Source organism: Salvia hispanica, chromosome 4 (assembly GCF_023119035.1).
Source record: "Salvia hispanica cultivar TCC Black 2014 chromosome 4, UniMelb_Shisp_WGS_1.0, whole genome shotgun sequence".
Taxonomy (NCBI): Eukaryota; Viridiplantae; Streptophyta; class Magnoliopsida; order Lamiales; family Lamiaceae; genus Salvia; species Salvia hispanica.
In genome coordinates, this window is record NC_062968.1 from 7,235,231 (window position 1) to 7,305,273 (window position 70,043).

Here is a 70,043-nt window from a genome sequence, read left to right on the forward strand (position 1 = left end):
TTTAGATCTGAGGTTTTAGTCTGGTTTTGGTGATTTTCAAAATTTTATAGCTATCTGCTCCATGTACGAGGGTTTTTTGACACATTGTGACAGACTATTGTGATTTTTTGTCTATTGCATTAAGTATTGTTGTACTCGAAGTGAATTGCTGATTTGGTGATTTGCTTAGTTGGTGATTTGCTTGTATTAATGTATAAAAGGGGTTATGTTACTGCATGATTCATTTTGTGGATGATTTGGATGTTGCTTGAATTGGTGACAATATTTGATTGATATTATTGGTTTAATGCAGTGTAAAGACACATTAAAATGGCAAGAAAAAGAACAAGGTCAGAGGTAGATGAAGAAGAATATAGAAGAGATACAACTGAAGATGAAAATATGAATGAGGAGGAACTAGAAGCTGAAACAAGCACGAGAATAAACACAAATGAAGAACTAAGAGGACCCAGAGGAAAAGGTACTGTGGTAAATCTTGCAGTATTACTTGTTATATATTGCAGTGGGTCAGTTATAATAATGCAGTCTTGTTTGTTATATATTGCATTGGTTAATTTAGAATAATGCATCATCATCTTGCAGTTTTGCATGTTAATTGTGGGGATATTTAAATATATATTTATTGGAAGTGTAAAAGTGATATTTTATGTTTATATAAATTTGTCAGAGGTATCATTTAATCTATTCAGAGTAGATAACAGTGTTCAAAATCTAGGCATTACTGTATAGATTAAATGAACTTTTGCTAATTTTGAATTATGTTTCAAGTGATATTAGTTATAGCAATTATTGATAATTCATACCTAAATCATGACATGATTAGATATTTATCATTCTACTAGTTAAAATGAGGGACCAACAAATAAGATAATTTATGTCATATTGTTGTGTTGCTTGTTATACATTGCAGTGTAGCATTTAAAATAATGCAGTCTTGTTTGTTATAGATTGCAATGCAGCATCATCTTGTTGTTTTGCATGCTATATTGCTGTATTGAATGTTATATATTGTTGTGTTGCTTGTTATACATTGCAGTGCAACATTTAGAATAATGCAGGCTTGTTTGTTATAGATTGTAGTGGACCATTTAGGATAATGCATCATCTTGTTGTTTTGCATGCTATATTGTTGTATTGAATGTTATATATTGTTGTATTGCTTGTTATACATTGCAGTGCAGCATTTAGAATAATGCATCATCATCTTGCAGTATTGCTTGTTCTATATTGCAGTCCATCATTTATAATAATGTAGTGTTGAAATAATTTTTTTTTTGTAGTTTTGATAAGATTAAACAAGGGTGTGAATGCCCTGCTATTCAGATTAAAGCCAGAAATATTTGAAAATACCATGGAGTATCTAAATGGAAAGCAAAAAAGGGATATAATTGACTTGGGGTTTGGGGCACTTCTGAATTTCAAGTTAAATCACATACCTCCAAAACTGGGGTTTTGGGTTGCATCATACTTAAATCCCATTGCTTGTGGGTTACCTATAGGAGGGTCATGGACCGAATGCAGGCACATCGACGAAGTTGATGTGTATCTGACGCTTGGCCTTCCTAAAGGAAGACATCGTATTGAACGGAAACTCAGGAAGCATGATTTGTCGTGGATGGAAGCCGTTGCCAAGTCTCTTAAAAAACCAAGAAAAAATATATATGTTGATGACATTGCCATCCTTATGTTGAATGAGGTAGATGGTGGTGACCAATTCAAGAGACTGTTCTTGGTACTCATGGAATACTGTTTTATAGAGACCCCAGCAGATGGACCTGTTATCCCAATGATCCTACATATCTTGGATGATTTGTCAATCATCCATGACTACAATTGGTGTGAATACGTCATCACTGTTATGTTAGATGTGCATAACAGATGGCTGAACTCTTCTAGAAGATACTACACTGGTCCAATAGTTTTCCTTGTGGTAAGTGTAACTTTATTACAATTTTTAAAAAAAAATGCATATACTAAAGTTTTTTTTTCTTCTGTATGTCAAGGATGTTATGTGGACAGGATGATAGTAGGAAGACGAACAGTTGAAGACGTTTCCCATCAATTAACATGTGGGAGTTGGAGGCGTTAAAAGCAAGAGAAGCCATAGTGATCAATGCTGGTGGATTTGGGCTGGGTTACTATGATGACCGAATGCAACAAATCTTGGATGAGTTGAATTATATGGCTGGTCCTTCAACTTCAGTAGAAACAAAGCAGCAACACAACGAGGAAAGAGAAGCAAGGAAATTTACTGCTGATGTCTATCGTGCTGGAAATCTTTTGGCTGATGGAATATTCAATTTTGCTGCTACGTTACATGCACCACCAGAGCACATACGTGAAATGAATAGTTTTAAGGTAGCATCTGCAGCGGGGTTGATAATGCTGACTAATGGAAAGAGAGAGAAGAGACGGATGAAAACAAAAGATCAAGTTGAAACACATGCACAAAATTTGGATGACGAGGATCTGCAGAATCCTGACTGGCTGGCAGCAATCGAAAAAATGATGAGTGCTCTAGATAAAAAAATTGAATTGGAAAATTATATGCCTAATTGGAATCTGTTTGATGATGATGACAGTCAAGTAAGTTTTTCTTATTGATAACAATATGTGGTTTATTTATACTGTATTTAAAATTTCACTACACTTTTGCAATTGGAGATTGTTCGTTATGATGGTTTTATGGATATGCAGAATGTGCAAGCACAAGGTGGCCAGTCGAGGAGTGAGAAATCACCTGCTGCAGATCAAAGTCGTGGAAAGGAGAAGATGGGTGATGCAACTGAAGCAAGAAAGGAGCCTTCACAAGCTACGTGCTCATCGAGCCCAGCTTCAGCTACTGGAATGAATGAGCCTTCAAAGGATAAAAATGATAGTACATCAGCTACTGCAAAGGTATGATATACATTGCATAACACAGTTTGAATTTTTGCAGATTACTATATTATATATTTCACATTATAATGCATTTGTGTTTGTGGCTATTGTAGAATGTCTGTGAAGAACCTTCGAAGCCTCCACAAGGAGTGAAACCTGCAGCTTCAAAGGACACGCAAAAGGCTAGTGCTGCATCGAATATGAATGATCCTTCCAAGGAAAAGGAGGAAAAGGTATATAATGCATCTTCCCAAATTATACTATGCGTTCTAAGTTTAATAATTGTAATATTGTTTGTTGTAATTTCCAACAGGGACAAAAAACAATCTCCACCCGTGACAAGTCAAAACCTAAAGTAAGTGATGCAATCAAATCTCCTTATGTTGTGCATGCAGTTACGATGTAAAACAAACTGACGGGGGATGAGAGAGAACTGTAGTTTTGGATGATGAGTACTGAAATCAATGCCACGTATGTTTCGTATGAAATTATTTTTAATACCAAGTGTTTATTCAATAATTGTATTTGTAACAGGGAGCTGATTGTATTCAACATCAATAACTTGAAAATTACTCATGCTCAACTAATGTCAATGCTGCCATATGCAAGGATCCATGTTGTAGTCATAGATGGGTGGAGTTGTAACTTAAATTTGAATTAGAATTTCAAGTCCCGTACATCACCCAACAGATTGTTTCTGTCTACTTTCCCCTCCGTATGTCTCAGAAACTTAATGCATATTAGACTTTTCATATGGTTGTCCTAATTCTTATTTTCTTTGGCTGCAGAGTGGTACAGTTGTGGATCCAAAGACTGAATGGAGCAATGATCAGGCAAAGGAGGTCTTTCATGAAAGAATCATTGATGAGCTCAAGTATATCCAAAACTTCAAATGGGAAAATTACAGTCTGGTAATAAACTATCAATACATTGAACTACAATATGTTTCTTAGTGGAATGCAATTAAATATGCTCATTGTTTTGCACCAGGTTTTTATCCCTATATATACAAAAGACCACTACTATGTGGTTTGTTTTGATTTCTTGAAAGCAACAATTTGCGTGATAGATAATGTTAGATCAGAAGAAGCTGATGTTGGGGATAGATATGGCGACCAAGTCTATAGGCTGGTAAGCAAGCAAGACTATATATGTTATTCTGCAATATACATTATATAAATATGCAAATCTCATCAGCTTGACAATTCTTATTTTATAAATTGCAGATAGATTTCTTTGTCTACACTCTGGAGACATGTGGTTGTGCTAGCTACGGTCGCATGCTCCAAAAAGCAAATGTGAAGATTCTAGAAATGAAATGGAGTGCTAAAGAAGATACTACAGATTGTGGCATGTATGCAATACGCCATATGGAGACTTATATGGGCATGAAGGTCACTAACTGGAAGTGTGATCTGACAAACAAACAATCAAAGCCTCTGCAGCTTCTTCGAGCCAAATATTGTATAGCAATGCTGTATAACAAGAACAATAGGGCCTTCAGGTGTGTGTCAAGACTTGCCTCACATCTATATACGGAGGCAAAAAAGACAAGACCGATTGATGTGGAGAATATGGTAGCAGAGTACAAGAACAAACCGTCTTGGCGTGCCTCACAATGACAATAGGGCTTATGGCTGCTGCAATGATGAATGAATGTTTGAATGACTGCTGCAATGAAGTCTTGGATGTTTGCAATGAAGTCTTGGATATTTGAATGAACTTGTGCTGAAACATTTGGTTTTATAGTTTTATTTTGGGGTAGAAAATGTAACTGACTTAATTTGATTTGACTTTTTATCCATAATTGTTTTGATGGCAGTTACTTATAATATGCTTGCATGCTTAAGATTAATTACAGGTCATATCTCTGTTCAGTTTCCCCCAAATTTAGGGCATTTTATGTAAAAAGATTGAATTTTTTATATTTATTAGTTTCTGGGTGTAACAGAGTTTTTAGGACCTATTTTGATTCGAAATCTGAGATTCAGTTAGAGCAGGGAGTTCTATTGGGAAATTATTGCAGTGTAAATGTCATGACTTTGCATAAAAGAAACTTAAAAGCATCTCCTGGTGAATGAAATTAATGGAATTTGAGTGAACATTTCTTTAAATTCAAGTGATGATTACCAGAACATCATATCTTCCTAGCACTTGAAAGCTAATTATGCTTTGGTTGTAGAGAATACTGACTTTCAGGTTGTGTACCACCTAGCTATAGTTTCGTTCCATTAAACTACATCAGAAAGAAAAATCGTAACAATAATATGTAAACTGCAACATTGTTGTCGTAACACAACAACATTCATTGAATAAGACTGCAATATAGTATTGTAAAAATTTGTAATTAAAAAAGATTGAAGTTAGACTATTTACTGAAATGAAAAGCAACTTGGAAACAATAGTATAAAATTAATATTTAATCCTACTGTCTTGTGAAATTAATGAAGTAATAGAAAGAAGCAAATAGTGTGTCTGCACTCATTTCATTAGACTGCAATATATCTACCTTAATACTGCAATATCTTCTGTATAAGACTACAACCTGATGATGTAAAAATGAACTAACAATTTTATTTTCCCTTTTGTCAACCACAGTTCCTAGAGTCATGGTGACCAAATTCTCCACATTTTTTGCACTGACGCAATGGTTTGTTGTTCAACTTTATAGCCTTTTCCTTCGCGGATACCAAACGGCTTTTGGAATCACTTGCCGAACCTTTGGTGGACACAACTGATGGTGGTTGTACTCTAACCACAGCTGGATTTTCAGCAAAATAGAAATCTTTAACTGGCTTATCCTTGTCTCCTGAAGATGGTTCATGGATTCTTGTCATAAGACTCTTCCCAAGCTCATCAATTCCAGCTGAAAACAAATCAATGATGGCACTATCAGCATCAAATTTTTTCATGTAACTGAAAAATATGTCAGCAACTTTATTCTTTGACAGCTGGTTTGGATCTGATAGAATTTCAGGATCTCCCAAACTTCGAGCTGGACCACGAATATCATCAGCTAAGGCAGTCGTCAACCACCTCACATGGAAGTACTTATCAGGTATAAACTTCAGGAACCTGTTCTTGAAAACCAAAAATATATGACTACAAAGAATTCCCTCTCTCCCAAACAATTTGGAAGAACAGGAATACGAATCCTCACTGATCGTGTAGGTACAACCCAAGATTTACTATACTTATCCTTTATTGTGGAGATCTCTAACAGATCATCTTTCAACAAACCATCAGTGCTACAATGGTGCAATGCGTCCACTATCTCACGTTGCACTCTCTTGAACACGTGCTCAGTGTACTTTGTTGCAGCATGTTTTTTCAATACCAACTGATTGGAGAACGGTGGTATAATAGTTGAATCCATATAATCTAACTTCGAGCTAGAATTTCTCTGTGCAGCCAATGCATGATCAAAATTCATGATGAACTCAACTAGATTGGAGCGAGGTCTTGTGAATGTTTTATAGAAGCTATTCTCAGACTCGGAAACAGACGTCGTCCTAATAAGAGACCCCATGGGAAAGTCTCTAAAATGGGCAGGGACCCACATCTCTCTATTGTCTGACATTGTTACAAACCACTCAACATGAAGAAGCTCATAACGCTCCATTATCCCCATCCATGAATCTTCAAACTCTTCCGGCTCTAGTACCTAAGACCACACACAAGCACTGATCTCTTTTTTCAACTCTTCATTTTCTAGAGATCTCCTTAGAATTTTATCGGTAAGTTTAAGCATAATGTGCCACATGCACCATCTATGCTTTGTATCCACCAAAACATCACGAATAGCAGCTCTCATACATCTATCTTGGTCAGTAACAATCATCTTAGGAGCTTGACCCATGGATTCCAAAAAATGCTTGAAGAGCCATGAATAAGATTGTGTGGTCTCATTGGATAAGAGTGCAGCTCCAAATGTGACTAGCTTTCCATGGTTGTCCTTGCCCGTGAAGGGTGAGAATATCATACAATACCTGTTTCATACATATAAACGGTAGACTTCAATATTAGAGTCCTAAACTGCAATATAATACACAATAGACTGCAAATATTAGAATCCTAATCAACAAAGTTATCCAAACAGAAACCTAACACATGGAATGCATAATTTATATATAAATGAACAGGGCATTACCTATTGGTATTGTATGTGGAGTCGAAGGAGACAACATCACCATACAGTTGATAATTCCGCTTAGATATTGCATCGCACCAGAAAAGCGATTTCAACGCTTTTGAACTCCCAAGCTGATAGTGATATGTAAAATCAGGACATGCCTTCTTTTTCCTCGCCATTTCATCTAACAACATTTGTGCATCAGAACCTTCGACATAAGTTTTCAGACCTTGGACATAATTCCTAAGTTCTGCCACGGTGATTCCCACAGTGTCATAGCCGCCCAAGAACTCATTCAAGAATTTGAATGTCATGGTAGGTCCAATATTGGTTTTCGTGCAGTCCCATATGAATCGCCCGTGTACTTCACCCAACCTACGATTAATATTCATGTAACGTCTAAACGGAAGTTCAATCATACTATGATTGTGAACTTCCACAAATTCTTGAACAACATACCCCACAAATCCAACCTCAGATACATACTTGAGTGATATTCGCGCCCTACATTCACACCTTTTGGATGTGCGTCTACGTTTGGTTATAAAACCCTCTTGTGCATGCATCTGGTCCATTTCAATATGTGGATGAAGCAAGAGAAAAGTTACGAGAGACTATTGGTTACAAGAATTTTGTGGAGTTGGGTTTCGGTAATATGGGTGAGATGGGGTCGAGTACCAATGGACCCCTCACGATGAACAAGTCTTTCATGACATTGTTTACTCTAATCCTGCTACACATGGTAGAAGATTTTGGAAGTACTTGAGTGTTGCATTCCCAACTCGAACCAAGAAAGAATTTGTCAGCTACTATTTTAACGTCTTCATGCTCCGGAGGCGGGCTGTTCAAAATAGATCTTATTTGTTGGATATAGATAGTGATGATGAGGAGGAGAAGGAGTTGGGAGGTGTTACTGGAGACTCCCATCAGAACAAATCCTATCCATCATCAGATCAGAAAACAGACATTGAAGACCATCAAGGTCTGAAGGGGGAGTTCTATATTGTTGAAGGAAAATGTGAGGACTCCATGGTCAAGTCATTCAGCGACCAAGATTTAGACATGAGTTGGGTGGACGACTTCTGGTCTGAGCCTCAAAATGACTGCAGAGAAGATGAGCGAGCAATCTAAAGCATGATATCTCTGAAGTTAAAGTGAAGAAGCTAGATGTTGTCGAGATGAACGGTGGAGAAGAGGTTGAGACATTGCTCGAGGACCCTGGGTTGTATACTTGAATTTTTGTCGCCTGAAATCCTGTACAAAAATAGTAGATATCTATTTGGGTGGTGGAAAGTGAAGGCTAAATGTTGCTTGGCCTCAATGCCCAATATAGTAAAGTGAACCAATTTATTTATATACATAAGCTCTCACTTTAGTGTGTGAGAGTTGGACTAAAGGTGAATTGGTAATGCTTCAAAGGTCTTGGGTTTGGGTTTGAGTCCATTGTGGTGTGGTCTTTTTATTTATAATCATTTGGCCATAGAAAACTCTCGCCCTTCTGATTTGAAAATGACTCCTAACTTTCATCTTGTCCTCATACTCACGCTCAAAGTATTTATTATTATTGTTAACTTTGTGAATAATTATATTAAAGTATAAATGCTCATCTCTAGGTTTTGTAAAAACACAATGCACCATTCGACTATTTGTTACATTAAAAGCATTACAAAAAATTACTCCATACTAAAGTAAAATTGGTTTTGTTAAAACACAATGCACCATTCGACTATTTGTTACATAATTAAAAGCATTATTAAAACAACTACTCCATATTAAAGTAAAATGAGGTCTGGATAAATGATACTCCCTTCGTTCGCCATTAGAAGTCTCATGTATGGGCGACACGGGTTTTAAGAAATGTTAAAAAAAGTGGGTGGAAAAAAGTTAGTGGAATAAGGGTTCCACTTGTATATACTATTTAGTTTAAAATAAAATGTAAGTGGAATGAGTTAGTGGAAGGTGGAACCCTATTACCATTGATGGTAAAAGTGAACCGGGACTCCTATTCGCGGATGGACTAAAATGAAAAAACGAGACTCCTATTCGCGGATAGAGGGAGTAAATATTTAGAAAACATTCAAAGTCAATTACTTCAATGACATAAAATTCTAAATGTGTAGCTACTGATAGACAAATAAACTTAAACAAGTTCATGATAAAATATTTCATAATGAATCCCTGTAGAGAAATATGTTGCATCATTGTCTTGCTTTATTTGATCAATTCCAAAGCACTATCGGGCCGTATCTTATCTTACGGCCAAAGGTCTTCCTTGATTTCAGCTTAATCATGGTTTTGTTTTAGAATTCAGTGTAATTCTTTTACGTCTATTGATTCTGTGTAAATTCATTCTAATTTTATTTTTCTGGGATTGTATTACGCCCGATAAATTTCTTTCAACAATTAGTGATTAACATTCAAAGAATTTCAACACGACAGAACCAAACATATAGAAGTTGATTGATAATTTATGATGGAAAAGATTGAGAGTGATATTTTGACCAAAATTTAATTTATGATGGAAAAGATTGAGAATGATATTTTGACCAAAGTTGTAAACTTTTGAAGCTTCACAAATGTTCTTATCAAGTTTGGCATCATAGATCATTAACACTATTCAACTTGAGGTGAGTGAGTGTTGAAACTGAAATAAATAAACAATAATGGAATGATATCAATTTGAATTCTCCTATCAAGATAGGACGTAGATGATTTTGCTTTCTTATTGATGTAAATACATTCTCTATAAAGAAAAATGTACTCTTACACAGACAAGAAATAAAAACACTATTTATGGTTGTCTTTCCAATCCCTTCGTATTCATCTGTACCGAGTGACATGATATTATATAGTACTATATTGTATGGTATGACTGAGAAGTCAAATTGATAAAAATCCGAGAAAAAAATGTTAGTACTATTATCTGAGTGACATGGAATTTTAGGTGGATGTGATAAAGTAGAGTGGAAAAAGTAATTGAATATTTTAATGAGGAGAGTGAAGAGAGAATATTTATTCCAAATATAAAAAGTGGATATTTTGAATGAAACAAATTAAAAATGAAAGATGGACATCTTGAATGAAGCGGAAGGAGTATCATTTACTAGTTTAGTGTCACTGAACAATAACCATGACCTTGACTGAGTAAGAGTTAATATTATTGTATTAACACAGTGGTTGAAATAAGTGGGAGATTATGACTTTGACCTAAAAATTAAATCTTTACTAAGAAAAGGGCAAAATCACGTTACAGTAATTTAATTATTGACCTTTTCAAATTATGCTCCAAATAGCATTTAAATACTTCAACTATTAATTAGCATTTTTAAACATTTGTACAATTAAGAGCACTCCCAATGGGGGTGGCGAAAATCTGGCGAAAAATCGCCGAACATCGCCGGATTATCGCCGGCCGTTGTGGTGAAATCGGCGATAATCCGGCGATAATGTTACCGATATTTCGCCAACCGGCGTTTTTTCGCCGGATTATCGCCGAGCGATCGCCGGCCACTGTGGGCGACGCTCGGCGATAACCGGCGATATTTAAATTTTTTTTTTTTTTTTTCCGGCCCAACGGCTATTTTTACATCCCACCCCTATAAATATTTCCTCCACTTCCTCCATTCATCACCCACAATCTTCATTCTCTCCATTTTCAATCTCTTCTCTCAATCTTCAATCTTCATCAATCTTCCAAAAATTATGAGCTTTTGGAAGAAAAATTCCCGCTCGGGTAAGGGTAAGGGTAAGGGGAAAGAGTCGAGTTCACAAATTCCCAACACGGATGAAGCAAACGAGCAGTGGATGCACTCGTTGTTGGCGATGGGTTCTCCTCCCGGCCAACTTCCATACGCGGGTCCGTCTCCTTTGCAGACTCCTCCGGCGCGGAGACTTTCTCCGTACTTCAACTCTGCCGGCAGAATGCCCTCTCCAGCCGACGATGTGTATCGGCCCCAGTTCGACACCCCCGGATCAACCCCAGGCGACCAAGAATCTCAGGCCGCGACACTGAGCGCGGAGGACTTCGAGGTGGAAGAAACGCCCACCGAGCCGCCTTCTAGGAGCGGGAGGGGGAAGGCGCCGGCGTCGTCGGCTGCGACTGATACGGGTTCCGATGAGAGGCCGAAGCGGGTAAGGACTACTTACACTCTGCAAGAGTCCGAGCTGATAGCCACCTGCTGGGCGGACACGTCACAGAACGCGGAGCGCAGCAACTACCAGACTGAGATCATATTCTGGGAGCGGGTTGCCGCGAAGTACAGGAGCCACAAGACTGCCTCAATGAAGGACCATGGCAGCGAGGCGATCCGTCGGCATTGGGAGCGCCTCATGAGGGACTGCGGCCACTTCAACGGTATTTATTCTAACTTGTTGGCGAACATGCCTAGTGGCCAGAACGAGCATATGGTCCGAGATGAGGCCATGCAGAGGTATTGTGGCAAGTACTTGTCGAAGGGGTTCAAGTATTGGAACATCTACGATCAGCTGAAGGATCTCCCCAAATTCCGGACGGGGATGCACGTCACGCTGCACGGGAAATCGGTGCGCTCGCGACTTAGCGTTTCGGAGAGCGAGGGGAGCGCGACCCACATCGACTTGAGTGGGGATGGTCCGCACGAGCGCCCGGAGGGAGCGAAGAAGGCGAAGGGGAGGCGGAAGGGGAAGGGCACAACGTCGGAAGTCGAGTCGGAACCCCACATCGACTTAGAAAAAGCCACTTATTCGAGCAATGTCGCCAATCTGACGCAGATGTACACGCTGTACTTCACCGGCGGCGGGACCCCTGAAGAAAAGGCGGCCCTCTGGAAATGCATCCAAAGCCTGCAGATTACGATGGGCCTCGATCCCGACGCCCCTCCGGCCCCTCCGTCTTAGTTTTTTTTTTTTTTTTTTTAAATCTTTGTTTATTTGCGTTTTTTATTTGTAGTTTTTTTTTCTCGTTGTATTATATTTTCCAATGATTAATACAACGATGAATTGTTCATTATTAGTCTATTTATTAAATACATTTGTAGGGAAAATTAAATAATATAAAAAATAATGATGTAAAAATGAAATGTTGAGTTAGGGAGAAATAAGGGAGAAATAAGGGAGAAACCAATGTAGCAGTTGGCTAAAAACTGGGGATAAAATGTGATGCTGATGTGGCGCTGATGTGGCAGGAGTTAGGGAGAAATAAGGGAGTGCCATTGGGAGTGCTCTAAGAAATTACATTCGATTCAATTTTCGAAATCGAATACCATGTGTACCTCAATAAAATAGTGACTTTGAACTTTAGCAAGGAGAAAAAATGAGCAGGAATCAAACCGACATTATTTTCACATCAAAATTACTCCCTCCATCCCCTATTAAGAGTCACACCTTTCCATTTCGGTCCGTCCCCAATTAAGAGTCACACTTCATTTTTACCATAAATGGTAAGTAGGTCCTACATTCTACTAACTCAATTCACTCACATTTTATTATAAAACCAATATAAAAAAATGAGTCTCACATTCCACTCATTTTTTCAATCAACTTTTCTTTACATTTCTTAAAATCCGTGCCCGGTCAAAGTGTGACTCTTAATGGGGAACGGAAGGAGTATCTTATAGTGATGTTTCAAAACGACATGTCTTGCATAATTTTTAATGCTACCAACTTCGACTCGGCCGTATAGTCAAAAGTTCATGTATGATTGCATTTGTTAGAATGTCTATAACTTATGTATTAAGTGCAATTATCAGTTGAGATATGTAAGATGATTTTTTGGCAATGGTATATATTTTGAAATTCCAAAAATCTAACTCCCGAATTCAAATTGATTAGTTATTTTTGGGACAAATTGGCAACTTAGAGAGGAGAGTAACGGCTGAGGGCTGGGGCCCTTTATTAAGAAGGTGACATTTCAGCAAAGAGTTTATTAATAAATGAAATCAAATCAAATCAATGAATGCACAAATCTGAACTTTTCGAATTACCCTATGGGCTTTGGTTAGTAATCCCAAAAGATCCACGCCGTCCGATTCTGCAGCAACCAACACTCCTCGCAGCTACACGTGCCCCCCTTCAATTTACTCATGGTTTGCTTCCATGCATGTAATTCTCCACCTTACTATAAAGTATAAACGCATATGTAGATGTGTGTGTTGTGGGAGAAAAATAGGGAAGAAAGAGTCTTTGGGTTCTATTTCTATCTCTTAATCTTGCTAGGCTGTGGCTAGTTCAAGCCCATCATTATCTGTTCAAAAGTTTGATTCTTTCCACATTAATTTCTTCAAAATCTTGCAAAATTAATATAGGATTGGGGTTGTCATTATTTACTCTTATGCCTTTTTCTTTTTCTTTTTATGCCTTTCTTCTCTGTTGTGTGTGTTTGTAGAGATTTCACCGATTTGGGATTTCAAGTGTTACTCTTTGTTTTTTTAGTGTGGGTTTGGAATTTTTCACTGTCACATCTCACTAGTGTGGTTTGATCCTCTCGTATCTCAGTAAAGGTATAGTCTTTGTGATCTATGCCCATCCATACTTGAGGATTTTTCCATTTTCCTTTTTGGGAGTTTGTTTTTTGCACTTTGATGTGGCGAGATCAGGGAAATAAATCTGAGTTCAGCTAAATCTTGATTGTATGGTTTTGGGGGGGATTTGTATTTGTTTCTTGATTTAGTAGTTGGATTGGAGGTGTTTGAACTAGGATTGGATGGATGAGAATCAAGAATTGAGGTTTGTTTGTAAGTTGTGCTTCAAGAAATACCCTTGTGGGAAGTCTCTTGGAGGCCACATGAGGTCATGTGTAGTTGCAAATGCTGTTGAATCTGATGACAAACTAATTGATCCCAACTTTAAGAAATTCCCATCATTTATTGTTGTTGGTGGTGGTGGGATGGAAAGCACAATGAGTGATTCAAGAATTGGTGATTTAGGAAATGGGCAGTCTAGCTATGGCCTAAGAGAGAATCCTAGAAAGAGTTGGAGGGCTGTGGATTCAACCTCCCCTTTGCCACAAGAGAAGTTTTGCAAGCAATGTGGCAAAGGGTTTCAGTCAATGAAGGCTTTGTGTGGGCACATGGCTTGCCACTCTGACAAGGATAGGGGCATGAAAGATGATCATTCTTGGACTAGTGAGAGCCAGAAGCTGGTGATGGACAGCCATTCCGACACGGAGGGTGAGGACCGGGCAATCAGGACTAGGTCCTCCAAGGGCAAGAGGTTTAGGAAGATTGTAGTGAACTCCCCTTTCCCCAATGGCTCTTCGTCCGTCTCTGAGATTGACGGGGAGGAGCAGGAGGAGGTGGCCATGTGTTTGATGATGCTGTCTAGGGATACTGGGAGTAAAGGCGGGGTGAATTCTGCTGTCGAGAGTTCTGATAACAACTCTGTGATCTTGGAGACTAAGTCCTCCTCCATTGATATAAAGAATGTGAGAAAAAGGTGTGATCTTGTCAAGAATGGTCATGATCAAGATGAGAAGAAAATTGGAGATGTTGTTAAGGGAGAGAATTCTGACTCGGGTTATTTCTTGGACGAATGCGCCAAGGGGGAGGAGTCCGATGTGTCCATGGATGGGTTGCGTAGGAGCAATGGTGTGGATGAGTATGAAGAGTTTAGGCAGAGCTTGAACCGAAGCCGGAGCTATAGAGCTGAGGTGAAGAAGGTATTGGCAAAGGAAACTGAGTATGATCATGGCAATGCTAATAGTATAGCAGCTAGGATTGAGCAATCAAGAAAGAGGAGATATGTCATTGAGAATTCTGATCTGTATAATGACTATGATGATCATAGGATCAAACGGGGCGAACTCCCTAGCGCAGAGAAGAGACAGAAATACGAGTGCTTCAACTGCAAGAAGACGTTCAAGTCGTACCAGGCTCTAGGAGGCCACAGGCCGTGCCACAAGAAGATCAACACGTTGTATGACCCAAGATACGAGACTGGAGAGAATAGCATAGATGATGAGTTTGCGAATAGGGGGAAGGTGGTTGAGTCCACTAGCAGTAGGAAGCCGGGCAGCTCGTTTGATAAGAAAATGAAGGCTAAGAAGAGCAAAGGCCATGTCTGCCCTTTCTGCAACAGAGTTTTCAAGAATGGGCAGGCGTTGGGCGGCCACAAGAGGTCACATTTCATCGGTGGCCATGAGGTGAACACGCACCCTAGCCCGGTCGCCAAGCTGGACTTGCTCGACCTCAATCTGCCCGCCCCTCAAGACGATGACGATGATGGGGACGACCAGTACTCGCCTTGGTAGGGCCGAACGCTTGAGAAACTCGAACACATACATTGAAATTGGTGGAAGGCACACCACATTGTGCTCCTTTCTTGCTAGCCTCCTCATACCAAAAAGGAAAAAGAAAGAAAGAAAGAAAGAAAGAAGAAAACCTCATGAAAACTAGAGATTTATTTTTGTCTTCCATTTACATTATTATGTCTGAAAATGACAATTTTTGTTGTTCCTTGTTATCTAGAATATGATCAATACATATAAGAGAGGCAGGCTCTTTTTCTCTTCCATATGATATGTGGGTGATGGGAATATCAAATTTGCATTTTTAGGTTCTCTGTTTTTACTAATTGTTACTCCTCTTTATGATTAAAGTTTCAGATTAGTAGAAGAGTCGGTGGATAATTTATTCCGACAAAAAGTTTTTTAATTTATAAGAGTAGCTGTCTTTAATTAAGTGTTAGGTCTAAACCCTAAAGATGAATTTGCACAAATTCTCAACTAGACATTTGAGTATTTCATGGCTCCTCCTTTTGATTTGAGAAAAAAAAGTTGCATTCTTAGTTGTGTTTGCCTGACACACTGATCGTATATACTGGTGATGTCATTTTGTATACACTTCCTAGTCTAGAAAATTGATCTCTTATGTCTCACATTTTATTTGCGTCTTAATTTGGTTTTTTTTATTAAACATAAGTTATGGAAGAAATTGGTTTACAAAACTTGTTTCTGGATTCCATTAACTTTTTTTTTGTGTAGTTCAAATAGAACTTAAAAGGTTAAACAAAAATGTTGCTTATCTAGTTATTTTTTCATTAGAAACTGAAGTGTTTGATTTTAGCTAGGTTTTATTTGCACTTGGATAAACATCGTTCATAAAGTATCTCGGTTATTATGATGATTTCTGCATATATTATCTGTGTTAGACAAAAAAAAAAAAACAATGCACAAACACATTGTAGTGATAAAATCATGACAAGTAAAATAAAATTGGCTTAGTATCACACCAAATTTTGAATTTATGAATCATATAGTAAAAGTTTTTGTATTTATATGTCAATAGACTTTATTATTGATTTATGAGTGAATTATTAACAAATACTTCATCTATCCCATTAAAAATGAAATATTTTTCTTTCTGGGGTGTCTCATTAAAAATGAAATATATCATTAAAATGAAGATACAATCATCGTTACTTTTTTTCTCTCTCTCTTACTTTATTTTCTCTTAATTAATTCACAAAACAAGATAAAATCTCATGTTGAAAAAAAAATATTTAATTTAATGTGATAGAGGAATTATTACTGTATATAATATAATACTAATAATAATAATAATAATAATAAATAGTTACAATAATAGACAAAGAGAAAAACAAATTATAAGAAAGAATTACTAAATGAAACATAAGCAAAAATTGGCCTATTTTTTCAAGAAATCTCCGGCCATCTTCATGAGACCGCCGTCGTCGGCCTTCTTCTCAGCGCCTTCGCTGCCCGCAGCCTCCGGCTTGGCAGCGGGGGCGTCGGCGCCCTTGTAGTGGCGGAGGTAGTCCTCCGCCTTGTCAACGTACATCCCGATGCCCTGCTTGTCGTCGAGCTTGGCGTAGTCAGAGGCGGCGTCGATGAGGTCAGCAGCGGCGCCGGCGACCTCGCCCTTGTCGAACTTCTCCGGCTCGCTGCGGAAGTGGGCTTGCGCGGCGCCGGCCACCACCTGAGCGCTGTGTATTAGATCGGACGTGGTGGGCTTGTGGCGGGCCTCGCCGGCTTGGGCCCCGCCGCCGTCCTTGGCGTCGGGAACCTTCTGTGGTTGTGCGTCATCATCACTCTTGGTTAAATTTGATAAGAAATTCATTTTGGAAAGAGAGAGAAGGAAATGAAAGGGAAGAAGTGGGATAATAATGGATGTGAAAAAGGAATTTGATTGGTGTACCAGATTTTGTGTGAAAAATGGGAGGGAAATAGGGGATTCACAAAGTTAGGTTTTTCGGTTATGAATGGGTCAATTGCACTATTTAAAATTTAAAAGATTGAGAATATTTTGGTGATTGATGGTACGTAATCCATCCGTTCCTACTTAATGTCCACGTTCTTGATTGACACAGATTTTGATCGGAGCGGATCATCTCATTTAAATAATACACCATTTCATACTACACTAATAAAATAATGACATGTGGATATTTTTTAAATTAACAAAATAAAAGATTAAAAGATTAATTATCATCGTACATATCCTCATACACCAATATTTAGTTAATCAATCAAGAGAGAAGGAGAACAAGATTGAAGATGAATCGGGTGAAAAACATGGCATCGTTGCCCAAAACGAGGCGAACAGGAAGCCGGATGATGAAGGATATGTACGATGATAATTAATCTAAAATGTTGGTGTATGATGGATGATGAAGGATATGTACGATGATAATTAATCTAAAATGTTGGTGTATGAGGATATGTATGATGATAATTAATCCTTTGGTCTTTTATTTTATTAATTTAAAAATATCCACATGTCATTATTTTATTAGTGTAGTATGAAATGGTGTATTTGAATGAGGTGATCCTCTCCGGATTTCGAGAGGAGATTTTAGATAGAATAAGTAGAGAGAAAAAGTAGTTGAATACTCCATCCGTCCCACAATAAGAATCACTCTTATTGTGAGCACGGATTTTAAGAAATGCAAAGAATAGTGGGTTTGAAAAGTTAGTGGAATAGTGGACTGATACGCTCGGATTTTGTACTGTTTTAAAGCCATTATTTGGTCCGTTTTTTATGTCAAAAGTCACTCTACATGTCCAATAATTGCATATTTCATACATTTTGGTATTTTGGCGTGTTTTGTGAGAAATGTGCATCATTTGAGCCAAAAAAAGAAGTCAAAATGCAAAGTCTGGAAATATGGAGTTCAAATGGCGACCGGCGACCGCCGGAGCCCGGCGGTCAGTGCTCTGTAGCAGCCCGCCTCGGAAATTCACGCTAGGAAACGAGTCTCGCCGGGCGACCGCCGAAGGTACCGAGACTCTGGATTGCAACGCGGCGACCGCCGCCAAGGTGCGGTGGCCCGCCGGAGAAAGGCGGCAAATCCGAATTGCCCTAGATCTGCTCCAAGATTTACCATATTTTGAAGATCTTTTCCTTCTACAATAGCGATTGACTTTCCCCTATAAATATGACCTAAGCTTCATCAAATGTGAGCTTCTTTTTGCAACATAAATTCCCAGAGATTAAAAGCTAGAGTACGTCATTGTGCAAGGAGTTGAAGAAGGATTTCAAGAACATCAAGAACGACAAGGATTCAACCTACGGGTTCTATTTGCTTTAGTTTTATGTTCAAATTGTCTTCCCTTCAATCTATGTGTTTAGCTTATTCCATTATGTGTAACTAAACTCATAGGATTCTAGAGATGTGTTAGTAGCGATTTTGGTTATACAATTCCAGTTTTCTATTTAATATCCGTTTTGTTTTTACTTTGTTTCTTCCCTAAGTATTTGTGATGCTATATGATTGAGTGACACAATTATGTACGATTTAATATAACTTGCTTCATAACTGTGAGAGAGTTCTAGCGAGTTAGGTCCACCTGGTAGACGTTACATCAGCTTCCCTTAAAACGACACTGTTAATTGAGAGTGAGGACTTTTCAAGGGTCTTAGGAGCTTTTTGGAGTTACGTGTTAGGATTGACAACCCTAATATTGTAATCAACGTTTGTATCGCATGAGCATAAGCTAGGTGACTCGTCCTATCAAAGTAATAACTGTGTTAGGGTATTGTAGTTTGGAATTTGTATAACCATAATAGTGAACGCACATCCCTGGAATTCCCCTTATCTCTATATTTTATCTCCGTGATTTATTTGCAATTAGTTGTTATTTGCTTTCTATTGTTTTCTATTTTCAAAAATTCCCAAAAACTTTCGGTTCTGCAGATAGTAATTGAGTTTTAGTAGATGATAGACACTTTGTGTTTGTTTTCCTCGTGTTCGATATCCGGTACTGACCTTTAGTTATACTATATATACTCTGTATACTTGCAGGTTTATTTGGTGCTAAAAGATAGTGCATCAGGGACTCACTTTTTTATATTGGTATTATAATAAATTTGAGTGAAGTGAGTTAGTCGAATGTGAGACCTATATACAATTTTATAGTGAAAATGAAGTGTGACTCTTATTGTAGGTAGGTCATGATGTAGGTTAACATTTCACCTCATTTCCCCCATCCATTCATTTTTATCTAAAGTAGTAGTATTACATATAGGAACAAAAGTATATACATGAATTGCACCAGATATTGCACATCCTTAAGCTTAAATCCTTTCAATCTGACAACTTCGCGTAGGGAAAGATACAAATACAGAATCAGACTTCACCAGACTTCTCTCAAATACGAACGTTCAGCATTAACAGAACTCAAGAAGATGACATTCGCAGGCAATTGAGCTATATTAGAGTCATAGGCAGTCAAGATTACTGGAAAAAATAAAATATTTGGATCATAGACTCTGCAAATCGACCACCCAAATCCAGCACATCACCTTTGAAATTATTGGATTTTTTCCATCATAAATTGGTAATTCATCATAAACCATCCAAATCCAGCACATTACCTTTGAAAGCCAGTGATTTCATCGCAGGGTTGCCTATTGACAATGGCGGATTTTGGGCGCGCCGCGAGAACGTAGATAGGGCTAGAATTTGGATTTTCAAAGAGACCGATTTGGGGAAAGTGGACGTCAATTTTGTTACATTTATTTCAGTCCTTCTCAAATAAGTTTAGGTTAGTGAATAAAATTTAATGATACCAGCAATAAAAAAATTAATATATATATAAGCCTTGTGATATCCCTAATCTAAAAATTTATCCCCAGTTTTTAGCCAAGTGCTACATTGGTTTCTCCCTTATTTCTCCCTTATTTCTCCCTAACTCAACATTTCATTTTTACATCATTATTTTTTATATTATTTAATTTTCCCTACAAATGTATTTAATAAATAGACTAATAATGAACAATTCATCGTTGTATTAATCATTGGAAAATATAATACAACGAGAAAAAAAAAACTACAAATAAAAAACGCAAATAAACAAAGATTTAAAAAAAAAAAACTAAGACGGAGGGGCCGGAGGGGCGTCGGGATCGAGGCCCAGCGTACTCTGCAGGTGTTGGATGCATTTCCAGAGGGCCGCCTTTTCTTCAGGGGTCCCGCCGCCGGTGAAGTACAGCGTGTACATCTGGGTCAGATTGGCGACATTGCTCGAATAAGTGGCTTTTTCTAAGTCGATGACGGATTCCGACGCGACTTCCGACGTTGCGCCCTTCCCCTTCCGCCTCCCCTTCGCCTTCTTCACTCCCTCCGGGCGCTCGTGCGGACCATCCCCACTCAAGTCGATGTGGGCCGCGCTCCCCTCGCTCTCCGAAACGCTAAGTCGCGAGCGCACCGATTTCCCGTGCAGCGCGTCGTGCATTCCGTCCGGAATTTGGGGAGATCCTTCAGCTTATCGTAGATGTTCCAATACTTGAAGCCCTTCGTCGACAAGTACTGGCTACTATACATCCGGATGGCCTCATCTCGGACCATGTGCTCGTTCTGGCCACTCGTCATGTGAGTCATCAAGTTAGAATAAATACCGTTGAAGTGCCCGCAGTCCCTCATGAGGCGCTCCCAATGCCGACGGATCGCCTCGCTGCCATGGTCCTTCATTGAGGCGGTCTTGTGGCTCCTGTACTTCGCGGCAATCCGCTCCCCGAATATGATCTCGATCACGGTAGTTCTTTGCTGCGCTCCGCGTCTTTGTGACGTGTCCGCCCAGCCGTCGGCTATCGGCTCGGACTCTTGCGAGTGTAAGTAGTCCTTACCCGCTTCGGCCTCTCATCGGAACCCGTATCGGTCGCAGCCGACGACGCCGGCGCCTTCCCCCTCCCGCTCCTAGAAGGCGGCTCGGTGGGCGTTTCTTCCACCTCGAAGTCCTCCGCGCTCGGTGTCGCGGCCTGAGATTCTTGGTCGCCTGGGGTTGATCCGGGGGTGTCGAGCTGGGGCCGATACACATCGTCGGCTGGAAAGGGCATTCTGCCGGCGAGTTGAAGTACGGAGAAAGTCTCCGCGCCGGAGGAGTCTGCAAAGGAGACGGACCCCCGTATGGAAGTTGGCCGGGAGGAGAACCCATCGCCAACAACGACTGCATCCACTGCTCGTTTGCTTCATCCGTGTTGGGAATTTGTGAACTCGACTCTTTCCCCTTACCCTTATCCTTACCCGATCGGGAACTTTTCTTCCAAAAGCTCATAATTTTGATGAAAATTGAAGATTGGGAGAAGAGATTGAAAATGGAGAGAATGAAGATTGTGGGTGATGAATGGAGGAAGTGGAGGAAATATTTATAGGGGTGGAATGTAAAATAGCCGTTGGGTTCAAAAAAAAAAAAAAAAATTTTAATTATCGCCGATTATCGCCGAGCGTCGCCACAGTGGCCGGCGATCGCTCGGCGATAATCCGGCGTTAGAACGCCACTCGGCGAAGCAACGGCAACATTATCGCCGAATTATCGCCGACTTCGCCACAATGAGACCGATTTGGGGAAAGTGGACGTCAATTTTGTTACATTTATTTCAGTCCTTCTCAAATAAGTTTAGGTTAGTGAATAAAATTTAATGATACCAGCAATAAAAAAATTAATATATATATAAGCCTTGTGATATCCCTAATCTAAAACATGCATTTCTTTTATAGTCATTGGACATTATATTGTCATTTTTATTAGATTCGTGAGCCATTTTTATTAATAGTCGGTTAAAAATTCGTGAACCATTTATTATTTATTAATTTATAGTAAATGAAATCGACCAAGACAATAAAGATACATGAATGCAAAAAGGATCGTTCGAAAAAAATACCAGAAAAAAATATCAAAAGCTACTAGCTAATTTTCATGAGCAGGTGGTGCTGCCTCTAACGTGCTATTGTTGTCATGGATCGAACTACTAAGATTTCACTTGCTATTGTTCATCTTCTTCAAGTGATATAATATGAACTCTACACCTAAAAAGTTACCAAAACTGCAAAAGAAGCATGAAGAAGAAGATCGATGAGTTGCCAAAAAATTGCTGAAGATCACGAAGAGTGGAGAAGAGATCATTAAGTGTGGAGAGAGTATACAGAAGAGGGAGGCTGTCATTTTAAGAGAGTATACAGAAGAGGGAGGCTGTCATTTTTTTTTAACCAAATTAACTCTATTACATAGAAAAACGTCAATTTGATAGTTAGATTATTTAATTAGTGGACTTCAATTTATTTAATTAAATTTATATTTGTGTGATTTAATTTGATTTAATTATTTGATGTTAAATAAATTATTGGGCTTCCATAATCTTTTTACTGATTTACGTTCCGAGTTTCAGTTTCAGCCATCTTAGGTTTTAGATTTCCATTTATAATAAATCGGCTTGGTTATAAATATTGATTGGTTTATTTAAATAATTGAGCTATTTTGACAAAAAAAAAGGATAATATTTTTAAATATATCACTATACACTAAAATCGCATGAAACAAAATAAATAAAATTATATTTTTACTTAACATCTTATTCTATATTTATATGTATATTAAAAAGATTATACTAATTTTTATGGATATCTTACTTATACTACTGTATATAAGAAATACTCCCCTCCATCCACCAATAAAAGACTAATTTTGCCTTGGCATTGAGAATTTGCACTTCTTTCTCTCTTAAAATCCGAGTAAGTGGATACGTTGAATGAGACAAACTAAAAAAGAAATGTGAACATTTTGAATGAGACTAAAGTAGTACGTATAGTTATTTTTCTAAATCTACTTGAAAATGTGTATATTGAATTACTAACATAACTACCAATTTAACAGCTGGACCAAATAATATTACAGAAATCGAAAATATTATGCATAACACATTTGATTTTAATCCAATATCACAATAAAAGCAATACTCCATTATTAGTCTAGCATTTATATATTGAGGATAAGAAGAGTAAGAATGGTGACACTATTTCTTGTCAAACACAAGCATGGGTATAGAATGTGGGTAGGATGACAACATGGTGGCACTACTTAGAGATGGACAACTAGTATATTATGAGGGAGGGACTGCATTGCATTGCTCAAATAAGAAAAAGAAAAACACAATGGACAATCCTAGAAGAGTGATGCTGAGAACTCAACTGGATTAATTGTGAATCACATTTACTTGATGTATTAATTCATTTGTGTTCTCAGGTCACCCCTCTAGAATTCGTTTGTTCTTGCAATTATATAATTATATATTTTATTAATTTTTATTTTTTCTAATCGCATATTTACATATTTTATTTATATTTAGAGTTCATAAATTATGCATCTTAAAATTTGAAGATATGAAAATTATTTTGAATTGCTATTATTGATCGATTTCATTCTTGTACTTCATAACTTAGTACTTCCTCCGTTCCATAGTAATGGAGGCAAAACTTTTCGGCACGGAGATTAAGAAAATTTGTGTTAGGTGAGTTAAGTAAAGAGAGAATAAAGTGGAACATGAAAAAGGTAGAGAGATAAAGAGACAAAAAAGTAAGAGAGAGTAAAGTGGGTGTGGAAAAATGTGTTGACTTTTACTAAAAAGGGAAATGACTCTATTACTACAGAATGGACGGAAATGAAAAAACGCCCTTATTACTATGGAACGGAGGTAGTATTATAGGAATGACATATAACTATTTTGAATTGCTAAATCATCCCTTTAATTTTATTCAATTGAATTAATGTTTTGCATCGGTCTCTATCACACACTCTCCTTGGCATATATACATCAATTAGTAAATAAACAGCAATTCATTTTCTGCATATTGGTATCATGACACATGTTTATCAATAATTTTTATAACTATCTTACCGAGAATATAAATCGAATGATTTTGCATAATCATCAACCAAAATACTTAATTTTAATATCATCATTGCACGAAGATTAATTAGAATTTCAAAATATATTTGCATTTTAAAAAATTATTGGAAATCAAAATTATAAATCGGATCTGTCACACATTATCAAATTGAAAAACAAGTTATAATTGGTCGCAATGTTCGTGAGTCTATTGAAAAATTCATTTTGAGCTATTAACATAGAATGAAATCTTTCAAAAAAAGAAATAAATGATTCTTATCTTGATAATAATCAATTTTAATAATTTATGAGTTTGCTTGCACATAAACTAAAATTGTAATTAAGTTTAATTAAAAGTGTAATTAAGTTTAAATTGGTATTATTGTGAAAAACTAAAATTGTAGAGTACTATCTATTTATATATACGTTGGATCAGGGACGGATCTATTAGGCCTCCACAAGGGGCAAATGCCCCACCTAAAAAAAATTCATGTATGCTAATTTTAATAGATAATTTTAAGTTTTGTTTAAATATCCTTATTTTGCCCCTTCTTAATGTATTAAAATATCTTTATGTATATTTTTGCCCCATCTATGTAGAATTCCAGGCTCCGTCGTGAAAATTGGCATTAAAATATTTCGAAGATGGTAATTAATGTACGTATAATGTACATGATTCATGTATTTTTTTATTTTTATTTTTATTTTTTTTTAATCGACGATCGGCCTAGTTTATTGAACCGATATTTTAAAAAATAAAAATAAAACTGTTATTAATAGATTTCTTCCCCAAAAAGCCAAAACCCATAAACACACGCAGTGATTCGAATTCGAAGCTGGTAAGCAAGCAGTAGACATGGAAATCGACCACAAATCAGCTGAAAAAATGAAGGAAGACCTGTTTAAGGCGGCCGAATCGGGCGATTTCTCGGTTTTTAAATCGCTCTCTGAAGAGCAGCTAGGCGAAGCCAGCCGTGTCCGTAATGAAGACGGTCGTTCTATCCTCCACGTAGCCGTTTCTTCGTCGAAGACCGAGGTTCTGTTCATTTTCAGTTTCAATTTTTATTGGAGATGAACGATTTTAGCTATTAAAGCGACAATCAAATTCAAATGTGTTACTGTTTTAGTAGCTATTTAGGTAGGATTTTTAGTAGTTAGGTTGTCCTTGAAAACCTAATGACGAGATGCATAAATCATCAATTGCTATTTTATTGTAAATGTCTGACCGAATTTTAGTGAAATTGTTTATTAATGATCACTGATTTCAGTTATATGCTACGGACTCATATGAATCGCTTGTATTTGATCATAATACTATCCACCTTCGTTGTTTTTATGGATACGGTTTTTTTTTTATGGAGGAATTAGGTTGTTGAAGTCCTAGCATCTGCAATTCCTTCAATTGTAAATAGCTGTGACGAAGAAGGCTGGGCACCTCTGCACTCCGCTGCAAGCAGTGGCAATCTTAAGATTGTGGAAATTCTACTCACCGCCGGTGAGTGTTTAAAACTGATTTTGCTGAGTGGTTTATACCCGTCGTTGGACTTAATTATCATCAGTTAGTCTAAAAGATTACCGTACATCTTGTGTTTATGTTCTATTAGAAGATAACAGGATTCTTATAGAACATATAGCTGAATGGATTGGACAGTTTAAGAGAACTTAGGCTGAGTAATCATATTGATTTTTATGATAGAATGTGTATGCTAGGACTTTTTATTTCCAGATATTGGTGTTTTATGAATCTGGCTTCCTTGATTCTGCATGGCATAATTTGATTGGAAGATCACATTGTTCACCTCTGCTTGGGGAGAGAGAAAGAAGAGAAGCAAGTTAAATACAGAAACTAGAATTAGACTGGTGAATCAAGTTGAAGCCAATCTTTGCTGAATTTTTCCAGAACTTTCACATCTAGTTTGGATTATTCATCTATTGTTTATAATCTTTTCTTATCATCCCAACAGAAATTATTTAGTCAGTATCTAGACCTTCACTTGAGCATTTTGTTTGTTTGTCAAAACAACTAGAATTTTTATGTTGTTTTCTAAGTCCAATATAACCTCATATTGCTGCGGAAGAGTGTATGAACAAGTTGTGATTGAGAAGTGCAAATTTGCTTTAACAGGTGCCGATGTGAATATGAAAAATGACGGTGGCCGAACAGCTCTCCATTATGCTGCCAGCAAAGGTCTTCTGAAAATAGCTCAAACTTTGGTTTCTCATGGTGCAAAACTCAATGTCAAGGATAAGGTTTGTAGTAAATTCTTTGAAAACAAGCTATTTCCTTAGCATCTTTGGAATCTTAACATTCTATTTCTTTATTACTACTTCATAGCATTGATATGCCCTCTAATTCCATTGACCAAAGTAACTTTATGCAGTTCGGATGCACTCCACTGCATCGTGCAGCAAGCACCGGTAACATAGTGTTGTGTGAATTCTTGATTGAGGAAGGAGCAGAGATTGATGAAAGTGATAGAGCAGGGCAAACTCCACTCATGACAGCAGTAGTATGCGATGACAAAGATGTAATTTTCTACACACACACTCCTTTGATAACTTCTTAGGCGATTTAAATGACGAACTCGATGACTAATCTTATTGACTGATAACTACCACATGTTCCCTAAATATCTTCTGATTTGCAGGTTGCTCTCCTCCTTATAAGACATGGGGCTGATGTGGATGCCAAAGACAAAGAAGGATACACCGTTCTTGCTCGGGCATCAACTGATTTACGCGCCAGTTTAGTTGATGCTGCTCAAGCTATGCTCGAAGAGTGACAACATAATGATACTCCTTACTCCTTAGGGACTTACATTTTCATTTTGACGCCTTACTATTATTTTAGTGCTTTTTCGAAGCTTTGAGTTTGACTTTTGCCTGGTTGGCTGGTTCTGGAAATTAATTTCGAATACTCCATTACAGTCGGAGACAAAGTCGCAAGTTTTACCCAAAGCTATGAATGCCTTTGAGCTTATTGCATTGTTTTTGGTAGAAAATACTGCTAGTGAATGTGTTTATTTTTGGTCATGTTATTCCCACATTAAGCTTAAGCTCACGTTATACCCATTCAATTCAATAATGATTACGCTATCGCATATTCGCAGTCACACGATTTATAGCGTTTGGTATCCAGCATTTGGATATTCCAACAACTGTATGGTTAATGCCAAGTTGTCATTAGCTAAGATCTGATTCATACTGCTTCCTAATAATTGGAATAAAAAGCTAATAATTTGAACTTGTCACACCAAATTACACAAATTTTATGTTTCTTTACAAGTCTAGATAAGTGTTATTGTCCGTGTAAATTGTTCAATTTACTATCCGTAATGAAGTGATATCAAATGTGCGAAAATATTACTAGGTGGTGTTCGGTTTGCTAGATAAAATAATACTATGATACAATCTAGGATTGAGTTGTGAGATTATTTTAGTCATAGGAGGTTAGCTATGACTGATTATCCATCTAGGATTGAATTGTTGGATTGAATCTCATGAACCAAACATACTACATATTTAATCCGGGATGCAATCTTGCAAACCAAACACCCCCTTAATATATATACTTATATGGAGTATAATAGTAAAAGGTCAAAAACAGTAGTAAATAAAAAACTTTTAAAGTGATAGTAGTGCCCCCTTTTATCCCTTAAAAATAAGGATTTTTGGGATGGATGAGCTAAAATGTGAAATTTGATAATACAAGAGAGGAAAAGAGACGAGTAATTAAAATACGGATAGTGAAATTCACTTTAATAGTGTAATATGAAAATTTTCCAAATAAAAAGAAAAAAAAAAGAAAAAATTAATTTATGAGACTACTGAAAAGAAAATAGGACTATTCATTATGCATAGATGGAGGATAGGGGAGTGATCAGGTCCATAACTCATTTTGTGTTAAATATCCAAGTCAATATCATCCCTTCAATTTATGGATCAGACGGTTTATATGGCTCCATTTTATCTTTTCTTTTAATAATTATAATAATGATAAAAGGGTAAGGTTGGCATATGATATATTATGCAGTTAGTAAGTTTCCATGATTCACGCTTCTTTTTTTAGCAAGATTAAGTCTCCCTTCCGTAAATGAAACAAAATCAAACAACCACAGTAAGAACTCTGCGCCGTCTTTCAATATCTCAAGCAGTGGAGGAGGGGGCGGTCGCGCCCTCCGCCGGCCGATTTCCCTTTGCCTCCGACAAAAATCCACCATGGTTGCCCCCTCCAGCTTGCCTGCCCACCCCAAAGAAGAAGAAGTCGGTCGCGCCCTCCGCCGGCCGATTTCCCTTTGCCTCCGACAGAAATCCACCATGGTTGCCCCCTCCGTCGCACCGGCCCGCCCCAAAGAAGAAGAAGTCGACGACAAAATTGTTTCTTTCGAGTGAAATTCGGCTAATAGAAATGAGCTTATACGTGTAGAAATTATTATTGATGAGGTCGATGCAAGCTAAATGTTTATCATTTTTATAGGAGGAAAAATAAGTAAAATTGTGGGAGAAAGAGATGGAGCATGAGAATATTTTAATGGAAGAGAGAGAGTGTGCATAATGTTTCTTCAGGGTAATAATATATTTCACAATTGTATTAAATATAATTATGCTGAAAGCGCATAATGTTGCAGCACCAACTGAATAATGTATATAACAACAACATGAAGACGCATCATGTTTACATTATTGCTTTTAGCAGCATATATTAGTGTATTTAAGTTGTTGTAATGTTGTGATTGAGTTTAATAATGTAACTTATATCACAAACACTTTGCATTCCAAAGCTCATACAACAATGTTAACAAACATGCTATACATTATTCTGAGTTGCCTATTGGAAAATATATCACTAAGTAGTAAATAATGAAACAAAGGGCATGCAAATAACGCCAACAAACAACTTAACATGTTACATTATTCATAAATCAAGAATAAATCTTAATCTAAACCACATCTTTCTACAATAAAATTGTTATAGCATATTATAATTAAATAACACGTAAACCGCTGAAATTGAAAGCATAGAAAATTTTAATTTTTGAGATATACTATTTACTCTATTTAATTTAGCAATCCATACATCAAAGCTGTAACGACTACATTATTGATAACGTAGGTTTACATTATTTTAAGATAACAAACTTTAATACATGATGAATATGTTATAATGTAACATAATCTATTAAATAATGTAACATGTTCCACGAATAATGTCAACATAGAAAATAATATATATACATTTGCAATGCTAAACGTAGTACAAAATCTTGCTACAGTACTGTTCATGTCCTCCTAAAAGAGAGCACATCATCTCTCTTTCGACGACCTCCATCCCCTACATCCTCTACATCCATCTCCTCAAAGTAATCATCAAAGTCATCTTCATAATCTACTCTTGTCCTCTTCGACCCTATTCAAAAGTTCATAATAAAAGTGAGATTATAATCACATACTAAACAATGTACGTCATATATGCGTTAAAATAAAGACCTGCTGAAAATGAATAATGTTACATCACCAGATGAATAATATATCTACACACCAACATGAAGACTTATGTCGTTTACATTATTGCCGTAGAGAGCATACATTACTACATAATGGATTTGTTTTAATTTATCACACTGGGGTAAATAATGTAAATTATAGCACAAATAATGTACACGACAATTCACAATAATGTAGTACAAACATGACGACTAATGTATGCTGACTAAGCAATAATGTATACACCAACCTTGAATAATGTAACGACAACTACTAATAGACAACTACAAACAATGAACATCAATAATGTACATAACCTTGCTCAGTAATTAAATACGAACAAGAGAAATGAAGTATGCTTATCGGCAACAAACGAATCTTTACCTTAAAAATCGATTCTTTTCACAAAAATTCTAGGGATTGTCACGGTAATGTAAACATAAAATTGGACAATTCTAATCGGGCATTTGAGTAACTAACATATATAGGAGATGATTGAGAGAATCACATGTCTAAATTACCTTAAATCATTTGAAAAATGGAGGCCCGAACTGAAAGTTTCTAGCCTACAACACTCGGCGTAATTTTGAACAAATACACGTCTACACCACAATTCCGGTCGCCGATTGTTGATATAAACTTCATCTTCCACTTTTTCGCGATGGATTGAGGTCTTCGTCTTCATTTGATAAGGAATCACCACAAACTAGGCTTGAATATAGAGAGCAAAAGTGGGAAACTAGGTTTTCGTCGATTTGGGGTAAATGAGAGAGAGAAATCGAGAGAAATAGCGGATAGTTTGCTCCTTCCGTTTAAAAACCGAATCTTGAATAAGATGTACCAATTTTACCCCCATAATGTAACCACAACTCCTAAATAATGTAACTCGGGTATGATATATACTTTACATCTAATCCGTCCATCAAGTTAACCCTAAGGCTGGAAATACATTTGAACTTAACACTAAAGGATCACTTGGACCCTAATGCTCCCCTATAGTATATATATATATAATAAAGGCGAAGGACAACATATTACTTTCACAAAGACAAAATGAGAATTATTTTATATTTCATCAGTCAATCAAAAAAAATTCTACTTCCATTCGACACGAGCTTTTAAAAATATAAAGAAAATTATTAAGAAAAAAATAGTGGAATTTGTCGTATATTTATATACTCCCCCTATTTTCTTAAAATAGAGATTTTGGCAACGGCACAAGCCTTAAAGCAAAATTTGTAAAATAAAATAAGAGGATTAAAGCAAAATTTGTAAAATAAAATAAGAGGAATGATAAAAATGATTAAAGTAGTGATAGTAAATATCTAAGTCTAAGTTATTAGTAGTGTTTTTGTGAAAAGTTTCTGAAAATAATTATATACTAGTTTTATGAGGGATAAGCAAAAATGATAAAAGAGGATTATTTTTTAAATGGAGAGAGTATTATTTTATAATAAAATATAAGTAAAATGAGTTAATAAGATATGATGTATAATACTACTAATATTTATTTTTAAAAATAATAAATAGAATTGATCTATATATAAATATATAAAAATGAAGTTTTGGGAATAATTACATGAATACCATTGATAATATAAAAAGATTTTTCTAATATACATGCTATATTATTAAATTTAAATATTATGTAACCTAAATGAAATATTAATATCATGACTCTTCATTTTTTCCATGATTAACTACCCACTAATGATCATATTCATTGCCACTAACCCATTAACCTATTAATTTTGGAATTTATATAGTTGTCAAATTATGAAGAGATCAATTTAAATATGTATGTGGATGTACAAGTCAACCATCTTAGAAGATTATGGCTGGGCTTCTTGCTCCATATAAGGTAATCTTGATTCTTCCAAATTCGTTCCTTTCCTTTGGTATTATGTTGTACTTTATACTGATATATTATTATTATTGATAGAAGCTAATTTAGATTGGGATTGACTGTCTTCTTGTGGTCTCTCATTAATTATGAACAACTAGGGTGAGGTATTGATTTGCGGGAGAAGACGCACAGGTTGATCAGTGATGAGGAACTATCTGGCCAAAGAATTGACTTGGTGAGATAACATTGTTTGCACCTCCTCAATTATTTCAGTGATTCTAATCTAGACAATTCTTGAATCTACTGTCCAATGTAATAGGTTTTTCAGAGTGCACCACTTTTTTATTCTCTCACTGTTTGTGAAAATATCGGATTTCTGTTGTAAGATATTTGTCTTTATAATTAGTTTTTGCTTTATTGTTATCAATTGTATTTCATGTTTAAGTTATTGGTACAATAAATTGCTATTGTATAAATTTGTGATTTTAAAACTTGAAATAATAATATTATTTCTTATTCAGTATATGTGTTATTTTTTTATCCATCTGATTTTATATTTTTTAATAACTTTTTTATTCTATATATTTATGATATCAGATTTGATAAAATGATATAATTATGAATTTGTAAAATTATTTTATGGTATAAAATAAGTTTAAATAAAAAAAAATTGGTCTGATTTTATATTTTTTAATAATTTTTTTATTCTATATATTTATGATATGAGATTTGATAAAATGATATTTTTATGAATTTGTAAAATTATTTTATGGTATAAAATAAGTTTAAATAAAAAAAATTGGGTGGTGTGGGTGATATTAGATTTGGTAAACTCGGAGTATTATAAGAAAAATAAGAAAATCCACCGCAGATTCGGAACCAGTCCATCGGCTGCGCTTCAAATTTTCTCCTTTGATTCTCAAATCGCACACCAGCTCAAATCACACGCAATTTGAGGTAATTTATTAATTTGCTTGTTTATAGAGAGACATATGTTCGCTTATCTGTGAAATAGTTACTGAATTTTGCTTAGCTTTGCTCCTCCTTCCAAGTTATGGACTGCGCTTGTGTTCTAGGGTTTGGTTACTTGTTTTCAATTAATGCGGTTTTGCTCCATTACTTTGTAGCTGGGAATTTTTAATTCGTGATGATTTTTACATGCTCTTGGTTGCTGTTAGTTTGATAATGATGCAATTAAGTGGTTTGAGTTTTGATGATTGAGATGTTACTAGAATTTCCTCTGCTGTTGGTGATAACTGAAGAATTTGTGTCAGTGGTAGTGGGAGGGAAGAGGAGGTAAAGATTTGATCTTGGACAGTAAATTATGTATCGGTCTGGGGCCGCAACGACAAACCGGGGTGGGCTGCCAACAGATAGTGGGGACTCTGTTGTGACCCTAGATCAAGTCCCTTGTTGGAGCGATTCTGACTTCAGGTACTCGTATGCGAATGAAGATTCAGTGCTCCAGAATCTGCATTTTCCAGACCCATTGACTGCAGCATCTCAAGGGGAGAATAGTGGAAATGGAATGGTATCTAAATTTCCCATGGATCGTGAAGTTAACTCCAAGGTATATCTTTGGAGGGGCAACCCATGGAATCTTGAGGTGGATGCTGTAGTCAACTCAACAAATGAGGTCAGTAGGTCATTCATTGTTACGCCATGATTATCATATAACTCGAAATGTATCTTTATTACAGCTCTGGCTTATTTTGACCTTTCAACCCTCTACTACTTGTCTGTATTATCCATACTTGTTCCTACAGAATTAGGCGTGAGAATACTAAAGAAGTGTATTTCCTTACGCACACTTTTCTTTGCTATACTTATAAGAGATTCCAAATCCCCCAGCTCTTAAATTCCTGTAATTTCTAATTGCTCCAGAGCTGTATGTCCTTGCAACATTTTTTGTGTATTCGTATATGTTCCTAAATGCATGTGTATTTACACATCTTTTTGTGGTGTCCTGTCACAAATGTCTCATGATTTTACTTCTTTATACAATTACAAAAATATCTTTTCTGCCTTATCAGTAATCACCCATAACTAAGTAGAGCCTTGAGAAACTCCACTAGCTCTAGTTGATCCAGTTGAGCAAACTTTAGAGCATAAGTTGGCCCTATATTTTTTTTCGCGCAGCTTTTTTTTGGATACTTCACCTTGTTATTTCAATTTTGTTTTCTTTAAATTACTTCATGTTCTGAAAATCTCATGTTATTTTGGTTGTTTGCCAGAACTTGGATGAAGCTCATAGTAGCCCTGGTTTGCATGCTGCAGCAGGTCCGAACCTTGCAGAAGAATGTGCAACCCTGGTGAGCTATAACTTTATTCAAATTGAAACTGGGTCTTTGATATTCTTCACTTATATTGCAATTGCATTTATTAAATTAAAGAGTGCAATATAGTAGAGAATTTGTTAGCACTTTATTAGTGAGTTATTGTGGATGTTGAATACATGACCAAATATGTACAGCGGACTTAATTTCATCAAATTCACGATTCCTTTGAGATTGGTAATAGAGAAAATATAGCTAGGGAGGCCGCAACCTACCATTTTTGTTGCAATGTGTTAACACTAGATGCTGGACTTAACTAGGTGAGGATAGTGAAGTGAAGATGGATTTGCATGAATTGACATTTGATAGGACATTTCACACTGTAATAACTTCTAAGCTACGTTATGGCTCTTGAAAATTTCACAAATTTGACCTTAGCAAATTCTAAATAGGATAGTCCTAAGTAAGAATAAAATTATTATGTAGAAATATGTATTAATGGCCTTTAAGATTATGTACAAACGTTATAATAATGTGGTGATTTGTGCTCTTATCATTTTATAGGGTGGCTGTCGAACAGGAATGGCAAAGGTTACTAATGCTTATGATCTTCCAGCAAGGTGGTTATTCCAAAATATGCTTATAGTTACTATGCATTTATTTAGTTGTTCATTTGTTGTAATCGGAAACCCCTATATATTTTATGCATTTCCGTTTTGTACCTTTTCATCTAATTACTTGGCTTGTGCAGAAGATATGTCCAAACTTACTAATGTTCAGAGTTGGTAGACCAGTGTGTTAAAATTTGCGTACTTATTCATTTGTTCTTCAGTTAATATATTGTTCTTTGCAGTCTGTAAATGAGCAGTGATAATTAAGATGCTCAAACGTTTGAATCTCTATGTTCTCCTAATATTTATGCGAAAAATGGGGTTTCTTGTACTTTTCAGGAGGGTCATACATACTGTTGGTCCCAAATATGCTGTAAAATATCATACCGCTGCAGAGAATGCACTCAGTCATTGTTATCGATCTTGCCTTGAACTGCTCATTGATAATAGACTCCACAGGTGGGTTCAGTAACCTGATGTCTTTACTTGCTTTTAATTCTTCATTGTGCCATTGCTCTAATATGTGAAATAGTTTGACTTGCTCTTTTTGAAAATCAATTGCAGCATTGCTATGAGCTGTATATACACAGAAGCCAAAAATTATCCACGAGAACCAGCTGCACATGTGGCCATAAGTAAGTAGTTCCCTTATGATTTTATCTATAATTAATTTCAGTATGCCTGAATTGACACCCATGTCCACTCTGTTATGTATACACGAAAGCTTTTACAATTTTGTTTCATCCCTTCTTATTTTGTGTTAAAATCCAACTTATATCTTTCTTTAGGAACTGTGAGGCGGTTTCTTGAGAAACAGAAGGATAAAATACATGCAGTCGTTTTCTGTACCACAACATCATCTGATACAGAGATATATAAAAGGTTAGCTCGCTGAAATCAAACCACCCAATACCAGATCTAGTGATGCATATGAAACATGACTTAGTTTCTCACCCATTTGCTACTTCTTGCTGCAGATTGCTCCCGCTTTACTTTCCACGTGATAAACTTGAAGAGGAGATAGCTGTTTCCAAGCTTCCTGCTGATGTTGGAGATGAAAATGGTGAGACGGTCATAGATGAACGCAAAATAAGGATTCAACCTTTACCTAATTTGAAAACGACTGCTTCTAGACCTCCCCAGACTTCTACTGATCTGGCAGTCAGCAACATATCATTAGCTGGACGGTTGGTGGCTCTTAATACTTTTCCTAGCCCTTTTTATGATGTCATGAAAAAGCTAAGGGTTTGATCTCTTATGTGGTTAGCTGTACATGTGTTTGTTGTTTCATTCTAGTTCTAAACTTGTTCAAACTCGTTTTTCGCTGACATACATACATAACACTAGACAATTTTCTTGTAATTGTTACCATCTTCCAACTGATACTTGCCTATGATCATATTCATCTTTATTGCTGGTTAATATAGTTTGCTTTTCTGTTTAATAAGATCAAAGCTCATATGATTTGGGAACTGCTTCGTAGCATTGAATCTTATCCAGGCATTTCTTCTTTTTTCAAACAGTGACTCGTCGTACTTAGAGTCGTATCTGGATCCTGCATTCATGTCCTTGATCAAAGATCCGGATCAGAGACGCAGAGAACAATGGGAAAAATCTGCTCAGGCACGAAAGGGTTGGAACTTTGCTAAAATGCTTGGATATGGAGACATTGGGAGTCCTCCTTTATCGGCTGCTGAAGAATACTCACTCCATTCTAGATACCTTGCTAAAGCAAATTCACTTAATCTTTCTGACATTGCTGAAATGAAAATTGTGTAAGGCACTGAATTTTATTTTTATTTATGTTATGCTTCAGCATGTGCAGATGTTCTCAGCATATAAGATGGACTCCACCATACAAATGATTTATGTTTAGCTTGACTCAAATTCATCAGTGAACTGAATTCAGATCAAGAAATTTGTTGCCATCTCTTTGTTTTCATCCCACTTATGTATAGAAGTAGGATGTTAACTCTATGTGCCTACTTATTAATACGCAGCCTCTTGCCTTAATTTTAGTTATCGGGGCGGGGTTGATAGTGAAGGTCGTCCAGTGATGGTGGTGGTTGGAGCACACTTTCTCCTAAGATGTCTTGATCTGGAGCGTTTTGTGCTTTACATAGTGAAGGCAAATGACTACATTTAAGTTAATTAATTGGGCCTCTGCTTCATGGCCCCTAAATATGATATTTAATGGCATCTGACTATACTCTTATTTTGTTTTCAGGAGTTTGAGCCCTTGATACAGAAGCCTTACACGATAGTCTATTTCCACTCTGCTGCATCATTGCAGATGTGTGTATTTTCTCCTCACGTTTTTCTCTTGAGTGCCATTTTCATTGTTTGCTTGAAAACTTTCTTATCAAATGAGAAAAACTGCAGTATCTAATTTTATAATTCCTAATCAACAGGCAACCAGATCTGGGATGGATGAAAAGATTAGAGCAAATACTTGGTCGGAAACACCGACGCAATCTCCACGTAAAATTTTCTTCAAAAGCTCCTATATGAAGCTGACTGACATTTTCTCTTCTCACCATTGTTGGCTTTTACAATGTAGGCAATATACATTCTCCATCCAACCTTTGGCCTGAAGAGTGTAATATTCGGACTGCAGATGCTTGTAGATGATGAGGTATGTGCGATCTCCGTTAATTCCGTTACATAACAAGAACGAGTCCCAAATTTCAGATACCATTTCTCGTATTCTGAATCTCATCAGAAATTATAATCCGGTCTTCAGGTCTGGAAGAAGGTGGTCTATGTTGATCGTCTTCTGCAGCTATTCAAATATGTCCCCCGCGAACAGCTGACTATTCCAGACTTCGTATTCCAGTGAGTTTCCATCCTTTCCAGTCATCACTTTCTTTGCAGGCCTCGTATAATCAAATCCATGTTATTATGAACAATTAATCTCAAATCCCATGATTGTTTAAAGTTCTAAATGATTATATTATTACTTATAATTTTAATGTCCATTTCAGATAGTAGTGTAATTGGTTCATATATTGTCTAAAAGAAAATAGAGAAATATAATTATCAAGGAATCGCGATTGCAGGCACGACTTAGAGGTAAACGGAGGGAAGGGCGTAATTGTGGATCCAAGAACGAAATATGTGTATCAGAGACCTTGACAACGGATCCAGACCCAAGCATTTGTGTGTCTTAGTCATCATTTCATTCATTTTTGGGTCAAGTCCCTAATATTTTATTTGCTTGTATATGTATGATACTGTATATATATACTATGATCCCTCTTTTCTCTCTACGGTGGATTTTAGAATATTGAATCTGTTAAGGGTAATAAAGCTTTAGGAGTCTGCAATTGTATAAATCTTTCGTTTTGTGTAAAATAAGAGGGCATATTGATTTAATATGATCACTCACAGCATGATGTACTTAGTAAAGGGAAAATGTTTAAATTCCCTCTAAGTTATAAATTGAAATCAAATACTCTACAACACAACTGTGATTTGATTAGTTATTTCTGAATCTAAGGGAGTAAATGAAGACCACTGCATTTACGTATACAATTAACCAATATCACTCTCGATGAAAATAGCTATAACCATTGCTCCTCTCCTCGTTCGAGCCTACTTGCCAACCCTGAATTCCAAGCATGGCCTGTGGTTCTCATCATCCCTCCAAATATTTGGAGATCCTCGGTCACCACGTGCCTTGACAACGAGGCCAAATGGGGAAGAAACGTTCTCTTAAAAGTCCCTTCCTCTCCTTATATGACCCTGCGATTTCTGGTTTAGAGAGGTCGAGCTTTTGTCTCTTCCACTTTCTGGGGTTCGGGTGGAGGCATGTAGCCTTCTGCTTTTGTTTCGACTAGCTGCAACACCGTAGCCTCAAAATCATTTATCTCCTCTAATGCACCTTTGGAGATTCATCCTTGACTGATGCGTTAACAACTTTATTAGAATCTGAGATATACCATCTCTCTGCTTCATCATTTTTTCTACTTTATCATTTTTTACTTAACTCGCTTAATACAATTTTCTTAATTTTATATTTTAAATGAAACATCTCTATTATAAAGGGATAGAGAGAGTATTTTTTATTGTTTGAATACCAATCATTTAAAATCCAAAGTTGATACCGAAATTGAAAAGACTAAGTTGAGTCATATTTATTTTTTTATAAACACAAAACATCTAATTATTCTTATTCTGTTCACTCTCGTACCTTACTCTTTTTTATCTCTCCTAAACAAGTATCACTCATATTTGATTTTTTATTCATTTAATGTGTATTTAACATTAAATTTTGTGTTATAAAAACGCTCCAACTTAGTTACTAGAGGAGTAGTATAATTATTTAGGCACGCTTGTATTATCATAAATCATTCAAACTCGCTATCTGTTTTCTAAAAATAGTATCTTTGGAAATGCTACAAGTTTTAATATAAAATTGGTAAAATAAGAGAGATGAAAAAAAAATAGTGTTTCTATTTTCTAAATAGAGAATTTATATATTTAAAAAATGGATTAAAAAGAATAATTTTGATTTTTAAGATATCGAAGGAGCAGTATTTTGATTTCTTTGAAATAACAACCAAATATAATCTCATCCATAAACAGATTTAATCCAACGGCCAGACACCAAGCTTGTATATCCTAATCATAAAAACCCTAAAATCTCCCTCTTCTACGCAAAGCACTCCCTATAAAAACGGCAACCTAACTCAGTCGCCCCTCTTGCTTCTCTCACTCCATCAATTCTCTATCTAGGTTATTCATCATCTGTGTGAATATGTCTGACGAGGAGCATCAGTTCGAGTCCAAGGCCGACGCCGGAGCTTCCAAAACTTATCCCCAGCAGGCCGGGACTATCCGTAAGAACGGATACATTGTTATCAAAGGCCGTCCTTGCAAGGTTTGATTCAATTAGATCATTCATCTCACGGATTTTATGGAGTATTTGATTTCAATTGAGTCGCTATTAGTTGATTTGTTTCGAGATCTGAAACGTAGTTAATTCTGTTTGAGCTGTTCGCGTGCTTAATTTGTGGTTCTGATCGTTAAGACGATTATCCGATTTATTGTTACTTTGTTTGCTTATATTGAAAATTCTATCTGCTTCAGTTGTTTTGTATACGATTTAGATTCATTGGAGTATTACTTCTCCTTTTCCAGTATGATAACAATTAATCTAATTATGCCCTGTTTGCCTGCTACCAATATTAGATTATGTAAAAAAATAATGTGCTCAAAGAAATTGAATCACTGGAATGTTAGCTTTGGCGGTTTTTGATTGTTTACATCCAGATTGATCACAATTAATCTAATTATGCCATGTTTGCCTGCTACCAATATTAGATTATGTAAAAAAATAATGTGCTCAAAGAAATTGAATCACTGGAATGATAGCTTTGGCGGTTTTTGATTGTTTACATCCAGATCACTAGATTTAGCATCAAATTTTTAGGTTTTACATTTTTTATTTAGCTGATGCCTTGATAACAACACAGTGCTAATTGTTTTGTATAATGTTGTTAATATGGTGATTGATAGGAGAAGTTTCTTATAGGATTTGGAAAGTTTGAAAGTTTTATTTTATAGAATTACTTATTCACTGTGGTTCATACAATAATTGACTGGAATGAGCTTTTTTCAGGTTGTTGAAGTCTCGACCTCCAAAACTGGAAAGCACGGTCACGCCAAATGTCACTTTGTTGCTATTGATATTTTCACTGCAAAGAAGCTTGAAGATATTGTCCCATCTTCCCACAATTGTGATGTAAGTATATTTTCTATGTTCTTCTCTACTGGCAATGTGAACAATATATCTCTCAATGCAATTTATATATGGTAACACAAGGACTAACATGATTTTAACTGATTGACAGGTTCCACACGTCAACCGTACTGACTACCAGCTCATTGACATTTCTGAGGATGGATTTGTAAGTCGTTCTTCATTTCTGTATATACTAGTACAATCTTTGTGTTTTCTTTGCTTAGCTTATGGCATAATGCATGATGGAAATATATATTTAGGTGAGTTTGTTGACTGATAATGGCAACACTAAAGATGACCTCAGACTTCCAACTGATGATGCTCTGCTAACTCAGGTTAGCTTCTATCCTGATACATATTCATGTATGTAAATGTTTATTTTATCAATATATTAACATTTGATGTTTTATTGAAATCCTAGATCAAGGATGGCTTTGCTGAGGGAAAAGATCTGGTTGTGAGTGTTATGTCAGCCATGGGAGAGGAGCAGATCTGTGCCCTCAAGGATATTGGTCCTAAGTAACTTCCTTGGATGTGGTTTTGAACTTTAAACTGGAAGTCGTGAAAGTAATAGATTAGAGAAGGGATGAAAGAGGCCGTCGTATTCGTGTTGTAATGACTGAATGACGGTAACATCCTCTACTATAAAAAACTTCCATCTCTGGTTTAAATTATGTTTTTGTTGCTCGGTCTCATTATTGTGGTTTACATTTGATTGTATTTTATTGTTATGAAAGTTGGAATGTGCCATCAATTGGTATAACTTTTTGAATACCCAATCTGAATATTATTTACTTCTGAATGCTTTAAGTTTGTCTGAATTACTTGACTTTGAATCTGATCTTTATTTGCTTCTGAATGCTTTAACTTTGTGTGAATTTATCTGTTGGGCGAGAATGAATAACTCTTATGTGGTGAGATTTCGTCATTATTTTCTTATAGTAAAATACTATGTTACCATAATTGGATTGGTTGTCTAACTTTTTATCAATCTGACAAGATTTGTAAAATTTTTATGACTTGCAATGTTTGTCGAGACCGGAAAGTTTCGCTTAGAATATGGCTTGTATTCGGATTACTTTCTATTCTTACGTTCTCTATTTATTTAAAATTTTGTTACCCAAGTACTTCCAATTGTTCTATTTTACTATTTTGTTCGTCCCATTTGGAATATTACTAAAAATAAACATTAAATACACTCTTCAATCTATTCGGTGTGAGACTCTTATACCATATTACACATCCATTATTCTATTTAATATAAATTCATATAATTTCTTAAAATCTATTCCGGATTAAATTGAGCAAACTTTGTTGGGTTGAGGTGTCTTTTACCTACAACACTCTTTGAGTTCTTTTTTTATTTCAAAGTTAGTGCCAAAATTGTGATAGGCTGTCAAAGTTTTTAAAGAATTTATTGCTAAGAGGCTTGAAGAATTAGTAAGAAAAATTGAGGATGAATCAAATTGCAAAAGATAAGTAGCTACTATTGTATCTAATTTTAATAATTCTTTTGTACTAACTTTAGTGACAATTTATGTGTGGAACTTACGTGGTCGTGCTCGTGCGCCCATCTTCCCAGAGTATACTCATTGTCTTATATTCCACTTGCTTTCGTCCACAAAACATAATATGAGACGAATTTTCATGTAAAGTTTGTTAATTAGTACTTCTTCGTCCACCAATACAAGGTCAACTTTGACCGAATACGAGTTTTAAAAAATGTAGTAGAAAATGAGTTGAAAATATTAGTAGAAGGCGAGTCTTATTTTTAAATATTAGTTTTACCTTGGAATGTGAGTGAAGTAAAGTTAGTGAAATATGAGATTCATTATCAAAAGTAGTAAAAAACAAATGAGACATTTCATTATCAAAAGTAGTAAAAAGACAAATGAGACATTTATTGCTGGACGGATGAAAATGACAAAATGGGATACTTATTGGTGGAGGGAAGAAAGAAAATGGTTAATGTATTACAGAATTTGTACTAATTAATAAGAGATAGAATGATAAATGACCATGTTTGAGAATTACACAATTATTCAATATGTCGTTTTTCTGATAAGACCCACATTTATTTGATAATCAAATTTTGCAATTATCTCACCATCGTTTCTAGAAAAACCACACGACACAGTTATGCGCCACCACAATTTTGTCTATGTATATAAGTATGGTTGCAACATCATTGCGAATCTATACATATATAAAAAGAGAGTTTTGAGGGCATTTATGGAAATGTCATTTTAGTTGAAAAATTATAATTTTATTATTGCATTCCAATATTGTTTTGGATTCTGTCGATGCATGGATATTAATTACAAAACATGAATTCTCATTATTATTGTACATAATAATTAAAAATGAACCCAAACATTTACAAGCGACTCTTAATATTCATTACTGAACGTTTACAAACAACAAATACAATACCTAGCCATTTCATTTCATTAAAAGTGGCCGTCAAACCTAAACATTCCTAAATGATTTTAATTTTAATATAGTAAAAGTGAAGTTTTTTAGCCGTTACAGAAAAGTTAATAACCCTTCCGAATTCTCTTTTTCTTAGAGCTCTGTTACGGGGAGCACAATAAGAAACACAACTCCTCAATATTTATAAAAATATAAAATGTCATTTAGAAAAAAAAAACACATTAAAAAAGTTTAGAAACGGTTGATTAGTCCCTCCAAGAAGTGTAAAAGTTTTTTGTTTATGTCATAATTGAGGAAGTAAATGGTTTTAAAGGAGGGAAAGTGAAAAGGTTTTTGGAAAACAATTTATAATGAAAGTTTCATTGATCGACTCAGTACATGCGAGGTGATAAGGTGGATGTCGAATTTGATAGATTGTGAGGTGAGTGGATTGGTTGTTTGAGGGCGTTGTTTGTGGATAATGTGGTGAACTGAAAGGTTTATGTTGGGGAGGAAGTGACAGGTTCGTTTTTGATCGAGGGAGTGGAAGGGTGTGTGTTCGTGCTGGCCTCACATCAGATTAGGATATAATAACGCTTCTATCTTCGGGTGAGGAGCATACTATAATTGATGACAACAATGGCGTTTGGTTTGTGCATGTGTTTGCTTCCAGAAACCCTTCCATGTTTGTTGTAAGAGTTGAATTTTAAAAGTACAATTTATTACTATTACTATTACTAGACGTACACTTTGAAGTAAACATCTTTCTCTATGCATGATTTCTACACTTTTAATCCGTTTTGCATAAAGAATATGTTTTTCCTAAAGTAGTTCAACATCTCATTGTCCCAACATGATCTGTTTTACTGTTTAGGAGTCGAAAGCTTGAAGTGGCAGATTTTTGTCGTCTGCTACTTTTCCGATGCAGGCCAAGGTGATTTAAGGAAATGTTTGTGCTCCGATTTTTATATTTTATTAACAGTCATGTGTGTTTCTATTTTTTTAACAGTCACCTGTGTTTCTATTTGGTAACGACCTTTGATGTATCCACCAATAGAGGAGTATCTGGCAAAGGCAAATTGGTTGAGAGGACTGGAAACTGGGCAAAGGTTGATGATTTTCGATTGTGAGGGCATTGTGAACATTTCCAAATGCTGAAAATGTCGATCCAATACATAAATTTTTAGGAAATTATTTATTTATCTCGATTTCTCTTTCTTTTGGCGAATACACGTTTTTGGTAGAATAGTTTTCTCTCAAATTTATGCGACTACTTATCTGTGGTCTTCGTTAGGTTATAATTAATATATCTTCAGTGTAAAAGATGTAAGTATGTTATTAATATATCTTCAATGTAGTACACCCTCACTTTTATAATAGTCGAGTCATTTTTCTATTTCGGGATATTTCATCATAAGATTGTAAAGAACTTTCTTGATATGAGCATATAAACAGATTTACAACCAAGATTTAGGTAAAAAAAACCTTTAATATCAACAAGGATTATCAAGTAGACCGACCCGGTGTAGAATAAGTGATCAATAAAATAAAATTGAACTGGGACGGAGTGAGAATTTTATTGATATTTGGCTCATTTGTTGGTCATGATGAGTATATTTTAAATTTAAGGGTTTAGGATTTAGGTTTCAAGGTTTGGGTTTTTAGTGTATAGGGTCACTATATTGCAATGAAATGAAGTTCGACTAGGAAGTGTCTCACCAGTCCAATCTTAAATTATAGCTTTTGATAAACAAATCTTAAATCTCATTATGAGAAGTGGTAATTACGCATTCTTTAGGTTTTTTTGTTTTGTGTGATGTAAATATGCTTTATTTTTTAGTCTCACGGTCGGAGTTATTTTTCCATTTTACAAATATATTGTACTCCCCATATATAATAACATGTGAGAGCTACATATCATTTATGGTAAACGTAAAAGTGGATAATTAATGAAGGATGGAGAGAGTATTTTTGAAAATTTAATAAGATATTTTTATGATGAAAGAATTGTGCATCGTATAATAATAAATAAAATAATAATAATATATGTTGGAATTTTAATAATTTGCATAAGCAACTAAAATGAGGGAAATGATCAAAAGTTATATAATTGTAACTGTATGGATGTTTGCGGTTATAATCTAACTGTAATATACTTTAAATGAATATGAAACTATCAATTTGATAACCACAGTATACAATTGCAGTGAATAGATAATTAAATTAAACTATAGTTTATATTTTCTCTCTTTTATTAGTGACCTATTATTATATTGATAACTCACTTTTTATATCTTTATGTGAATGTTGTTTTATACTAATATTTTATTTTTATTATAATTCAACTTTTTCAAAATTGATATATATATTCTTTTAATTTATTTTCAAGTTTATTAACACAAACCATGTTAGTGTGTCGTAATATTTGTGAAACATACTTATTTTCTCATTATTTTGTATAAGGCAAAATTATTGTTACATACATTACATATCTATTTATGCATATCTTGAGTCGCAAAATTATCATTGCATGCATATCTATTTATACATATCTCGAGTGGGATGAACGGAGTATAATACGAGAAGTCCCTTTTGTTGTCATATTTGGGGTTTTGATTCTTTCTTCTTATTATTCGTTTATGAAAAATGTTTGGATCGTGCATCGCACGTGGGTGGATACTAGTTCATCATAAAAACAAACGTACAAATAATTGCAAAATTTTAAATTTTAAATTTTAGTATTTTGAAAAGTATTGAGTGGCTTAAACTAGAATAAGATTATTCTTCGCTAGCTAATTAGACCATCTCCAATCATACACCAAAACTCATTTTTGGTGTAGATAATTTCTCCAACCATGCACCAAACTCAACCTATTTTTGGGGTTTTCAATGGAATAATACCAAATATGGTGTTTACTCCAAAATTTTGTTAGCCAAATACTAAAAAATGGTGTAAAACTTAAATATGGTGTAAATAGTTGGAGTAAAACAACTTTTTAGTGTGACGCATACTCAAAAATGGGTTTGAGTTTGGCGTAAATGGTTGGAGATGGCCTAAATCTAACTGATCAATTAGTCAAATTCTAAGGAGCAGTTTTCCGTCTATCGCATAATTATAAAACAAAATTTTCAATAATAGTCATTTTTAATACATTTAAATAGATAATGGCAATTAGAGAATGGTGTTACATAGGAATTAGGAATTAGGAATGATATGCTACATATTTTAGGGCCACGTGAGCATTACTCTCATTTTACACATGTTTAGCATTGTTCATTTCGATTTATCTCTTTATTTAGATTCTAATACATTTAAAAATGTTATTTTGAGTACCACTCTTATGTTAGCGTTGTTCTTTTATGAAGTTTGTGAAATTAAAAATTGCAATAATATTTTTTAATGTATTAATAAATACAAACTAAATAAATCAATCGAAACAAATAACGCTAAACATGTGTCAAACGAGTGTGGTGCTCACGTAACAATAACATATCTTTTCCATATAAGTAATGTAAAAAGCAAAACGACGACTTTGAGAGTTTATATAATCAAAGAGGATTTAAACACCCAAAACAAACTGGAAAGTCAAAGGGAGGCTTAATCAAATGGCTGAGAATGAGCTTCCACAGTCGTCGTCTAAACCTCCGCCGTCGATCACTCTGCCGCCGAGAACTTCCTTCGAGGCTCTCTTCACCGCCGGCTCGGGCGCCAGCCCCGGACCGATGAACTTGGTATCCAGCTTCTTCGCCGATAACGACCCCGACAATGACAGCCGCTCCTTCTCTCAGCTCCTCGCCGGCGCCATGCCGTCTCCGGCGGATATAAGCGGCGAGTTTAGGTTTCAGCAGAATAGGCCGGCCGATCTTGGCGTGACACATCTGCCAGGGGCGTTCCCTCTTCCGCCGGCGAGCTTGCTCAATTCGACGGATTCCATTTCATCGCAGGTAATTGATCGAGCCTTTTTTATTTCACTTTCTCTTTGTACGCTTAGTCGTTGCGTCAGTTATTGAATCTAATAAATGCGTTTGTGTGCCTGATTTCGTTTGGTTGTGTATTTCAATCATTTTATTATAGACTATGAGCGTTTGTGAGACTGTTTAATCAAGATCAGCTGTCTAATTTGATTTCTTGATCAATGTGAGATCAGTTGTGTAATTTCATTCCTTGATCACTGTGAGTGAGATCAGTTGTCTAATTTGATTTCTTGATCAGTGTGAGATCAGTTGTCTAATTTGATGTTGATGCATATAGAAGTTGATTGATGCAAGAGTATCTAAATAGTCTACGATAGAATAATTTAGTTGATGAGAGTTTTGGTGTGTATTGTTAGACTCAATCTTATAACTAAAGAGGTATTTGATGTGAAAAAAGGGCGGTGTAGTGGAATGTCATGACTCACGATCGATTCTCGTGATGGCAACAATGTATATATTTTTCATGCTTCCATGTCAACGCTGCACGCTTGTTTTAGTCTTGACCTTATTTAGGGTGTCTCCAGTTATGCTGTGTTTCCTGGGACAGGACATTTTGTTTGTATTGAATTGAGGAGCATGAAGTGTTACTTGTTAGTAAGAGATGCACTGGATAACACTAAACTTGAATGTGTTTGGTCACATTCTGATTTATGGGAGAAAAGGACAATATCATGGTGAAACACGGGAAATATAGCTACTATTTAGTGGGGTTTTGTTTTGTTTTACGATTTAATACAGTTGGGCTAATCATTAGCCATATAGTAGAATATTAGTATGTGATGTGCTTTGAATAGATTATGCTGCTATCTAAGATATTATACAAGGAAACCTATATGTTCAAAAGGTTTAGTTTGAGTAAGTCTTCTTGTATCCTAAACATGACTACAAGGATGGTTAGTTGAGGTGCTGAGTCCATAACCTTTTGATGGTGTTGATTGAAATATGCTGGCTGGTATAATGTTAGACACCTTTTTATGTCTGATGAGAGGGTAACAGTAATTAGTTTTAGTATATGTATTTCAATTTGTGTTTAGCTTGCGGTGATGCAAGAGATAGCACAGCACTGGAAAATGTCTTGATTCTGTATCTCCAACTATGGTACAAGTTGCATCACCTTTTTGCTGGTCTCGTATCCATCCTTGATGTAGATATATGTTTATCCTCCAGCTTAATACGATGATAAAAATTGAGCGATTGTTTAGTACTTGTACATGTGGTTCCTAGGAATTGATCCAGCAGTGGTCCTAGAGCTCTATCCACTAGATCAAACTTACTCTTTCCTTGTAATTGAAATGTGGGTTCAGATTTTTCTTCTAGTTTTGCAAAACTTTAAAACATAGAGCAGTTTCTCGAGAGACCTGGAAGCAGTTTTGCATTTTCTTAATAAATGTGCTTGTTCTCTTTCCTTGAAATAGGGCCATTTTGGATTGTCGCATCAACTAGCCCAGATTACTGATCAAGCTCAGATGCAATTTCAGAACCCATCTGCTCCTATGCTACCTATACCTCTTCCTTCCTTTCAGAATATGTCTCCGCCTTTACCCGATACAATGACTATCTCAGAGTCATCTGATTTTTCTCAATCTGCTAACTTGGCTGTTGATAAGCCAACTGATGATGGGTTCAATTGGCGGAAATATGGCCAGAAGCCAGTTAAGGGAAGTGAATTCCCTAGAAGCTACTATAAATGCACTCATCCAAGCTGTCCAGTAAAGAAGAAAGTAGAACGCTCTCACGATGGTCAAATAACCGAAATCATATACAAAGGTCAACACAACCATCCTCAACGCCCAATAGACACTAGAACCGCATATGGAACACATGGAAACTCTGAATTCAGTGCTCAAAGCCTGAGCAAGCCCAATGAGGGGTCGAGACAACTTACTCCCGAACAAGTATCTGGATCAAGTGACAGCGAGGATGTGGCGGCTGTTGGAATTAGAGTTGATGATGGAAATGAGGATGACCCCGAATCAAAAAGAAGGTACATTAATTTCTGTGAGACAGCTACGCAGTAGTAATGAATTTCTGATGCGCTGAAATATTAGCAGGATTGTTGAGGTCCAGGATCCCGAGCAAACAAACTCTTCCCATCGCACTGAGCCTAGGATCATTATTCAGACGACTAGTGAAGTTGACCTCTTAGATGACGGTTATAGGTGGAGAAAATATGGGCAGAAGGTTGTTAAAGGAAACCCTCACCCAAGGTGATATGCCTTTTTTCTTATATTGTGAATATAGTCCCTACGTCCCATAAAAATAGGGACTTTGGGGATGACATGAGTTTTTATGCCAAATTGGTAAAGTATGACAGTGATAGGAAGAAATGGTGATTGGAGTATTGTTAGTAGATAATGGGACCCACATCATAAGAGAGAAAAACTTATCAAGAATGGAAGTGGACTACTTTTGTGGGACTGTATTTTTTTAGTAACTCATATAGTTTCTCAAAAATCCCATTGCTTGTTGTGTCTATGCAGAAGCTACTACAAGTGCACGACTGCTGACTGCAATGTCCGTAAGCATGTAGAAAGGGCTGCAAGTGACCCGAAAGATGTAATAACTACGTACGAAGGGAAGCATAACCACAGTTTACCAGCTGCTAAGAACAGCAGCCACAGCAATGCCAATGCGGCTGCTACACAGTTCAGACCTCACAACCCAATAGCCAACCGACCAGCTGCTAGTGGAGGAGTCGAATATGGAAATGAGCAACAATCTATTGCCCTTCTACGGTTCAAGGAAGAAGAGATAACTTAGCTCTCACCAGAAGCAGTTTAAGCTGCGGACGAAATGCATACCACGCAGGTCTATGACTACGAGACATGGTTTTGATGAAACACATTGTGCTATATGCTTGAGCCATTATTGGAATATGGGCTACATTCACAAAGGTGCAATAAAAACCCCACATTATACAAAAGATACACGAAATTGTGAGCTTTGAATCCGAGTTTTTGTACATTTTGATCGACAGGCAAGAGTGATAGTAATGGAACTGATACATGCATTCTTTTTGTAAATTATTTATACTGTATTTACGCATTGTGAAACTTTGTGTGAGCAATAGGGAAAGGTTTATTGAACCTTGCCATATCAAAACTATAAATTCTTTTTTGGTGCAAAATTGTTGACTGTTTCTCACAAGATTCCCAACTTCCTCGAGTGTTAATTTAGTATTCCAGTCACTGTAAAATCGGAAATCGGAAAATCATATTTTCTAGAAATCGGAAAACTAAAATCTGACTTAACGTCATCTCATATAGAAGAAATGTCCAATAAAAAATGGTAGGTGTCATTTTAATTGTTACGTGGAGTTAAATGATTAAATTAAAACACATATATAGAAGTATAAGGTTTAGTCCTCATTGTGATACAAATTAAATTTTAATAATCAATTTGATACAAGCTTTATAGTTTGATTACCATTTATGAAATTAACCTATGAAGTTATTAAGGCTGTTTTCTCTCTGCCAAAAATTCGACACGTCACCACCACAAAGGTAAATGAGAAAAGATACAAAATGTACATATTGATAAGAAAAGATTGAAGTAAGAAAAATGTTGAGTTTGAAAGAACATTATAAGATCTGGAATGTACATGACAAAAGAGATTTAAACACAGAAGTACTGCTTCTAACAATACTGAACCAAGCCAAGGCATCCCTCATGCAACACACATTTTCAGCTCGACTGTGACCCGTGATACTTGATCGGCATAGCTTCAAGATGACAGTTGACAGGCTCTAGAATCAGTAGAGATGTTCTACACAGGTTCTATTAACTTCATATACTTTATACATCATCATCACTCTCTCTTTGTGTGCATTATCCAACTGCCAGCATATATAAAGATATAGTATCACATGACAACATAGGATCTTGAAATGTTTCATCAAATATCATGTTTTTGTAGAGAGCAAATCATACGAGTTCCAAAAGGAAAATCTGCATAGATAAGACCTCATAGCTTTTGCAAGATAAACAAGAACCCAATCAAAGTAAAATTGCAGTAAGCTAACATGGAAATCCAATGAGGTTTATGCCAATGATATGTCTGATATCTAGCTTAGGGAAGACTACTGTCTGAGTTGAAGTCGTAAATTATGAACAAGGGCGTATGGATGTAAACTATGTGAAATTGTGGACAATCAATCTGAACAATATGATATGAGGGGTAAGGACTAATATGATTATGAAGTTTACTTATTGGTTTCATGTTCACTATTAGCATTTCATATAAGGTTTCAACAGTTATAAGCATTGGCGGACACACATAGACATGAGGGAGGGCTTAAGCCCTTCCCCAATTTTTTTTTTTTTTTACTTTTCTAGTTGTATTATATTATAATTTTGTTAGTAATTTGTGTGAATTAATGTGCAAAAGCCCCTACCTAAATAAAAAGGTATAAGGAAATTATTATCCTGTACAAAATTTGAATATATAGCCCCTACCCTGACAAATTTCTGCGTCCGCCACTAGTTATAAGCACTCTCATAGTCAAATACTGCAACTAGTAACATTATATAACAAGTCACAGCTTCTTTTACTAAAAGAAATGACAAATTTATTAGTGTTGAACATCACAGATTACTCAGATATTTCTATAATCACGGATTTTGTAAAGAAATGATTATACTTTAATTTTTTAAATTTAATTTTATATGGAATATGATTAACTACGTGAAAGAAGCAATAGAATTTTAAATGGAAAAAAGTAAAAAACTAGTATATTGTCAGTTTTAAGCAAGGAGCTTCCGGTATTTTATTGCTTATACGTTTTTCTACCTCTACATAATTTTTGAAAAGATAGAATACAAACTACACTTTGAGTAGGTATCTTTTGCACTAGACAGAGATGGCAGCAGATGACGCCGGTGAGTCAGCATCTGACCCATAACTAAATATACACATTTACCTCATCTTTACTACTTATTAACTCCTAATACACTAATCTTATACCCTTAGATAAGATAGCTATGTAAAATAAGCTTAGCTAAACACCATGTAGCATTCCTATTTGTCACAAAGATCCATTGCCATCTCAAGTCTAACAAACAGAGTGAGAAACTTCAAATAAAGGCAATCATTCAAAAAGAAGGATGTTTTTATCAAGCAATGCATAAAACTAAAGACTTAAGTATCCCTGCACAAGATACATCCCTAAAACCAAAAGCATAGACAACAAAATTTCACCTGGCATAGGTGAGCTACACGACGTAGACAACATGGGAAAGCTTGCCATCATCGAACGGCAGCCGGATATACTCCTGTGCAAATTCCTCGGCAATCTCAAACGCAAGCTCCCCCTGCAAAGCCTTGCAATACATAAACAGCACAGCAGTAGCCGCCACACTGTATAGCATCAGAATCGTCATAAATCCCGTGTATACGACGGCCTGAAACACAAATGCCCAGCTAATCCAATCCCTAATGCTCAATCCGCCCGCACTGGGGACGACAGTCGAGCACAGCAAGCCCAACAAGCCAACCAGCGATTGAAACAGCAGAATCAACCCAAACGCCACCCCTCTCATCCCTCTCACCAGGCACGCGCTCCTCCTCATCGCTGCAAACCCCCATTTCGACTCTACGACGACGACCACAAACAACAGACACCACTCCACCTGCAAGTAAATCAGCACCCCGAAAAGCAGAACAGTGTTCAAGGCAACAAAAGTCATGAGATACACATTATTGGTGTAGTCAATTTCAACCCCAATTAGGGCTAGGGCATTGTACAGCAACACAGTGAAACCCCCAAATCCGAGGGCGATTAACCCTAAAATGAAGATGCTGATAATTAGGGTCCCAATTAGGGGTAGAAACGATGTCAGCACATACTTAATTGAGGAGATAAACTTCACCGGCCTGCCGTAGAAGCCGTGGAAGGTGCTGTGGGTGATCGAGGCGGTGGCGAAGAGTGAGAAGAAGACGGTGAAGAGAGCGTAGAGAGATGCGAGGAGGAGGTCGGACGTGGCGATGGGTGGGAGATCGGGGGAGGAGAAGAAGAAGAGGGAGCGGTGGTAGTGAGAGAGGGGGGAAGGGGAGTGGGAGAGGGAAGGGAAGACGACGAGAGAGAAGGAGAGAGGGAGGAGGAAGAGAACAGAAAGAGCCAAAAAATGGCGGGAATGGGCGTTGATGATGCGTTTGGTCTCGGAGAGAACTCCGCAGAGGTTAAGGGTATGTGCTGACATGGCTGCGTGTGCTTCTTTCTGTAGATAGAGATTAGAGAGAGAGAGAGAGAGATGAATCGGGAAGATGAAATGGAGAGTGAGACGGCTTTGGATATGTACAGTATTAATTTATTACTAGTAGTATTGATTATTCCAATTTCCTGCAAATTGGCTAATTACTAATACTTTGTACAGTATTAATTTATTACTAGTAGTATTGATTATTCCAATTTCCTGCAAATTGGCTAATTACTAATACTTCCTCCATTTATAAAAAATTAATCTTACTTATGAACAACATAAATTTTAATTAAAAATTAATAAAGTAAAAAAATTAAGGAGAAAAAATATAGATAAAGTATGAGATAGATATAAGAGAAAAAAAATGATAAAGTATTTAATAAATTTTTATTTTTAGAAATAAAAATATTTTTTATGGATATCCTAAAGTAGCAGAATAAGACTATTTTTTTAAATATTATTACAAACACGCCTTGTGAAAATAGTTCATAAATTAATATATCCTCCGTCCTTTAAAAATAAATTACATTTGTCATTTTTTAAAAAGTTTATTATGAATAGAATAATTGTATTTAGGAAAAAATTTCTCTCAAAAGAGGCGGGTCTCATTCGCCACTGATAAAACTCTAATAACTTTTTCTTTCTACTTCTTATTTACTTTACCAATTGTAAATTTGAACTCTGTTGTCTCAAATATTGTCTATTTTTTAAGAACGAAAATACCCACATAAAAATCTTAAAATATTGAATTTTTGATATACAATGTTTTTCGGTATTTGGTTATAAACTTATAATATACTACTCTATAATTATATACTCCATTCGCCCATAGAAATATACTCTCCTAATTAAGGGTTTACATGAGTTTTAATGAATACTTCCTCCGTCTACGAATAGGAATCCCGTTTTTGCCAATTTAGTCCGTGAATAGGAGTCCCATTTTGTCAATTTAGTCCGTCCGCGAATAGGAGTCCCGGTTCACTTTTACCATAAATGGTAATAGGGTCTCACCTTCCACTAACTCATTCTACTCATATTTTATTTAAAACTAATAAATACTAGTGGGACCCCCTATTCCACTAACTTTTTTCCATCTACTTTTCTTAACATTTTTTAAAATTCATGCCGTCAAGAAATGAGACTCCTAATAGCGAACGGAGGGAGTAATTGGTAAAGTAAGAGAGAAGTAGAAAAATAGTTGAAATAATATAATGGACGATAATAATTCATAAATAATAAAGTGAGCATGGGAAAAATTTCCACAAATCGATACTCCCCCTATCCGCGAATAGGAGTCCCATTTTTTCATTTTAGTCCGTCCGTGAATAAGAGTCTCGGTTCACTTTTACCATAAATGGTAATAGCGTTCCACATTCCACATTCTACTTACATTTTATGTAAAATTAATATATATAAGTGAGACTCATATTCACTAACTTTTTTTTCATTATTTTTCTTAAAACCCGTGTCACTAAGAAATAACTCTAATGGTGGACGAAAGGAGTATTAACTATTTATGTATGAAGTGTGATGAACGAAAAAGAAAATTTAGTTTATTTATGATGTAGCAACTCCCTCCGCTTTTAAAAATAGAAACTATTTCCATTTTGGACTGTTCTTTAAAAATAGAAATTTTGGAATCTTTCTATTTTAGGACATGTATCCCATCACTGACTCTACTTTCACTATTTTTTTCCTTCATTTCTCTTACTTAACTCAATTTTCTTTACCTCCCCACATTACTAATTCTTCTCATTTACTTTATCAATTGTGCATTAAAACTCATGCCGTTTTAAATATTTCTATTTTTTGAATACGGAGGGAGTAGTATATACTCCATTCGTCCCATAATAGATGACATACTTGGAAAATGACACAAAATTTTAAGAGATGTTATTTTGTGCATTAGGTAGAGAGAGAAAATAATATATTTTGAGAGAACTTTTCTCATAAAAAAATGTGACATCATTTATATGACAAAAAAAAAAGAAAGTGTGACATCTATCTATTATTTGACGAGTAGTACTACTTACTACTTATCCTACTACTTAGTTCACGTTATCTTGGGTAAAAGTAGTACAATGAAAATGGCGCGCAGTGTTCTCTCCACAGACTGGAATCTAGGGTTTTAGTTTTCAAAATCAAACTGAACCTAGTTTCCTCTGGAATAAAAATTGGCGCGAAGAAACCACTTGCTTCAATTTTGTCGACGACAGCGTTTAAGGTATGATATATCGTTTCACTCCATTGTCGTCGCTAAGATGCTCGGCGAACGAATCTCATTTGGCTTAGTTTCAAATTGAAATGATTCAGTATCGTAATTTACAGATTTAATCGAAAAGGAATCATGTTATATTTTTATTTATATAAATTGTTAATTTAGACATTTTTTCAAGTGCCAGTGGCTACAAATGGCTTGGTGGGAAGGCGTCGATGAAACTCGAGTTCTTATCGCGCAAGGTTTTTTTCCCCTTTCCTCTTTTAATGTCTTTGAACATATTTTTTATTCTTACAGTTTTTTGGTAGCAGTATGGCTTATATTTTCATCCATTTGTTAATTTGGTAAGTAATCAAGCTCCTAGTTAATTATCTTAGAAACTTGCTTAAGTGTATGTGTGCAGATCCTTCTACGACTGGGAAGCATCAGGGTTCATTTTTATCACTTCGGCATCCTAGAACAGGTAGTTTCCAACGAATTTTGTTTTGCCTTTTATTTAACAGTATGAATTGTTTGGATATTTTCTTAGAATAGCAATGTCTTTTGCTCACGTTAATGATTGAAAGGTGTGTTGAACTGTTTTTTTGTTAAAGCCTGTTACTTTGCATAGTCTCGAGTTTAACAATTTGGATGATTGTGCTGTGCAACCAGGAAATAAAGCGTGCTACCTCTGTGTTGATGGAGTTCTTCAAGAGCTTCACTGGTTTAAGCAATCTTATGGATCTTGGTTCATTGGGGATTATGTTCGTGAAGGTAACGATTGCATTTGCTGTCATTAGAAAGATTTAGTGTTGGCAGCTGATGTTCCAAAGATATTGAATTTGAGTGATTCGGTTGCACTACGTTTTATCCCAATCACCGAAACAAGGCTCTTTCTTTTTTTAGCTGTTGCTTTATACATGTTACATGGGATTCTTGTTTAGTTTTTTATGTTTTGCTCCTATGCAGATGGCCGCTTGTATACTGCCACTCCCATTGATCCCGTTTTTATTCTTTTGCCCGTCTTTGAGGAAGCTCGAATGAAGGTTTGCTTTTGCTTTTTCTTTTGCTGTTACTGTAGTCTCCTGTCGGAACAAACTTCTAGTTCCTTGTGAACAAGCATTTGATCCAAATGCTTCTACTTAGATTTGTAATCCCTCTATTCATGAAGTATATTGAATGTCTGCAAAGATCAGTTATATATTCTATAATCTGTATGTTATTCATGAAGTAATTGAATATCTGCAAATATCAGTTATATATTCTATAATCTGTATGTGAATTCTTTTAGCCTCTTCCTATTTATAGTTTCAATCAAGGATTTGACTGGACGTGTTGCTTCTCTTCCCAGTCATCATTATTAATTTGTTATGAATGCAGAAAGGAAATGAACCGGGGAAGTTTAGGCAACTTGATGAGATTATGTATATTCAAGGGTTCCCTGGATATCAATCTCTGTCATCTGTTGCAGAGAAGGCTGTGGAAGTTGTTTGTGATCTTAAAGGTAGCCTACTAGCTATTTTGTTTGAGAGTAATTAAATATGCATACACATTAGGTATGCTGAACACAAGCGATATTTTTTTTGTGCGTTTTGAGTTTTTCTGGACAAGATCAAAGTCAGAACACTTCAATCAAAGAAGTATCTGGATATGGAGCCGGTGCTGTGTAGATTTCATTACAAATATGGATTAATTAAGATCAATAGTTAATTTCTTTCTCAATTTAAACAGAAGTTGGGTCGAGCAAGTTTTTCAGGCTTGATGACATGAAGGTATTGAAGTGGTTATGTTATAAGGTTAGCTTCGACTCCTTTCCAAGTCGAGCATTATCGGCCCTGAAATCACACATCAGTTTCATATCCTGACCCTTGTATTCCATTTTTTTTTTCATGTTTCCGGACAGCCTAATTTGTTTCAAATGCAGGTGCAACGACTGAAGCAGACACTACAGACATTGGATAAGAATTATGCTGCCCGAGATGAGAAAGATACATGTATGTTGTCTGTTAAATACATTTACACTTTTTTTACCTGAAATTTGTCAAAGAAGAACTGTATTGGCCCTACATGTCATTTAAATGCATGAAGTATGTACATCATTCCATGCAATGTAAATTCCTTGATGTTCTTTTAGTGAACTACCACTAGAAATCTCCACAAGCCATATAGTAATTGAAACGTTTGCTCCATCTTTAGATGTCTAATGTTTTTTTGCCCCAGCCAAAGACAAAACATAACACTGTACAAAAATATGCTACTGTATTTACATACCAAATTTCGTTCAGCATGAAGAGGCTGTAATTGTGAACAAACCTACCAATGGTTACTGATTAAGTATTTTTCACGTTGCAGTGCTTGACGCAGTGTCAATCATGCGGGAGTACCTGAAGGATGAGCCTTGGATAAATCTTCTTTGCAACAAACTCAAGTACTGTATTTCTTTTAGATCGCCACTTTTCTCAGCCAAGAAAAACTGCAAGCTTGAATTCTTGAATATTTATGAAAATTATAACAACACAAGTTAAAATACACTCTGCACCTTTAAATTCTAAGTGCTCCTTTTGCAGATTAAATGTAGACGACTTAACTAAGGCACAAGATGTTGCAGTGCTTCCACCTTCCACAGGAAATGATCTCGGATCATTTGCTCCGGCACAGGTACAACGGTCATGCACCTCAAACAAGCTGTTTCGAATATGCAATGCTAACTCCTAATTGCATCCATCCAAGTTTATGGAAGTCTGAGATCAATGTTGTTCTTCCTTCAGGAGACCAGCGTAACGGGGAAGAATGCACCACGGACCACAAGGCAACAAGTTAAGAAGGCAAAAGTGGAGAAAGATTCAAAAAACATTAAGGACATGTTCAGCAGGGCTACTAGAAAGAGAGGGTAAAACAGGCTTCTCTTTAGCACGAACACATTTATGTTATGTTATACAATGTGATATTTCTGCATTTCGATATTTTTCTAATTAAATACCGAGCAAATTCCTTCTCTCTTGGTCCATTCGTCAAGCATCCGGACTGACAGACATTATATGGAACACTTAATCTTATGGAGACTTATTTTGGATGACTCAACCAATAATAGGTTTTTTTTTTTAATCCTACTGTTCCAACACAAATAAATTAAATAGTACGAACGATGTATGATTCGAGTATCCCACCATATCCCTATTATTTACTCTTTTCGTTCCTTGTTAATAGAGACATTTCTTTTCGGCACGAAGTTTAAGAATAGTGTGTTAAATTGATGGTGAAAAAAGTAAGAGAGATAAAAGAGAATAAAGTAAAAGGGATAATTACTTTTTGCTAAAAATAGAATCGACTCAATAACTTGGAACTTTCTAAAATAGGAAAATTATTCTGGTACTATGGAACTGAGGGAGCGAAGGGAGCGAGGGAGTAGTTACTTATTGATTTATCATCTCTCTTGTATATGCTTAGATATTACTCCCCCCATTTCATTGTAGTGGAGTCGTTTGTTTTCGACACGGAGATTAACAAAAATGTGGATAATGTATTAAATAAAAAGATAATAAAGTAGGAGAGAGAAAAAAAAAATAGAGAATAAAGTAAGAGGAGGGAAAAGTAAAACTGAGAAAATGTGTTACTCCCTCGTTCTTGAAAATGTATCACTTATTATCATTTTCGTCCGTCTCTAAAAATTGTCACCTTTCACTTTTACCATTTTTGGTAGTCAGCCCCACATTCCACTAACTCAATATCACTCACATTTTATTATAAAACTAATATATAAAAGTAGGATCACATGTCACTAACTTTTTTAACTCACTTTCTATTACACTTCTTAAAACCCGCGCCGAGTCAAATGGTAACAAATTATAAGGGACGAAGGGAGTACTTTTTACTTACAAAAAAGAAATTACTCTGTCCAAATGATACGCTCGGATTTTGCACTGTTTTACGGTCATTATTTGGTCCGTTTTTGATGTCAAAGTCACTCTACACGTCCATTATTTGCATATTTTGTCTATTTTGGCATTTTGACGTGTTTTGTGAGAAATGTGCATAATTGAGCCGAAAAAGGGAGCCAAAACGTCAAGTTTGGGAATCTGGAGTCAGACGGCGACCGGCGACCGCCGCGGATGTGTGCGGCGCCCGGTGGGGCAGATCAATGCAGCGGTCCGCCTCGAAAAAATGTGCTTGGAAGAGAAGTCTCGTCCGGCGACCGCCGGAAGATGTGCGGCGGTCCGCCGCCGAGGGAACAAACTCTCTGGACTCCAACGCGGCGACCGCCGGCCAAGTTGCGGCGGCCCGCCGGAGAAAGGCGGCGAATCCGAGAAGCCCTAGATTTGCGCCCAGTTTTACCATATTTTGGAGATTTTTTCCTTCTACAACAAGACATGACTTTCCCCTATAAATAAGGCCTCAAGCTTCACCAAAAAGAGAGAACTTCTAATTGCAAAATACTTCATAGAGATCAAGGCTTAGAGTACTTCACTGGTGCAAGGAGTTGGAGCAGGATTTCAAGAACATCAAGAACGACAAGGATTCAACCTACGGGTTTTATTTGCTTTAGTTTTATGTTCAAATTGTCTTCCCTTCAATCTATGTTTTTAGCTTATTCAATTATGTGTAACTAAACTCATAGGATTCTAGGGATGTGTTAGTAACTACTTTGGTTGTACAAGTTCCGTTTTCTATTTAATATCTGTTTTGTTTTTACTTTGTTTCTTCCCTAAGTTAATCTTGATGCTTCATGATTAAGTGACACAATCGTGTATGATTTAATATAATTTGCTTCATAACTGTGACAGAGTTCTAGCGAGTTAGGTCCACTTAGTAGACACTACAGTTAGCTTCCTTTAAAACGGCACTGTTAATTGAGAGTGAGGACTTTTCAAGGGTCTTAGGAGCTTTTTGGAGTTACGTGTTAGGATTGACAACCCTAATCTTGTAATCAACGTTTGTTTCGCATGAGCATAATCTAGGTGACTCGTTCTATCAAAGTAATAACTGTGCTAGGGTATTGTAGTTGGAATTTTGTATAACCATAACTGTGAACACACATCCCTGGGATTCCCTTACCTCTATTGTCTTTCTCTTGATTTATTTGCTTTTAGTTGATCTATGCTCTTATTTGCTTTTAGTTTTTCAAAAGTTTTCAAAACCCAAATGTTTTTCCAAATAGTAATTGAGTCTCAGTAGAGGATAGACACTTTGTGTTCGTCTTCCCCGTGTTCGATATCCGGTACTGACCTTTAGCTATACTATATATACTCTGTATACTTGCAGGTTTATTTAGTGCTAATAAAAAGTGCATCACCAAAATGGAAAAATGACTCTACTACTATGGGACATGAGTATTAGATTTGGTTTACTTTATTTGCGTAGGATATTATAGTAGGGGAGTGTTAGGGTGCCACCACCTCTTAAAATAACACCATACCACCATTAATAGCCAATCATTTGTACACGTGGACGGATAATAAGCTGCCACGTGGTAAAAAAAAAAAAACCTAAAAAAGACGGCCAGCAATATGGTATACACTATACATCAATTTTTCTTGGCCAACAATATCCAACACAATATATCTATAGATTGCTGTGTAGCGTTTATAATATTGTTGTGTAGCGTTCATAATATTGCTGTATATGTGGTGTCACGGTGTCACTTTAAGAGGTGTTGTCAATTTAACACAAACCTATTATAGTATCCCCATGTATTATAAATGTGTGTCTATAAATGTGCGTAGGATATCTCAATTCACTGACCTTTGGAGATTAGTGATTAAATTCGTTGACCTTTCAGAATATAGGCTCGAGACATGTGAATTTTTCAGAATAAGGGTTTTCACTCTTTTATATTTATTATCTTCCTTTTTTCATATTATTTTCCTCCCAATAATTATAAATTGATCAAACTATCCTATAATTCAATTTAAAAAAAAAATCATATTCTCCAAATCCAACCAGATTGTGCGCTCAACTATCCATCTCGAGTTCGTCGATAGTGGCGATGAACTCCAAATGGAGATTATTGGGAGAAACAGAAATACTGCAAGGGCTGAATAATGAACTTAATTTTCCCAATTCTTTTTGTTCTTTTTAAAGGTATGTGAACGTATCTGTTGGTTTTCTATCTATATTTGTGTACAATTTTAAAAGCTGCAATGGATGAGTGATTCACTATTCTCCCAATCTCCATTTTAATGAAATACGTGTAGTGCTTGATCATATATTTCAAACATGGATGTTGGGATTTAGAGGGATGATATATAATTAAATTATCAGTTTAATAATATATTATAGAATTCTCAAAATGGCTGAAAAAGAAATTCGAAAGGGGAAAGGATATGTGGCATGAGAATTTCGACTGAATTTTAAGGTTGGAGGATATAATCTGGTTGGAATGGAGAAGATGAATTTTTTTAAAATTGAATTAAAGGATAGTTTAGTCAATTTATATTGAGCGGAAAATAATAAGAAAAAGGGAGAAAATAAATATAAAAGAGTGAAAACCCTTTTCTGAAAAATTTGCATGCCTCGAGCCTATATTCTGAAAGGTCAACGAATTTAATCCCTAATCTCGAAAGGTCAGCGAATTGAGAACCATATTCCGAAATCTCTCGTGGAGTATTCCATTGATGGGGTTTGAATTCCCTTGCACAACAAAAGACTTGTACAAAACAAATAAATCAAACATAGGATCTATTTGACGGATTATGGGATTAATCAATTCACATGTTAACACGGAATTGCATGGTAGAACGCAAATAATACATGCTTTTAAAAATATAAATCCTAAAACATGCTTATTATATTTAATCAATGAAGTAACGTGATGGAACTGGCAGCGGAAGCGGTGTGGCATGGATTAACATAATTTAACAATTATTAATCACGCCAATAAATCACATAATAATCAGATCTATTTAGCAAATTATTTAGACAAAATCTATTCGCGTAATTCTCACATGTATCATGCTCATAACTTGAATTAATCATGCTTTAAGAATATTGAAACCTAAACCATGCTTTTCTACGGAGCAAAAAAATACTTTATTAATTCTCCAAAGAATTGAAGATGGCTAGCTGCTTCTCCACGTGACGCTTTGAATACTAGACCACAAATCTTCTCTCTGGTTCCCGAACTGTACTCCGATATCAGTGTGGGCTGATCTCACTAGAATACTAGGACTTAAATAAAGAAGACAGAAGAAATCCTATTGGGAATAGGAGTGAATTTCGAAAACCTCTTCAGCTAGAGGGATTCGAAAATTTCGAAATTTTCAAGTATAAAAAGTGTTTTTCTGTCTCCTTTATTCTCCTATTTATATTAAGTTCATTTTGGGCCCAGACAAGGATCTATGGAAGGTTTTGGATATGGGCTCATCCAATTTACTTTTTACTAATTAAATTGAACCCACAATTTAATATAAGTTATAATTGGAATATTACGAGCAGCCACTACAGAAGTAATATTGAACTCTCCCCATCCAAATCCGAAATTACAATTAATCCGGGTTTCCGTTTAACTTTCATTTCCTGCGCTTAAGATAAAAATGTCCATTAATTAATTAATGTCTGCTATGAACTTAATTAATTAACTTCTTATTAATTCCAAGAGTGGACTTAGCATGAAACGCTTATTTATTATTCATAGAGTAATCAAACTCCAACTAGCTAGGTTCCGAATAATAAAACCTTGTTTCGCGCTCCTCTTGAGGACATTATCAAACGAGACTCACTCGCGCACGATTCAATATAATAGCAATCCTAGCACCGCTAGATATTGATCACCACTACCCAATATATCAGGATCATTGGGTTACGAAAAATCCCGCACCATTTGATAAGTCAAAGTAATGCATAATCAATACCGTATGCTCAATGCTAACCTACATTGATTAAGAAACAAATATTTATCAAGACCTCGCCTTTCAAGTAGATAGCATAAGGACAAGTCTTGCTGTTAGATCCGTTCAGTGCTATACCACACCAATGTCATCTTATTTCAAGTAAAGCTTAGAAATATGCGGACTGACATTGCAACCTTTCTGGATGGATAGTAATTCCAACTAGGTTGTGAAATTCATCTTTTTCTTTGTTTCGAACTGACCGTGTTACCTTAAAGTGGACGCCGCCCACAACCGGTCTACTAAAACAAAGACTTAGACTTTGTTAAGTTAACTAATACATTTAAACATGCATTAACATCCATTAATTGTAAAACATAACAACATTATGACAAAAATAATCTGTTTTATTCATTGGAAAATAAAATAAGAGTTTTACAGTATTCAATCACTCGAAACGTGATTTCTAGTATACAAACTCTAACAAGTTACGTAGCTGTTGTTAAAAATATTTAATAAGTCAAATTTTATTTACTTCAAAAATATTTATATAAAAAGATTAATTCTTTATGTATTCCAAAAAATTTAATAATTTTCTTTTTATTTCTTTTCTAATTTTATTGAGATTATTTTTAATATCGGTAAAAGATGTCGATCTTATATAAAAATATAATTAATTAGAATTTTGGCAAATTTCATATTTTATATTAGCTATTATCAAAATACAAAATAAGATACAAAACATAGTACTCCATAAAAATAATTGCAAAATTTTAATTAAATAAAAAAAGTTTGATATAATTTAGTTGATTCTATTATTATGAGACCGGAGGGAGTGATGAATTGCTAACTAATTAGAAATTCCAAAGTAAGACTAAATTTTAGCCATTAGATTAGAAGATCTAGTGGTTGAAATAATGCCACATGGATTATATTTTTAATTAAGAAAATTAATAAATAAAATTAGAGGGTATTAATGTCAATTCACTCCCATTAAAATCATCTTAAAACTTTAAATTTACGTAACTCTCTCGATTTAAATTATTTTTTAGCAAAAAATATATCAAATTAAAGATAATTTTATAAGGATTCCAACGAGATGTCAATTGCATATGTTCCGACGACGTTCGGATGATGAAATTTGATATTTTTTATTTTAGTTTTCATAAATGTTGATAAACAGATTTTTGATAACCAGATTTTTATCAACAAGTACATAAAAAAATCTCAATAAAGCCATGTAAAAATCTCAATAAAACCATGTAAATATCTCAATAAATATGTGTTGATATTTTCTTGTAGTAGTGTTGATATTTTCATGTACTAAATGTTGATATTCTTATGTCATATTATTGATATTTGTAATACACTATGCTGATATAAAAAATATTCACGAAAATTATCATATAATAACATAATGACGATATTACCCTTTTGTTGATATTTTGTCTACTATTTATTGAGATTCGTAAGATTTAATCTCATCCACTCATTTTAAAATCTAAGGGTGGAGATTTGGTCTTGATTTTGTATTATGGTACTATAAGCATTAGAATATGACCTATGAGACCGAATTGTAAAAAAATATAGTCAACTAATTATGTCAACTTTTTTTAACTTATTAAAATTTTGCTATTATTTTTATAGAATATATATAATTGTTTTCACTTATTATTTGTTTGGCTTTGAACCTATTTATTTTGGAGAACTTAAAACTTTTATGTCTTTTGGATAATGTTAAATCCTTGGTCAGTTTTGAATAAAAATTGTTGGTCAAACTCTTTAATGAAATACTAGTTTTTCTTCGTCTATTTTTATTCTCTTTTAATCACGAAAGCCCGTATTTATTAGCCCTAAAGGGCGGTCGTGACAGTTTGGTATCAGAGCCTCCGTTCTTTCCGCTTTGGACCCAAGAGTCTTTTTGAGTCAAAATCTATCCTTGTATCGATTCATTAAAGTGTTAAATCTCAAAGGCTCAACACCACAACTCGTCCCGCCAAACCACGAAGAAAGAGGTAAAAGTATTTTGGTGACTTTGGATTGAATTACCAAATTTTGGAATTTGCGATAGAAAATGCTATTCTTGTGAAAATGGAAATTTTGCTTTTGGGAGATTGAAGTCAATACGACGGTTTTTGAAAAATATTGTTCGAAATGTGAGATGATATATGAATATGTAATTGCTTTTACTAAATCATGAAACATGATTATGTCGAATATGATGAATATTGTTATGCATGTGAAATTGTATTTTCTTGATAAGGAAATATGTGAATATATGTTGAACTTCTATGAGTTTGGAAAATGAAATTTTATCATTTTATGATTGTGAAACTCGAAGTATGATGCATGTGTGATCGCAATTATTTGACAATATTATAAATGATGGATACCAAATGTATGGTTTATGAAACAACTCCTATGGTAATGAACTTTTGCTTGCTACTCTACAGTTATAAATTATGCGATGAATGTAAAATTTGTGCGACAATAATAAACATTGAGGTGCGAAATACCTAATACGAGGCAAGTAGCATGTGGGGATCAAGAAGTCGACGTACTGCGATTCGACGAAATACGAAAACAAACATAATGCACGAACCAATAACCTTGGAAACAATTTTTTTTTCTTGGCATGATACTACTTTCATACTTCTATCTTGTATACATATCCATCTTCATATGCATCATACTCTCAGCATCCTTTTGAGCCATATATACTTCTTATTTTTTTTTATATCATTGAGTTGGTGTTGGGATATCCTTTTATGTAGATAGCCCACCGGCGTTTTGCTCTGATGCGTAATCGATACGCAAGGAATAAGAAATTCCCAGTCGAGAGGTACAGAGCGTACAAATGGGACAGAAAGACCTTCCTTATGGTATACGTCTCCGAGTTTTATAATCGATGGATGGACGCTTACGCATTTGGGGGAGCCACCCATCACGCTGGAATCGCAAGGCTCATTCACACCCTACCGCCTCCATGGAGCCAATGGGTCGCACAAGTTCACATAGTATAGCCCGCCCGAGTACACTCCGCGAGGAGACTTGGTCGGCCTATTGGAAGTACTATTTCCGACCCTATCAGCTTCATCCGATGGACCGCCACCTTACTCACCTCCACCGAACTTGAAGAACCATCCGATGGTCGGGACCATCGTGAGCATCCTCTCGACCTTTAAGGGTGGAGGGACCATCGTGATCATCCTCTCGACCTCTCTGCCCATCCTAGGATGGGTGAAGTGCGGATCCCGAGCCTTAATCTTTTGGGGGTGCGGGAGACATGTGGCTCCTCGTCATAGTGATACTTCCGCAGACGAGCTTGACTAGGTGGAAAGATCGGCAGAGGTGGGTAAGGTGGCGGTCCATCGGATGAAGTTGCTAGGGTCGGAAATAGTACCTCCAATAGGCCGACCAAGTCTCCTCACGGAGTATACTCGGGCGGGCTATACAATTTGAACCTGTGCGACCCATTGGCTCCATAGAGGCGGTAGGGGATGAATGAGCCTTGCGATTCTAGCGTGATGGGTGGCTCCCCCAAATGCGTAAGCGTCCATCCATCGATTATAAAACTCGGAGACGTAGACCATAAGGAAGGTCTTTCCGTCCCATTCGTACGCTCTGTACCTCTCGACTGGGAATTTCTAATCCTGGCGTATCGGTTACGCATCGGAGCAAAACGCCAGTGGACCATCTACATAAAAAGATATCCCAACATCAACTCAAGGATAGAAAGAAATAAGAAGGATATATGGCTTAAAAGGATGCTGAGAGTATGATGTATACGAAGATGGATATGTATACAAGTAGAGGTGTCAAGTGGGCCAGGCCGGCCCAGCCCGGTGAGGACCGGTGAGATTTAGGCTCAGCCCGGGCTAGGCCCACATTTGAAACGGGCCGGGCCAGGCCTGGGTTTTGGTTGACAATAATGGGCCCAGCCCAGCCCGAACCCAGTTAGCAAATGGGCCGGGCTGGGCCGGGCTAAATTTATATTTTTATGATGAATGAAAAATAAATGATGTCTTCATAATTTCATATCTAAAAACAAGGTAGAGTAGGGAGGAGGAAATGAATATGTAAAGAATTATCAACCTATATTTATAGGAGATTAGGAGCATGATAAGTGTAAATGGCTAAGTAATTATGTGTATTAATAGAGTATTATAGGGAAATGGCTAAAATAATGAAAATGTTAATTGGAATTATGGAATATTGGGAGGAATAAGAAGGGAAGTGTAAATGTGTGATTTATTGCTAAAATATACACACATAAATATATAGTTCCACAAACTCAGGAGTCAAAATAATTCACTCTTATATATTCCTATAACACAGGCATTTATAGTTTTATATATACACACCTAAACATTATAGTTTTATAGTTTTATATATATAGAATATATACACGCCTAAACCATAATACATGCGTATATAGGGAGGTGATCAATTTCTAACTAATTAGCAATCCCAAACTAAGACTAAATCTTAACCATTAGATTAGAAGATCTAGTGGTTGAAATAATGCCACATGGATTATATTTTCAATTAAGAAAATTAATAAATAAAATTAAAGGGTATTAATGTCAATTCTCTCTCATTAAAATCATCTTAAAACTTTAAATTTACGTAACTCTCTCGATTTAAATTAATTTTTCGCAAAAAATATATCAAATTAAAGATAATTTTATAAGGATTCCAACGAGATCTCAATTGCATATGTTCCGACGACGTTCGGATGATGAAATTTGATATTTTTTATTTTAGTTTTCGATAAATGTTGATAACCAGATTTTTATCAACAAATACATCAAAAAATCTCAATAAAACCATGTAAAAATCTCAATAAATATGTGTTGATATTTTCTTGTACTAGTGTTGATATTCTCTTATGTCAAATTGTGTTGATATTTGTAATACACTATGTTGATATAAAAAACCATTCACGAAAATTTTCATATGATAACATAATGACGATATTACCCTTTTGTTGATATTTTGTCTACTATTTATTGAGATTCGTAAGATTTAATCTCATCCACTCATTTTAAAATCTAAGGGTGGAGATTTGGTCTTGATTTAGGATTAGGGTGCTATAAGCATTAGAATATGACCCAATATATATATATATATATATAAAATATAGGAAAATGATCAATACAAAAATGCATCTCAATACAAAATCCTGACGAAATCCTAACCATGAGATTTTTCAATCTAATGGTCAATAATAAAAGAAAAACACAGTGGGTCATTATAAAGCGAGTTTTAGGTAATATTATAAAATTTGGGTTTGAGGTATATATATATATAGGGATGTATTCAGGTCATTATGCTAAGTATTTGTAAAACATAAAACAAATCCTAAACCATTGATTAATTCAATCTGATGGCCGAATTTTATGCCATGTGTAATTAATAAATATTACTTACAAATAAAGAAAAGGTTAGTTTAGGTATAATACTCATTGCAGCGGTTATACACATCCCTTGATTTTCTCCATTCCATCTACACGTATATTTCATCCTTTATTTTCTTTGATTTTTTTTAATTTTCTACCATTATTCTGATCTCCCATCTACACAAAATCACGCATCTTCATATTATCATTAATTTTTAGAAAAGTCGTGCAATCTCATTTTATCATTTATCTTCATAAACTCTTCATAAACTCAGCGTAATAGGAGTTGCAACCATTTTTGTATCTACACACAAGTTCTAACTCATAGTAAAACGACGATGGAAGAAGGTATGTCGCTGTTTAATTTTAGTGATCATATGTGTGAATTTGAGTTGAATGTATGTTAAACTGTTTTTGTAATGTATGCCAACATGTGTTTAACGTATTCTATTAATCGTCTGATCAATTCATATTTTCAAACCATACAGTTACTGTTGTGCCTGAATGTTCAGCAGAACTAAAACCTGTTGTGGGTCAGTGTTTCCAATCACTTGATTTTGCAATTGCTTTTTACGATGTGTATGCTCGAGCAGTTGGTTTTGACACGCGCAAACAAGGAGTAAAAAAGTAGAAGGTGTTACTATTTGGCAGTATATTGCATGTACTCGTCAAGGTAAGAAGAGGACAGAGGAGGAGGATATGGTGAACGCCAGACATGGTTTCACGCTGAAAAGGAGACGTTTATCCAACCGGTGTTGCTGCCCAACGAAGATATCACTTCGTTATTTCTCCGAAGGCGGACGTCCCAGATATAAGATTCATGAGTTTGTAGAGGCACATAACCATACCATGGTGGAGGTGCAACATAAGCCATTTATGACTATAAATCGAAAGTTGACTGAAGTGCATGAGAAATTCATTCTTGATTGTTCAAGGGCTAATATCGGCCCCACGTTGACTTTCAAATTCTTGAAAGAGGTATTGGGAGGCTACCAAATGGTGGGGTGCACCGTTGGGGATATACGTAATGCATCTCGAGACATTAAAGCTTACGCTCAAGGTTATGATGTTTAGATGGTGTTGGACGAGATGCGTAGGAAGAAGGAACTATCTGATGCATTTACATATCACTATGAAGTTAATAGTGAAAATTAGTTTGTAGCCTTATTTTGATGCGATGGTGTCTCGAAAAGGAATTACCACATGTTTGGTGACATCGTTGCTTTCGACTCGACTTATAACACCAACAGGTACTTCATTCTGTTGATTTTGAATTGTTACATTATATTCAATATTAGTTACATTATAATTAAACAATATGCTCTCCTTACGGTTGTACATTATGTATAGTTTTTTTTACATTATTTTTGCTGGTTGGACATATCAGGTACTGTATGATTTTTTGTCCATTTACTGGTAAGGATAATCATGGGAGACCTGTTACATTCGCTGCTGGTCTAGTTTCGAATGAGAAGACAGGTGCATTTGCTTGGTTGTTTAAACATTTTATTGAGTGCATGGGTGTCGCACCCAAAATGATGGTCACAGACCAAGATTTGGGCATGCGGTCAGCTATTGAGGAAATTCTAGTTGGCACTAGACATCGGTGGTGCATGTGGCATATAATGCACAAGCTTTCGGTCAAAGCTCCGAAGAGGCTCCTCACAGATGAACATTTCAAGAAGGATTTCCATGCTTGTGTGTGGTCCGAATTACACGAACCGGAGGAGTTTGAAGAAATGTGGGATGCAATTATTGTAGAATATGGTCTAGAAAATGTGGGTTGGTTCAAAACCATGTATCGGCATAGGAAGTATTGGATACCTGCTTATTTTCGGGATTTTCCGCTGGGATCGATGATTAGGACCACATCTGTTTCCGAGTCTGAAAACAGTTTTTACAAAATCTTTCTTAAGCCTCGGTTAAATCTTGCTGAATTCTATTTGAGTTTCAATAATGCGTTGG

General features: G+C 35.8%; 9 protein-coding genes across 15 annotated transcripts; 6 read left to right on the forward strand and 3 right to left on the reverse strand.

The window, feature by feature from the left end:
* Positions 1-5,468: 5,468 nt before the first annotated feature.
* LOC125220278 (protein FAR1-RELATED SEQUENCE 5-like) lies at positions 5,469-7,587 on the reverse strand. The gene is made up of 4 exons (XM_048122435.1): positions 7,031-7,587; positions 6,668-6,869; positions 6,075-6,544; positions 5,469-5,955 (listed from the first exon to the last, which is right to left on the reverse strand). Exons 1-4 carry the CDS (start codon positions 7,585-7,587, stop codon positions 5,469-5,471), a joined length of 1,716 nt encoding a protein of 571 aa, XP_047978392.1.
* A 5,407-nt stretch (positions 7,588-12,994) lies between these two features.
* On the forward strand, positions 12,995-15,477 carry LOC125185519. The gene has a single exon (XM_048082069.1). It carries the CDS (start codon positions 13,692-13,694, stop codon positions 15,234-15,236), a length of 1,545 nt encoding a protein of 514 aa, XP_047938026.1. The 5' UTR covers positions 12,995-13,691; the 3' UTR covers positions 15,237-15,477.
* A 1,064-nt stretch (positions 15,478-16,541) lies between these two features.
* Positions 16,542-17,064, reverse strand: LOC125218368 (nodulin-related protein 2). Its single transcript, XM_048120021.1, has one exon. The coding sequence runs from the start codon at positions 17,062-17,064 to the stop codon at positions 16,633-16,635; it is 432 nt and encodes a 143-aa protein (XP_047975978.1). The 3' UTR covers positions 16,542-16,632.
* A 7,846-nt stretch (positions 17,065-24,910) lies between these two features.
* On the forward strand, positions 24,911-27,088 carry LOC125219398 (26S proteasome non-ATPase regulatory subunit 10). Its single transcript, XM_048121368.1, has 5 exons — positions 24,911-25,144; positions 25,477-25,603; positions 26,234-26,358; positions 26,490-26,636; positions 26,757-27,088. Exons 1-5 carry the CDS (start codon positions 24,965-24,967, stop codon positions 26,889-26,891), a joined length of 714 nt encoding a protein of 237 aa, XP_047977325.1. The 5' UTR covers positions 24,911-24,964; the 3' UTR covers positions 26,892-27,088.
* A 5,177-nt stretch (positions 27,089-32,265) lies between these two features.
* On the forward strand, positions 32,266-37,700 carry LOC125185263 (protein GDAP2 homolog). 3 transcript variants are annotated; one of them, XM_048081772.1, is made up of 15 exons: positions 32,266-32,395; positions 32,713-33,074; positions 33,673-33,750; positions 34,279-34,334; positions 34,665-34,784; positions 34,890-34,960; positions 35,114-35,207; positions 35,303-35,512; positions 35,849-36,100; positions 36,345-36,453; positions 36,553-36,620; positions 36,737-36,806; positions 36,886-36,960; positions 37,069-37,160; positions 37,370-37,700. In XM_048081772.1, exons 2-15 carry the CDS (start codon positions 32,763-32,765, stop codon positions 37,458-37,460), a joined length of 1,698 nt encoding a protein of 565 aa, XP_047937729.1. In that variant the 5' UTR covers positions 32,266-32,395; positions 32,713-32,762; the 3' UTR covers positions 37,461-37,700. The 3 variants fall into 3 exon arrangements, with proteins under 3 accessions (XP_047937729.1, XP_047937730.1, XP_047937728.1); XM_048081773.1 differs by having other exon boundaries at positions 32,301-32,395; positions 32,719-33,074; positions 37,385-37,700; XM_048081771.1 differs by having other exon boundaries at positions 32,302-32,395; positions 32,719-33,074.
* A 1,305-nt stretch (positions 37,701-39,005) lies between these two features.
* Positions 39,006-40,881, forward strand: LOC125221702 (eukaryotic translation initiation factor 5A-2). The gene is made up of 5 exons (XM_048123912.1): positions 39,006-39,207; positions 39,949-40,071; positions 40,181-40,237; positions 40,332-40,406; positions 40,493-40,881. The coding sequence occupies exons 1-5, from the start codon at positions 39,085-39,087 to the stop codon at positions 40,592-40,594; spliced, it is 480 nt and encodes a 159-aa protein (XP_047979869.1). The 5' UTR covers positions 39,006-39,084; the 3' UTR covers positions 40,595-40,881.
* Positions 40,882-46,043: 5,162 nt separating this feature from the next.
* On the forward strand, positions 46,044-49,605 carry LOC125221700 (probable WRKY transcription factor 3). Of its 2 annotated transcripts, none has more exons than XM_048123910.1 (4): positions 46,044-46,428; positions 47,874-48,442; positions 48,507-48,665; positions 48,939-49,605. In XM_048123910.1, exons 1-4 carry the CDS (start codon positions 46,090-46,092, stop codon positions 49,216-49,218), a joined length of 1,347 nt encoding a protein of 448 aa, XP_047979867.1. In that variant the 5' UTR covers positions 46,044-46,089; the 3' UTR covers positions 49,219-49,605. The 2 variants fall into 2 exon arrangements, with proteins under 2 accessions (XP_047979867.1, XP_047979868.1); XM_048123911.1 differs by having other exon boundaries at positions 48,510-48,665.
* Positions 49,606-50,005: 400 nt separating this feature from the next.
* Positions 50,006-52,735, reverse strand: LOC125222842. The gene is made up of 2 exons (XM_048125683.1): positions 51,656-52,735; positions 50,006-50,294 (listed from the first exon to the last, which is right to left on the reverse strand). The coding sequence occupies exon 1, from the start codon at positions 52,654-52,656 to the stop codon at positions 51,670-51,672; it is 987 nt and encodes a 328-aa protein (XP_047981640.1). The 5' UTR covers positions 52,657-52,735; the 3' UTR covers positions 50,006-50,294; positions 51,656-51,669.
* Positions 52,736-54,727: 1,992 nt separating this feature from the next.
* LOC125223239 (ribonuclease H2 subunit B) lies at positions 54,728-57,850 on the forward strand. 4 transcript variants are annotated; one of them, XM_048126289.1, is made up of 11 exons: positions 54,728-54,880; positions 55,053-55,116; positions 55,265-55,337; positions 55,526-55,627; positions 55,823-55,899; positions 56,234-56,357; positions 56,585-56,649; positions 56,778-56,847; positions 57,206-57,281; positions 57,421-57,511; positions 57,622-57,850. In XM_048126289.1, exons 2-11 carry the CDS (start codon positions 55,090-55,092, stop codon positions 57,745-57,747), a joined length of 831 nt encoding a protein of 276 aa, XP_047982246.1. In that variant the 5' UTR covers positions 54,728-54,880; positions 55,053-55,089; the 3' UTR covers positions 57,748-57,850. The 4 variants fall into 4 exon arrangements, with proteins under 4 accessions (XP_047982246.1, XP_047982243.1, XP_047982247.1 ...); XM_048126286.1 differs by having other exon boundaries at positions 55,278-55,337; XM_048126290.1 differs by having other exon boundaries at positions 55,059-55,116.
* The last annotated feature ends 12,193 nt before the right edge of the window (positions 57,851-70,043 follow it).

What these genes read in the sequence shown, in the direction of transcription:
- LOC125223239 (XM_048126286.1), top strand. Translation starts at nt 55,068, where the DNA reads ATGGCTTGGTGGGAAGGCGTCGATGAAACTCGAGTTCTTATCGCGCAA. An exon ending in AGTTGTTTGTGATCTTAAAG is followed by an intron (nt 56,358 to 56,584) that starts GTAGCCTACTAG and finishes CAATTTAAACAG; the next exon opens with AAGTTGGGTCGAGCAAGTTT. An exon ending in TGAAGTGGTTATGTTATAAG is followed by an intron (nt 56,650 to 56,777) that starts GTTAGCTTCGAC and finishes TTTCAAATGCAG; the next exon opens with GTGCAACGACTGAAGCAGAC.
- LOC125219398 (XM_048121368.1), top strand. Translation starts at nt 24,965, where the DNA reads ATGGAAATCGACCACAAATCAGCTGAAAAAATGAAGGAAGACCTGTTT. An exon ending in TTTCTTCGTCGAAGACCGAG is followed by an intron (nt 25,145 to 25,476) that starts GTTCTGTTCATT and finishes TGGAGGAATTAG; the next exon opens with GTTGTTGAAGTCCTAGCATC. An exon ending in GGAAATTCTACTCACCGCCG is followed by an intron (nt 25,604 to 26,233) that starts GTGAGTGTTTAA and finishes TTGCTTTAACAG; the next exon opens with GTGCCGATGTGAATATGAAA.
- LOC125221700 (XM_048123910.1), top strand. Translation starts at nt 46,090, where the DNA reads ATGGCTGAGAATGAGCTTCCACAGTCGTCGTCTAAACCTCCGCCGTCG. An exon ending in GACCCCGAATCAAAAAGAAG is followed by an intron (nt 48,443 to 48,506) that starts GTACATTAATTT and finishes CTGAAATATTAG; the next exon opens with CAGGATTGTTGAGGTCCAGG. An exon ending in AAAGGAAACCCTCACCCAAG is followed by an intron (nt 48,666 to 48,938) that starts GTGATATGCCTT and finishes GTGTCTATGCAG; the next exon opens with AAGCTACTACAAGTGCACGA.
- LOC125220278 (XM_048122435.1), bottom strand. Translation starts at nt 7,587, where the DNA reads ATGGACCAGATGCATGCACAAGAGGGTTTTATAACCAAACGTAGACGC. An exon ending in TCCACATACAATACCAATAG is followed by an intron (nt 6,870 to 7,030) that starts GTAATGCCCTGT and finishes TGTATGAAACAG; the next exon opens with GTATTGTATGATATTCTCAC. An exon ending in CTGCTATTCGTGATGTTTTG is followed by an intron (nt 6,545 to 6,667) that starts GTGGATACAAAG and finishes GTGTGGTCTTAG; the next exon opens with GTACTAGAGCCGGAAGAGTT.
- LOC125185263 (XM_048081772.1), top strand. Translation starts at nt 32,763, where the DNA reads ATGTATCGGTCTGGGGCCGCAACGACAAACCGGGGTGGGCTGCCAACA. An exon ending in ATTGCTGAAATGAAAATTGT is followed by an intron (nt 36,101 to 36,344) that starts GTAAGGCACTGA and finishes CCTTAATTTTAG; the next exon opens with TTATCGGGGCGGGGTTGATA. An exon ending in AACACCGACGCAATCTCCAC is followed by an intron (nt 36,807 to 36,885) that starts GTAAAATTTTCT and finishes TTTACAATGTAG; the next exon opens with GCAATATACATTCTCCATCC.
- LOC125221702 (XM_048123912.1), top strand. Translation starts at nt 39,085, where the DNA reads ATGTCTGACGAGGAGCATCAGTTCGAGTCCAAGGCCGACGCCGGAGCT. An exon ending in ACATTTCTGAGGATGGATTT is followed by an intron (nt 40,238 to 40,331) that starts GTAAGTCGTTCT and finishes ATATATATTTAG; the next exon opens with GTGAGTTTGTTGACTGATAA. An exon ending in ATGATGCTCTGCTAACTCAG is followed by an intron (nt 40,407 to 40,492) that starts GTTAGCTTCTAT and finishes TTGAAATCCTAG; the next exon opens with ATCAAGGATGGCTTTGCTGA.
- LOC125218368 (XM_048120021.1), bottom strand. Translation starts at nt 17,064, where the DNA reads ATGAATTTCTTATCAAATTTAACCAAGAGTGATGATGACGCACAACCA.
- LOC125222842 (XM_048125683.1), bottom strand. Translation starts at nt 52,656, where the DNA reads ATGTCAGCACATACCCTTAACCTCTGCGGAGTTCTCTCCGAGACCAAA.
- LOC125185519 (XM_048082069.1), top strand. Translation starts at nt 13,692, where the DNA reads ATGGATGAGAATCAAGAATTGAGGTTTGTTTGTAAGTTGTGCTTCAAG.